General features: G+C 42.6%; 1 protein-coding gene across 2 annotated transcripts; it reads left to right on the top strand.

The window, feature by feature from the left end:
• Positions 1 to 4,765: 4,765 nt before the first annotated feature.
• LOC106577609 (pre-mRNA-splicing factor ATP-dependent RNA helicase DHX15) lies at positions 4,766 to 45,005 on the top strand. 2 transcript variants are annotated; one of them, XM_014155816.2, is made up of 14 exons: positions 4,766 to 4,973; positions 7,011 to 7,308; positions 8,016 to 8,209; positions 10,399 to 10,558; positions 12,614 to 12,832; positions 21,948 to 22,115; positions 30,354 to 30,440; positions 30,915 to 31,064; positions 31,722 to 31,830; positions 35,268 to 35,459; positions 37,092 to 37,214; positions 39,036 to 39,226; positions 43,346 to 43,515; positions 43,922 to 45,005. In XM_014155816.2, the coding sequence occupies exons 1-14, from the start codon at positions 4,966 to 4,968 to the stop codon at positions 44,037 to 44,039; spliced, it is 2,187 nt and encodes a 728-aa protein (XP_014011291.1). In that variant the 5' UTR covers positions 4,766 to 4,965; the 3' UTR covers positions 44,040 to 45,005. The 2 variants fall into 2 exon arrangements, with proteins under 2 accessions (XP_014011291.1, XP_045557306.1); XM_045701350.1 differs by lacking the exons at positions 4,766 to 4,973; positions 7,011 to 7,308 and adding an exon at positions 7,315 to 7,843.
• Positions 45,006 to 72,089: the final 27,084 nt, after the last annotated feature.

Consider the following 72,089-nt stretch of genomic DNA (forward strand, 5'->3'; position numbering starts at 1 on the left):
TGTGCAGTTTTGTCACACAACACATTGACACAGATGTCTCAAGTTGAGGGAGGGTGCATTTGGCTTGCTGACTGCAGGAATGTCCACCAGAGCTTTTGCCAGAGAATTGAAAGTTCATTTCTCTACCATAAGCCGCTGCCACCGTCGTTTTAGAGAATTTAGCAGTACGTCCAACCGGCCTTACAACCACAGACCACGTGTCTGGTCTCGTGTGGGTGAGCAGTTTGCTGATGTCAATGTTGTGAACAGAGTGCCCCGTGGTGGTGGGGTTATGGTATGGGCAGGTATAAGCTACGGACAATGAACACAATTGCATTTTATCAATGGCAATTTAAATACCATCAGGCTGACCTCGGTCATCAGGTGAACAGTGTTTCCGACCCATTGTACTCCACCTTTGCCTCCTGAGCCCATTGGGGAGTTGCCGCGATGAGACAAGATAGAGATCCTCTGAGGCTGTGGAGGGATCCAAATTGTGGATTTAAAAGAACGCATGAATCATCAGCATAAAATGACATCTTTTGTTTTTAAGACCTGGATTTCTAGCCCCTTGATATTATTTTTGGATCTGATTTTAATGGCTAACATTTCGATGGCCAAAATAAATAGATATACCGAACCTTGTTTTACTCCTCGTGACAGTTTAATACTTTCTGAGAAGTAGACATTATTTACTATTTTACACCTAGAGTTACTATACATAACTTTAACCCATTGTATAAGAGATTCCCCAAAATGTAAATATTCCAGGCATTTATATATAAATTCCAGTTGTACTTTATCAAAAGCCTTTTCAAAGTCTGCTATGAATACCATGTCTGGTTTCCTAGATTTTTCATAGTGTTCTATTGTTTGGAGTACTTGTCTTATATTATCTCCAATGTATCATCCATGTAAAAAGCATGTCTGATTTAGGATGAATAATATCCGACATACCTTTTTAATTCTATGCAACACTTCTCATTGACCCCAACACACTCTCCTTAGATTGTACTTCTTTATTAAAAATGTATCTTTAATGAAGTACAATATTTATTTATCTTTAGTCTCTCCTAATGGTATATACAGTGTATTTGGAAAGTATTCAGACCCCTTAGCTGTTTCCACATTTTGTTACGTTACAGCCTTATTTCAAAATGGATTAAGTAATTGTTTTCTGTCATCAATCTACACGCAATACCCCATAACGAAAATAGTTTTTTCAAAATGTTTGCACATTTATTATGAGACTTGAAATTGAGCTCATCCTGTTTCCATGTATCAACCTTGATGTTTCTACAACTTCATTGGATTCCACCTGTGGTAAATTCAATTGATTGGACATGATTTGGAAAGACACACACCTGTCTATATAAGGTCCCATCGTTTACAGTGCATGTCAGAGCAAAAACCAAGCCATGAGGTTGAAGGAATTGGCTGTAGAGCTTCGAGACAGGATTGTGTCAAGGCACAGATCTGGGGAAGTGTACAAAAAAATTGTGGCCAGACGGAAGCCACTCCTCAGTAAAAGGCACATGACAGCCCCCTTGGAGTTTGCCAAAAGGCAGCTAAAGGACTCTCAGAACATGAGAAACAAGATAATTTGGTCTGAAGAAACCAAGATTGAACTCTATGGTCTGAATGCCAAGTGTCACGTTTGGAGGAAACCTGGCACCATCCCTCCAGTGAAGCATGTTGGTGGCAGCATGCTGCGGGGATGTTCTTCAGCGGCAGGGACTGGGAGACTAGTCAGGATCGAGGGAAAAATGAAGGGAGCAAAGTACAGATAGATTCTTGATGAAAACCTGCTCCAGAGTACCCAGGACCTCAGACTGGGGCGAAGGTTCACATCCCAACAGGACAACGACCCTAATTACACAGCCAAGACAACACAGGAGTGGCTTTGGGGCAAGTCTCTAAATGTCCTTGCGTAGCCCAGACTAGAACCCGATCAAACATCTCTGGAGAGACATGAAAATAGCTGTGTAGCGACACTCCCCATCCAACCTGACAGAGCTTGAGAGAATCTGCAGAGAATGGCAGAAACGCTCCAAATACAGGTGTGCCAAGCTTGTAGCGTCATACTCAAGAAGACCCAGGCTGTAATCACTGCCAAAGGTGCTTCAACAAAGTACTGAGTAAAGGGTGTGAATACTTACTCTACCGTTCAAAAGTTTGGGGTCATCTAGAAATGTCCTTGTTTTTGAAAGAAAAGCACTTTTTTTCCATTAAAAAAACATCAAATTGATCAGAAATACAGTGTAGACATTGTTAATGTTGTAAATGGCTTTTTTTAATGGAATATTTACATAGGCGTACAGAGGCCCATTGTCAGCAACCATCACTCCTGTGTTCCAATGGCACGTTGTGTTAGCTAATCCAAGTTTATCATTTTAAAAGGCTAATTGATCATTAGAAAAAGCAATAAAACTGGCCTTTTTGACTAGCTGAGTATCTGGAGCATCAGCATTTGTGGGTTCGATTACAGGCTCAAAATAGCCAGAAACAAAGAACTTTCTTCTGAAACTCGTCAGTCTATTCTTGTTTTAATAAATGAAGGCTATTCCATGTGAGAAATTGCCAAGAAACTGACAATCTTGTAGATCACTGTGTACTTATCCCTTCACAGAACAGCGCAAACTGCTCTAACCAGAATAGAAAGAGGAGTGGGAGGCCCCGGTGCACAACTGAGCAAGAGGACAAGTACATTAGTGTCTAGTTTGAGAAACAGACGCCTTACAAGTCCTCAACTGGCAGCTTCATTAAATAGTACCCGCATAACACCAGTCTCAACGTCAACAGAGAAGAGGCGACTCCGGGATGTTGGCCTTCTAAGCAGAGTTGCAAAGAAAAAGCCATATCTCAGACTGGCCAATAAAAAAGAAAAGAGAAAGATGGGCAAAAGAACACAGACACTGGACAGAGGACAGAGGAAGATTGGAAAAAAGTGTTATGGACAGACGAATCTAAGTTTGAGGTGTTCGGATCACAAAAAAGAACATTCGTGAGACGCATAAAAAATGAAAAGATGCTGGAGGAGTGCTTGACGCCATCTGTCAAGCATGGTGGAGGCAATGTGATGGTCTGGGGGTGCTTTGGTGGTGGTAAAGTGGGAGATTTGTACAGGGTAAAAGGGATCTTGAAGAAGGAAGGCTATCACTCCATTTTGCAACACCATGCCATAACCTGTGGATGGCTCTTAATTGGAGCCAATTTCCTCCTACAACAGGACAATGACCCAAAGCACAGCTTCAAACTATGCAAGAACTATTTAGGGAAGAAACAGTCAGAATACAAACTGTCTATAATGGAGTGGCCAGCATAGTCACCGGATCTCAACCCTATTGAGCTGTTGTGGGAGCAGCTTGGCCATAAGAAGTGCCCATCAAGCCAATCCAACTTGTGGGAGGTGCTTCATGAAGCATGGGGTGAAATCTCTGCCAAAGGTCTGCAAGGCTGTAATTGCTGCAAATGGAGGATTATTTGACGAAAGCAACGCTTGAAGGACACTATTATTTCAATTAAAAATCATTATTTATAACCTTGTCAACATCTTGACAATATTTCCTATTCATTTTGCAACTCATTTCATGTATGTTTTCATGGAAAACAAGGACATTTCTAAGTGACCCCCAACTTTTGAACGGTAGTGTGTATAACTTTTTCTAAATGAGAAAATATTAGATCAACTTACTTCAGAATCGTTTTGTTAGTGACTTGCATTTTTTATGAGAGCTATAGCATTTTAAGCTGAGCAAGAGTAGTGGCAGCCAGGGAAAGTGGTTTCTGTGAGAATTACAGGGGCAGTTACCCAGGGGGGCTAGTTACCCTATTCAATGTGCACATGGCATTTACCTCCTCTACTTGACTTTTTATTGATTCTATTCTGCGAGGTCAAAGTAAAAAATGTGGGTGAATGACTAAACGGCTGTGGTGCAGAACTATGAACAAGTTGTAGATCTTGAAAATGTGAAATAACTATTTTAAACAATACCTGTTTACTGTCACTTGGCAATAATAATTATTCATATCTTATACAGTTACTTGATTTTTCAAGTGCATCTTTGCAATTCATTCATCTTGATATTATTGAGAGGTTGTGTCCATTCAGGTTGCATGCTATTGTCCCTTTTCACAGTGAAATAACAGGGCTATTCTTTCCTGTGTCGGTGTTGGTCCTCTGTCTGTCAGCAGCTCTGCTTGGCAGACCTATTTCACACACAATTGGACTGTTATTTAATTGCCTGTGAAAGAAAGGGAGAAAAAGACCTGATATTTTAAATTAGCCTTGGATAAAGAGCATTAGTAAGGCTTTGTTATAACGTTGACTTCTCCTTCCCTATCACCATCAATCCCTGGTTACAAGCAATGAGCCATTTGCCATTACAAAGCTTGTTAGGAATGTCCAGGCTGTGTAATTACCTGTGTCAGAGGCAATGATTGTCTCCAGTGTCAGCTGATTCATCACTACATAATCTTATAGGTTGAAACATTTAAGAAATCTCTTGGAAGAGAGGTGTATACACTGAAATTGTTTGTCATATGTTCTTGAAAGATTGACATGGCTTGAAATAATCACTTAGCCACATTATACACATTCTGGATGTATCTTGCAATAACAAACACCTCTTCAAGTACATATTTGTCGTATAAATGTTATTTATAAACAAAATTGAGCTTTCAAAAATGTTTGGCTTTGGGATGAATTCTACAACTGAGTTTCATCATTGGATTCGGTCAATGTTGGTATTGCACATGGACCCTCTTTTTTTTTTTTATTATTAGCGGGAGGCTGAGTTTGGTGCAAGCCACAACATCCCCCAGACAGCTAACAACTGACTCCACGGCAGCAGCTGTCCTTTACAGTTTCCCGTGGCGCAAATATTTAAGTCGCAATATTTAGCTAATATAAAAACGTTATTTAATGTATCTGGCTCGACGAAACTCACGCTAAATTGCTGTTTTTCTGTCATTTACGCAGAGATAATGATGAGGTAAGTGCTTCCGGTCGCCATACTTGTGGTGCTTAATAATAGCAGCAGCACAGATAGAACAAGGACCGATTTCTAAATATATTTGGCAGAAGTGTGCAGAAATTGTATGGCATCGACCTACTTTTGTTCTTTGTGGATAACTATGTGTAAATAAAAGGATGTCTAGACGACATCGGTTGGGTTTGGGAGATTGTTATTCATCGAGTAAAAAGAGTCTTCTGATGGGTGTGTAAAGGGAATAATAGGGAGAGGATCCTTTGTTTTTCGTGTTTCATGGGCACTGCAGTGCAGGTGGTTTTTGGCTACAGCTAACGTCGTTCGCATGCTATCTAGCTAGATAAAATGTAAATGGCGAATGGACAAAACGTCCAGGGTTGTGCATGCGGCGGAAAAGTATTCTAGTCTAGTTACGTTAGTTAGCTATCTAGTCTTTTAAATAAACACGAAGTATAAGCTAACATAACTAGAAAGCTCCTAAACCAGGCTAACGTTACAGAACAGTGCAAAAGATGCATCATTCATGCACGTGGGTAGCCAACTTAGGTATGTAGATGGCTCGTTAGCATCCAGTCAGTAGTATTGCTAATGCTAGCTAGACCGCTATCATGGCAAGTTAATAATGTTAACTAGTTATGTTAGGTAACTATATTATTTGTGTTTTTAAACAAGAAATGTAAGTGGCTAGCTGACATGCTTTAGGTTTGTTTTGATTAGAACTACCCGAAAAGCCGTCTGTCCATTGGGTATGCCAGTAGCATACCACCATGCATCCCACTGCTGGCTTACTTCTGAAGCTAAACAGGGTTGGTCCTGGTCAGTCCCTGGATGGGAGACCAGATGCTGCCGGAAGTGGTGTTGGGGTCGTTAAACGGGTGCCTTGACTCTTTTTGGTTACTAAAGATCCCATGGCACTCATCGTAAGAGTAGATGTGTTAACCCCGGTGTCCTGGCTAAATGCCCAATTTGGTCTTCATACCATCATGGCCACCTATTCATCCCCCCTTTCCCTGCTGTAGATGAGAATGTGTTCTCAGTCAATTTACCTGGTAAAATATGGGTTAAAGAAACACAACGCACTGTTAACTAGCTAAGTCACAGACTTTATACATTTCTATAATCGTTTATATAATCCCTAGCTATATAAAATGTGTCATTTGTATGTCATCCGATGATTCAGGTGTCAGTGGACATCAACGTGGTGCTGAAACACATGGCCAACTTTGTCAGAACAATATTCATTAATTAAGTCCTTTGCTATAATTGGGTACTGAAATGTCAACATTCTAGGCCCATAAGAACATGACACGAGTTCTGAAGGGTCAACTGGTGTATGTATGTACCCAAGCCAACATGATGTCCTAGGAAATAGTGCAGTTGCTCATGACACAGGCTACATTGCTAAGACCAGTTTTAGCTTTTTACCAATTCTTCAAATGGAGTCTTCAACATTGGTCTCATCAAAGAAGGAAAATCAATACTTTGGTTCATGTGTGCAGACATGCATTGTAGCATAATAAAAAGGAAATAAAGATCTTGCCCTGCTACATTGCCACAACCAGTTTTAGCCTTTTGCCAATTCATCAAATGGAGTCTAGAACATTGGTCTGGTCAAAGAAGGAAATTCAATACTGGGGTGCAGACATGTGTTGTAGCATAATAAAAAGGAAATAAAGATATCACCCATTTGTAAAAGGAAAGTGTTCCCCTTTTGACTTTTGATATTTTAGCCTATTCATTTCTTTATTAATGTGACCTTTGCATGCAACACTTGATTACATCCTTCTGCAGCGTGAAAGGGAAATGCGCAGTAACCTTTTCATGTTATTTGAGCAAAAGGACATGACATAACCGAACCGCGGCACATTCTAGGATCTGAGCTGTCCTATTTCTGTGTTGGTTGTTGGGTTCATTCCATTTTGGAATGGTGATGGAAAAAGAAGGGAATGGGGCCTGGCTCTTATATATATATATATATATATGTATATATGAAGCTTTGTCTAGTCTGTCACACTACTCACATTCATGCCTCAACCACAGGCGAGACAGGGACCGCGACGAGCGGTCGAAGGACAGGGACAGAGACCGGAATGTCAAGCCCTCTGGCATGGCCCTGAACCTGGCTGTTGGCAGCGCAGGCCTCTCCCACAAGCAGACAGCCATGCAGCAGCAGATCAACCCGTTCACCAACCTGCCCCACACGCCGCGTTACTACGAGATCCTGAAGAAGAGGCTGCAGCTGCCAGTGTGGGAGTACAAGGAGCGCTTCAATGACATCCTGGGACGCCACCAGAGCTTCGTGCTCGTCGGAGAGACGGGCTCCGGCAAGACCACGCAGGTAAGCAGGCCAAAGGGTAGAGGCTTTACATTCATGTGGTGAGCTGGAATGTATCTATTCATTGTTCTCCAAGCAATATATCATTGTATTCACGAACAAACGGTAACACAGCCAACTGATAACTCAATACTGTTTCCTATGAGATGCCTTGATGCCCTCACACACTCTCCCGTTATTTTCAAAATAATCCTGCTACTGTGACTCATCTCCTTTTCCCCCCATCTTGATTTGTTGAAATGTTAAATGCAGAGTGTGTGTTTCCCTTCCCCGTAGCAAAGAGGTTGGTCGCCACTAACGGGCACTCATCCGAGCACAAGGCTAATCCGGCAGAAGAAACAGTTTCTAACTTTAGGCTGCTCTTAGCAAGTCCCCTCGTCTTTTGAACAGTGAGCGGGGGGATCCCCACCGGGAGTGCCTATCAGCAGAAAGCTGGCAGACTGTCTAATACAAGCTATCATCTCAACTTCTCTGGAGCTCGCAGTTGATTATCAGAGAGTGGAAGTGATCGGGGATGGTGGCATGGCGTTTACAGACAGTAACTGGCAGTTTTATTCTTTGCTCTCCAAAACATCCATGCTGTCTTCAGTGCCATTTTATAAAGCGCTTTTGAATGGTATTGGTTTGATTTGTGGAAGGTCAAGGGATTGTAAAAGTGAGTGTGGTTGAGTAACTTCTTCCTCTCTCCATCTCCCCCTCTCCCTTCTCAGATCCCCCAGTGGTGTGTGGACATGGTGAAGGGGTTGGGTGGACCTAAGAAGGCAGTGGCCTGTACCCAGCCCAGGAGGGTGGCAGCCATGAGCGTGGCCCAGAGGGTGGCCGACGAGATGGACGTCATGCTGGGCCAGGAGGTCGGTTACTCCATTCGATTCGAGGACTGCAGCTCGGCCAAGACCTTCCTCAAGTAAGTGCCAGTCTCCACTGAAGTTGAACTGCCAAAACAACTGTTTTATTTCACTGGGGTTCAGTGGGGTGCTTCGTAGGATATGTTTTCCATTGAAAAATGTATTGCTATCTGAACATTTAGCATGTTCAGATTAGAGGTCGACCGATTAGAATTTTTCAACGTCGATACCGATTATTGGAGGACCAAAAAAAAGCCGATACCGATTATTCGGACGTTTTTTTAAAAAACTTTTATTTTTTTTAATTTATTTTTTGTAATAATGACAATTACAACAATACTGAATGAACACTTATTTTAACTTAATGTAATACATAAATACTATCAATTTAGCCTCAAATAAATGAAACATGTTCAATTTGGTTTAAATAATGCAAAAACAAAGTGTTGTAGAAGAAAGTAAAAGTGCAACATGTGCTATGTAAAAAAGCTAACATTTAAGTTCCTTGCTCAGAACATGAGAACATATGAAAGCTGGTGATTCCTTTTAACATGAGTCTTCAATATTCCCAGGTAAGAAGTTTTAGGTTGTAGTTATTATAGGAATTATAGGACTATTTCTCTCTATACGATTTGTATTTCATATACCTTTGACTATTGGATGTTCTTATAGGCACTTTAGTATTGCCAGTGTAACAGTATAGCTTCCGTCCCTCTCTTCACTTGAACAAGGAACACATCGACAACAGCCACCCTCGAAGCAGCGTTACCCATGTAGAGCAAGGGGAACAACCACTCCCAAGTCTCAGAGCGAGTGACGTTTGAAACGCTATTAGTGCGCACCCCGCTAACTAGCTAGCCATTTCACATCGGTTACACCAGCCTAATCTCGGGGGTTGAAGTCATAAACAGAGCAATGCTTGAAGAATTGCGAAGAGCTGCTGGCAAACGCACGAAGGTGCTGTTTGAATGAATGCTTACGAGCCTGCTGCTGTCTACCATCGCTCAGTCAGACTGCTCTATTAAATATCAAATCATAGACTTAATTATAACATAACACACAGAAATACGAGCCTTTGGTCATTAATATGGTCGAATCCGGAAACGATCATTTCGAAAACGAAACGTTTATTTCAGTGAAATACGGAACCGTTCCGTATTTTATCTAACGGGTGGCATCCCTAAGTCAAAATATTTCTGTTACATTGCACAACCTTCAATGTTATGTCATAATTATGTACAATTCTGTCAAATTAATTACGGCCTTTGTTAGGAATAAATGGACTTCACACAGTTCACAATGAGCCAGGCGGCCCAAACTGCTGTGTATATACCCTGACTGCTTGCACGGAACACGAGAAGTGACACAACGTCACTTCCCTAGTTATAAGAAATTCGTGTTAGCAGGTAATATTAACTAAATATGCAGGTTTAAAAATATCTACTTGTAATATATACTTGTGTATTGATTTCAAAGAAAGGCATTGATGTTTATGGTTAGGTACATTGGTGCAACGACAGTGCTTTTTTCGCAAATGCGCTTGTTAAATCATCACCCGTTTGTCGAAGTAGGCTGATTCGATGAGAAATTAACAGGCACCGCATCGATGATATGCAACGCAGGACACGTTAGATAACTATACATGGTTGATGATATTACTAGTTTAGCTAGTGATTATGTTAAGATTGATCATTTTTTTATAAGTTAAGTTTAATGCTAGCTAGCAACTTACCTTGGCTTCTTGCTGCCCTTGCGTAACAGGTAGTCAGCCTGTTACGCAGAGTGCAATGTAAGGCAGGTGGTTAGAGCGTTGGACTAGTAACCGGAAGGTTGCAAAAATGAATCCCCGAGGTGACAAGGTAAAAATCTGTTGTTCTGCCCCTGAACAAGGCAGTTAACCCCCGTTCCTAGGCCGTCATTGAAAATAAGAATGTGTTTTTAATCTGACTTGCCTAGTTAAATAAAGGTGTAAAAAAAAAATATATATATATATATATATATATATATATACCGATTGTTATAAAAACTTGAAATTGGCCCTAATTAATCGGCCATTCCGATTAATCGGTTGACCTCTAGTTCAGATAGTACCTCCCAGTTTTTCGCTGTTAGCAAAAAGAAGTTAGATTTCAAATATTCTTTACGAGAGAGAGCTGGCTAATTTGTCAGTACACAGTTAGTAGTTAAATTGTTCGATGAAAATGTCCACTTTAAAGACTTACGCGTTGTGTTTCCTACCTCGGTGCAGGTACATGACAGACGGTATGTTGCTGCGGGAGGCCATGAACGACCCTCTGCTGGAGCGCTACGGCGTCGTCATCCTGGACGAGGCCCACGAGAGAACGCTCGCCACAGACATCCTCATGGGCGTCCTCAAAGAGGTGGTCCGACAGAGGTCAGACCTCAAGGTACACGTCAATGTACTGAACCTTGCAGGTAGAAATGTCCTGAACAGAGCTGACCTTATTTGTACTTGACTCTACTTGTCAGAGGAGCATGTCAGTGCTATGGTGTGTTTCTATCTAAATGTTTCTTAACTTTGTGCACAACTTGAAAGCGATCTGATTCATACCAGGTGAATGCAACCCTGGCCTTGCCAACAGTTTCCTCTCGGCAGTCTACATTCCACAGCATCTCATAGAGTCATGCCACAGAGTTTCTAAATCCAAAGGTGGACTTTTTTTTTAATGGTTTGAGAAGTCAATGAGAGAAGTGAAAAGTTCTTCCTTATTTGTTCATTTTCTCGATTTCTAAAGGCACAACCTATATTCGAGCCAATGTCTCAAGTAGCTGAACCTGTCGTTACTACAACCTTGTGAAAGTGACAAACTGACACGTTTTCATTTGAATCAAAAACACCTTTATATCGGAAGAGTGCCTTTGATTTAATGGCCGCAGTTCGACACAACCTGCAGACTTATGACGTGTTTCTGCGCATGAGCTTAGCTAACTAACGTCACCATGACATCGCTTACAAGCGATCAGGGATTTCTATTGGAGAAGCAGGTTCTGCTGTGTTCTTTACTGCTTCTCAAAGCCCTGTACCGTCTTCTCCTCAGCTCACTCTCCTAGAATCAAATCCTACCTCCGACCTACGCCTCTATCCTACACGAGAGCCTGCCTCTCTGTGTGCACACACCTGGTTTTGTACACACACACACTCAATTATTCCCCCCCCAAAAGCCTCAGTGTGGCAGTCTCTCCACGGGCTGACTGCTGTGTGTCTATTGAGGAAAAGACAAACGTCAGCCATTCAGCTCAGAAATGCACGGCGAGTCTCCTCTGCGGCAGCACTGAGATTGCTGCCCGGGTCAGCCCATTTAACAGAATCAGACCGGGATGGGTGGGGTGGGGGTTCAGTTTTTATAGGCCGAATATGCTGGACACAATTCTCATAAAACAGATGGGTAATGACTAGTTGTTGTCAGGGACGGCATCAAAGGTTACACACGTGTTCAGGGACTTTTAAATAAGGTCTAGGTTAGTGGCAATGATCGAACCGGCCCTGCTCATGTCCCTCTTCCCAATCTCCCTCCTCTCCCAAATTTGAAGTGTAATTTGCCTTGATTAAGAGGAATTATAATGTCTTGTTATGCGTAAAGCGAAATAGTGCATAGACCGTGGACCGAAATATTTGAGAGTGAAAATGGGAGAGCAGAGAGGCGCGCCGCCCACCATCAGAATTTTTATGTGCTTAATGGGCCCTAGGGGAGAACATGGTGTGCCTGCGAGACTTATCCGGGCAGTGAGAGTTGTGATCCTCATGGGTCAGGGGCTCTGTCCTCCTGTGATATGTCCACCATCTTGTTCCCCCTCACTTGGCCAGGGTCCAATCTACAGTCTCTTTCTGGCTCACGCCCGCTTCCTATTCTCCTGCACAGAGGTTATCTATTATGTTTCCTATTTTGTATTTTTTTTTTACGGTTTTCGCTTTGTCATTATGGGGTATTGTGTGTAGATTGATGATCATTATTGTTTATTTAATACATTTTAGAATAAGGCTGTAATGTAACAAAATGTGGAAAAAGTCCAGCGGTCTGAATACTTTCCCAATGTACTGTATGTTCTACCTCCTAGGCCTTATCCATTTCATCGGTCACGTGTCGACTATCACTCTTAACTACCCTGTGGTGAGACTACACCAGACCCTACCATTCATCAACTTCTAAATACTCCTACCTTAACCTTTATCTACCTACACTATACTACCGTCGCTGTCCCCTGGTTATATGTAAGCTCCTCTCTTCACAGTATTGCTCCTGCTAAAAGCTGCTGTTTCGGGTAGCCCTTAGACACTGATCTAAGATAACGCTAATCAGAACCTGAACCATTAGGCCAAACTATAATCTAGAACTCTGATTAGTGTCTAGGGGCAACTTCATCCTATAGCATCATATAACCCCATCGGCAGCCATTTTCTCTTCCCAGTCCACCTCTCACCACCCTGTCCTTTGTCTCATCAGGTCATCGTCATGAGCGCCACGCTGGATGCCGGCAAGTTCCAGGTGTACTTTGACAGCTGTCCGCTGCTGACCATCCCGGGTCGCACGCACCCGGTAGAGATCTTCTACACGCCGGAACCCGAGAGGGACTACCTGGAGGCGGCCATCCGCACCGTTATCCAGATACACATGTGTGAAGAGGAGGAGGGAGACTGTCTGCTCTTCCTCACTGGACAAGAGGTAGGCCCTTTTCTGCCACCATTCCAGCTTTTCGCACGCACACGACCGAGATGATCAATGCTTAGATGAATAGAGATATTGAATGCATGTGGCCTTTCCTGTTTTGGAACACACCCTGGTAAGAGGGAAAAAAGACAATGTCCCAGATTTTGCCTGCCCCATGAATCCTTGAAATTTCACTCCTAAAAATGTTGTCCACTAATGTGTAATGGAGGGCGAGGTTTATGCCCATAATGATGAATTTGGTCACAGCTGGGCGGGCACACGCCTGCCTGCCTTCCCCCAGAAACATCTGTCTGCCTCCCAGTTCACGAGTGGGAGAGGCAGCCTGTCTCAGGGCTCAGCAGTGCCACACTATTATTCTCACCATTCTCTCCCTACGTAATGTAACAGTTCGTGTAGCTTATGGTTGTGACATGAGAACTAATTAAGTGAGGTTTGTGTGATTGCAACCCTAGACTGAGTTTAAAGGGATACTTGGGAGATTTTGTCAAGGAAACCCTTTATCTACTTCCTCAGAGTCAGATTAACTTGTGGATACCAATTGTATGTCTGGGCTCCCGAGTGGTGCAGCGGTAAAAGGCATTGCATCTCTGTGCAAGAGGCGTCACTACAGTCCCTGGTTTGAATCCAGGGTGAATCATATCTGGCCATGATTGGGAGTCCCATAGGGAGGTGCACAATTGGCCCAGCGTTGTCCGGGTTTGGCTGGGGTAGGCACTCGTTGTAAATAAGAATTTGTTCTTAACTGACTTGCCTGGTTAAACAAACATTTTTAAAAAGATGTCTCTGTGTCCAGTTTGAACGAAGTTAGAGGTAGTTTTGCGAGCCAAGGCTAACTAGGAATAGCACAATGACTGGAAGTCTATGGGAACAGTTAGTTAGCAATTGCGTTAACGCTACTTAGCAACTTCCTTCAAACTGCATGCAGAGAAATAGAAATGGTATCTACAAGTTCATCTGACTCTGGGGAAGTAGGCTAGATAAATCTCTAAGTATCCTTCATGACCGAGCGTGAATGTTAATGTGCCTGGAGCTTCTCATTTTGAATGTATGGATTCTCTTACGTTAGCGCCACGTCATCATCCAGCGTAGCCATCTTTAAAAATAAATAATATCTGCTGAGGGCTCACCCAGTCAGATAATATGGCAGCCTATTCATTAACGGCAGCCATTTGTCATTCATCGGCGGGACGGCACTACCGCGCACCTACATCCGTTTTCATTTGCAGATGCCGGATCGATGCCTGGTTCGTTATGTTAGGGATGAAGTCACGGAGGAGCATTGTATTTGAAGTGGTATCCTTCAAGGGGCTGGTAGATTAGATTAGTGGTGTTCCAGCCGCTCAGACAGCCAGGGAGCAGCATTGGCCTCCCCTCTTTGAATGTGCAGAGGAGAAGAGAAGCTTTGTGGGAAATGCGTTAAACATTGTTTAGAGGTGGGCAACGTCTCTTGCTGAGTATCCACCCCCCTTCCCACCTCCTCTAGCTCAATAACGCTGAACGCGTCAGGGTGTCAAGCTGCCGAGGCAAAGCAAGCAGTGCAGTCAGCGAGCACTCCCACGGCGAGTTCATTAACACTTTCCTAATTGGGTTAAAGAAGTCAATGTGAGGTAGCTCTGGAGGAGATGGGCGTTATAATAGTGCCTCCCTGGAGCGCATCTCAACCTCTCGTCTTCCCGCAACTTTGATGTTGACTAATGATCGGGTACGCAGATCTGCAATGTAGTTCTGTCTTTGAGGTAAAGCTGTTTTCATTTATGACAAATGAAAAGCGAAGGGGGCGGGTTTCTTTCCCTCCAAAGTATTTGGGGGAGATTGTCTGTTTTTTAATGGTTCGCGGCAGGGACAAACTCAAACTCCCCAAAAAAGAGAGGCAAAACTTATCACAGCTGCCTCGCCCTGATAAGTCCCACCATTTAAGCTGCCCCCTCAGCGGTTCACTTCAAAACGTAAAGATTCGCCCGGGCCTCTGCTAATTAAGTGGACCGAGGCGAGTGCCTAATTGAGTCTGGTTAGGTGCCTGGTGCTCCACCGCATCGCTCCTGGGGTCGCGTGGGCCGGCTGGTGTGCAGGTTCTCACAGTTGGCTGGCCGCCCCGCTGTGCACGCGCTCCATTTCTCTTCAGGCACTGGCACACCAGCTCAATCCCAGCACCTTGGCAACGGCGTCCACTTTTCATGACAGCTGCTGCATCCAGAGGGTTGATGGTCTATTAATACCTAGGCTAATTTTACCAATCTATTCATTACTCTTTTCCACTCTAACTTGTCAACGTGTTGATTACATGGCCATCGGTGGGATGGATTTGACTTGTGTAGTGAGTGAACACAGCAGGGAAAAATTGGGCTAGGAATGCATTACTGTCTGCAAACAAAGTCCACAAACACACAGAGACATCCTTGCTGAGGTTGCCTATGTTTTTGTGTTTTATTCAATCATGGCAAAGCCTTGCCAGTTTTTACCCTGAGTAAAGTAAATGCCACGTAAAGAGTAAACGCTCCAGGTCAAAGGAAAGCATCTGTTCTACTGGGTATTTCTAGGTTGCAGTCAGTGTCACATTGTGACTTTGGTATGACTATCAAAAATGGTTCCCATAATTTCAGAATACACCAAGCCCCTATACCCCTTTCTCGCCCAACCCCCTTCTCCTTTGCACTCCAATAAAACATTTATTTTAATCTGTTAGTGCTAATTGTCTCGTGACCCCCAACCAAACTATAGAAGGAGCTGCACAGCTCCCTAGGGCCTGAAGGTGGAGCAACTGCACAGGCTGTGGCCGTTTACATGTCGGTGTACTTGTTTAAAGGGAAGATTGCAGAATTAGGTTTCTTTTAAACATTCTGATTGGTTTCATTCTTCCAACTAAAAGTCCCAATACGACATATCAATTTTAAGCGTTTCGGAAAAGTGATGTCAAGAGAAGGACACAACAGGAGTGAAGCCACTGTCCACATGACGGTAAAGACCCACATTGTAGAGTCCTCATTGTTTTTGAAAAAATATTTTGGCACTCTGAATAAAGCCAACTTATCATCTGACCATATCCTGTGATTTCTTTTTTCTGTATCAGATAAAAATGGTTTTTTTAATCACTTTTACAGCACACAGGCTTTTAGCATAGCCCCTTTTACACCCCTATTACCTACCCACTAGCAGCTTTGAAACATCAAAGTATTCAGATCCCTTCACTTTTTCCACATTTTGTTACATTACAGCCGTATTCTAAAATGGATTAAATAAAACATTATCCTCATCAATCAACACACCCCATACTGACAAAGCAAAAACAGGTTTTTAGAAACAGGTTTTTAGAAACAGGTTTTTAGAAATGTTTGCAAATGTATAAAAAACCTTTGCTATGCGACTCGAAATTGAGCTCCGGTGCATCCAGTTTCCATTGATGATTCTTGAGATGTTTCTACAACTTGGAGTCCACCTGTGGTAAATTCAATTGATTGGACATGATTTGGAAAGGCACACACCTGTCTATAAAAGGTCCCACAGTTGACTGTGCATGTCAGAGCAAAAACCAAACCATGAGGTTGAAGGAATTGTCCATAGAGCTCTGAGACAGGATTGTGTCGAGGCACAGATCTGGGGAAGGCTACCAAATTTTTTTTGCAGTATTGAAGGTCCCCATGAACACAGTGGCGTCCATCATTTTTAAATGGAAGAAGTTTGGAACCACCAAGACTCTTCCTAGAGCTGGCCGCCCGGCCAAACTGAGCAATCGAGGGAGAAGGGCCTTGGTCAGAGAGGTGACCAAGAACCCGATGGTCACTCTGACAGAGTTTCTGTGGAGAACCTTCCAGAAGGACAACTATCTTTGAAACACTCCACCAATCAGGCCTTTATTGTAGAGTGGCCAGATGGAAGCCACTTCTCAGTAAAAGGCACATGACAGTCCACTTGGAGTTTGCCAAAAGGCAGCTAAATGACTCTGACCATGAGAAACAAGATTCTCTAGTCTGGTGAAAGATTGAACTCTTTGGCCTGAATGCCAAGCATCACGTCTGGAAGAAACCTGTCACCATCCCTATGGTGAAGCATGGTGGTGGCAGCATGATGCTCTGGGGATGTTTTTCAGCTGCAGTGACTGGGAGACTAATCAGGATGGAGGGAAAGGTGAACGGAGCAAAGTACAGCGAGATCCTTGATGAAAACCTGCTCCAGAGCGCTCAGGACCTCAGACTGGGGGCAAGGTTCACCTTCCAACAGGACAACAACCCCAAGCACACAGCCAAGACAATGAAGGAGTGGCTTTGGGACAAGTCTCTGAATGTCCTTGAGGGGCCCAGCCAGAGCCCGGACTTGAACTCGATCGAACATCTCTGGATTGACCTAAAAATAGCTTTGCAGCGAAGCTCCCCAGCCACCCTGGCAGAGCTTGAGAGAATCTGCACAGAAAAATGGGAGAAACTCCCCGAATACAGGTGTGCCAAGCTTGTAGCGTCATACCCAAGAAGACTCGGCTGTAATCGCTGCCAAAGGTGCTTCAACAAAGTACTGAGTAAAGGGTCTGAATACCTATTTAAATGTGCTATTTTACCAGATTTTTGCTGTTTTGTCATTATGGGGTATTGTGTGTAGATTTGATAAGGGGGAAAAAACTATTCATTCCATTTTAGAAAAAGGCTGTAACTTAACAAAATGTAGAATAGGTCAAGGTGTCTGAATACTTTCCGAATGCACTGTATTAGCAGTTCAACACGAGCATTTATTGTACTGTTACACAAAATCAAAATAAACCTTTATCATCATAGACATTGAACGTCTATAACCAAACTGTTGTTGGGTGATGGTAGCTATAGCTAGCCACATGCTAACCTGAGTACTAACGTTACAAGCAGTAATAACAGTAAATCCAGGTGTAATGGCTAACACAAACATCAGCCACCATGATATCCTGCAAGTTACAGTTGAAGTCGGAAGTTTCCATACACCTTAGAATGTATTTGGCTAACTCAAGTTTTTCACAATTCCTGACATTTAATTCTAGTAAAAATTCCCTGTCTTAGGCCAGTTAGGATCACTACTTTATTTTAAGAATGTGAAATGTCAGAATAATAGTAGAGAGAATGATTTATTTCAGCTTTTAATTCTTTCATCACATTCCCAGTGGGTCAAAAGTTTACATGCACTCAATTATTATTTGGTAGCATTGCCAAATGAATTGCAAACGTTTTTGGTAGCCTTCCACAAGCTTCCCACAATAAGTTGGGTGAATTTTGGCCCATTCCTCCTGACAGAGCTGATGTAACTGAGTCAGGTTTGTAGGCCTCCTTGCTCACACACACTTTTTCAGTTCTGCCCACACATTTTCTATAGGATTGAGGTCAGGGCTTTGTGATGGACACTCCAATACCTTGACTTTGTTGCTCTTAAGCCATTTTGCCACAACTTTGGAAGTATGCTTGGGGTCATTGTCCATTTGGAAGACCCATTTGCGACCAAGCTTTAAATTCCTGATTGATGTTGATGATATACTTCAATATATCCACATCATTTTCTTTCCTCATGATGCCATCTCTTTTGTGAAATGCACCAGTCCCTCCTGCAGCAAAGCACCCCCACAACATGATGCTGCCACCCTTGTGCTTCACGTTTGGGATGGTGTTCTTTGGCTTGCAAACCTCCCCCTTTTTCCTCCAAACATAATGATGGTCATTATCGCCAAACGGTTCTATTTTGTTTCATCAGACCAGAGGACTTTTCTCCAAAAAGTACGATCTTTGTCCCCATGTGCAGTTGCAAACCGTAGTCTGGCTTTTTTATGGAGGTTTTGGAGCAGTGGCTTCTTCCTTGCTGAGCGGCCTTTCAGGTTATGTCGATATAGGACTTGTTTTACTGTGGATATAGATACTTTTGTACCTGTTTCCTCCAGCATCGTCACAAGGTCCTTTGCTGTTGTTTGGCGATTTGATTTTCACTTTTTGCACCAAAGTACATTCATCTCTAGGAGACAGAATGCGTCTCCTTCCTGAGCGTTATGATGGCTGCGTGGTCCATTGGTGTTTATACTTGCGTACTATTGTTTGTACAGATGAACGTGGTACCTTCAGGTGTTTGGAAATTGGTCCCAAGGATGAACCAGACTTGTGGAGGTCTGCAATTTTTTTGAGATCTTGGCTGATTTCTTTTGATTTTCCATGATGTCAAGCAAAGAGGCACTGAGTTTGAAGGTAGGCCTTGAAATACTCCCACAGGTACACCTCTAATTGAGTCAAATGATGTCAATTAGCCTATCAAAAGCTTCTAAAGCCATGACACAATTTTCTGGAATTTTCCAAGTTGTTTAAAGGAACAGTCAACTTAGTGTATGTAAACTTCTGACCCATTGGAATTATGATACAGTTAATTATAAGTGAAATAATCTGTCTGTAAACAATTGTTGTATAAATTACTTGTGTCATGTACGAAGTAGATGTCCTAACCGACTTGCCAAAACTATAGTTTGTTAACAAGACATTTGTGGAGTGGTTGAAAAACGAGTTTTAGCCTTATAGTGATCCCTTAATGCGCCAATCCCGTTAGCGGGATAGATTTCACAACATCCAGTGAAATTGCAGAGCGCCAAATTCAAACTACAGAAATATCAATATTCAACATTCACGAAAATATAAGTGTAATACATCAAAATAAAGCTTAACTTCTTGTTAATCCAGCCGCTGTGTCAGATTTCAAAAAGGCTTTACGGCGAAAGCACACTATGCGATTATCTGAGGACAGCGTCACGCATACAAACACATGAAAATCATTTTTTAACCAGGCAGCTGCGACACAAAAGTCAGAAATAACGATATAATAAATGCCTTAGCTTTGAAGATCTTTTTTTGCAATCCCAAATGTCTCAGTGAGACAATGAATGGTCGTTTTGTTCGATAAATTCCTTCTTTATATCCCCAAAATGTCCATTTATTTGGCGCGTTTGATTCAGAAATACACCGGTTTCAACTCGTCCAACATGACTACAAAGTATCTAATAAGTTGCCTGTAAACTTGGTCCAAACATTTCAAACCACATTCCTAATCCAACCTCAGGTATCCTAAAATGTAAATAATCGCTAAAATTTAAGACGGGATAATCTGGATCCAATACCGAAGAAAAATAACCCAGAGCGCACTCCTGATCACGCGCACCAAAATACTAGAGGGCTTCAGAGTGAAGGAACAGCACTACAAAGAACAGCACTACTTCTTCATTTCTCAAAAGAAAAACATCGACCAATTTCTAAAGGCTGTTGACATCTAGTGGAAGCCATAGGAACTGCAATCTGGGCCCTAATAAATCAGGGTTCCCATAGAAAAGCATTGGAAAACACAATGATCTCAAATGTTTTCCCTGGATGGATTGTGCTCGGGGTTTCGCCTGCCAAATCAATTATGTTATACTCACAGACATTATTCTAACAGTTTTAGAAACTTCAGAGTGTTTTCTATCCAAATCTACTAATTATATGCATATCCTAGCTTCTGGGCTTGAGTAACAGGCAGTTTACTTTGGGCACGCTTTTCATCCGGACGTGAAAATACTGCCCCCTATCCCTAAGAAGTTTTAATGTCTCCAACCTAAGTGTATGTAAACTTCCGACTTCAACTGTATATTGGCGAATAAAGATCAGGCAATTCAGCAAAAATAGGGACATACCTTACAATAAACAATGACATTAATCCGGTGTTTCCCAAACTCGGTCCTTGGGACTCCAAGGGGTGCATGTTTTGGTTTTTGCCCTAGCACTACACAGCTGATTCAAATAATCAAAGCTTGATGATTAGTTAATTATTTGAATCAGCTAAGTAGCGCTAGGGAAAACAACTAAAGGTGCACCCCTTGGGATCCAGAGGACAGAGTTTGGGAAACACTGCATTAATCCGATTTGGTAATTGACCATTCATTTCTGGAAAACATGCAGTGTTGTTGTAGCTTGCTAGTAGGTTATTCCATCCTCGAAAACCATGCTAGATCTGAGTGGGCCAGTTCGTTTTGCATGGCCCAGTGCACTTACATAGCTGGCTTAGTTTTTTTAATAATCTACTCTCAACATAACATGACAACTCTTTGGGCACTTTAGTACCTACTTTCCCCGATTTGCCTCTATCACCAAAGCCACCAGCAGACTGTTCCTCTCTTGACGTCAAAGCCGCAATGTATTGTTGGTATGAGTTTTTAATACATTTAATTCAAATTGCGAAAATAGAAGTGTGTAATTTTTTGGGAAACTTTTGCATGAAGACTGTTTAGCTGTTAGATTTGTGGAATATATATATATATCTCTTGTGCAACCTTTCCTTTAAGTATGAACATGAAAATGGACTTAATCAGGCAGTGGCTATCGCTTCAGTACGTTTTCTGGTCTTTTCGTAGCTAACATTGTCCAATGTCTGGAGATGGGGGGGAAAAACAAGCGTGGTCTTTAGTGTAGGAATTATAGACACTTATCAGGCTATATAGTATTATGTAGGCTGTATATAAGCTTGTCACTTAGGGTTCTCGTGGGCATGGTCGATTGCAAAGTAATAGTCTTAATTATTCATGGGCCGTTTACCGATTTGATATGTTGCGTTTGCTAACGTCACATTATGGCAGTCCGTACCATGTTGGTTTATTATATTCAGGCTGCCTAGATCAGTCAGAGTCCTAGCCTTTTGTCGTCTGTCATGTTTTCTTATTCCCCTGGTTGTTAAGTTTCTCTGTCTGGGAGCCCACTGGCTCTATAATGTTCAGCTCCACTAAACTGATCTGCCATGATTTGCCGCTGGTTATGCATCAGTGCAGCATTCTCATTTCACATTTCCCCTACAATATTGCGGTATGGAATAATGAACCGTGTGTGTCTGTGTTCTCCTGATTGCTGCATTTGACAACACAGCCATGGGGAGCTCAACCAAGCACGCGGCAGTCCAGGTTTAATTTCCTCAGTCAGATGGAGAGATGGGCAGAACAAATGTTCTCCTTCTAACCCCTCCTCTCCTCTTCAGACCTTTTTCTCCCCATTGTCTCTCAAGGTGTTATTCAAACCAAGCCCCAGGTTACTGTGTGCCCAAATGCTTGCTCCTCGTCAGCCACCCTTCACCTGCCTGCCCATTTTACTTTTTCCGCTTCATTTTTCAGGAAATCGACGAGGCCTGCAAGCGCATCAAGAGGGACATCGACGACCTGGGACACGACGCGGGGGACATCAAAATCATCCCGTTGTACTCGACGCTGCCGCCCCAGCAGCAGCAGAGGATCTTTGAACCGCCACCACCCCGCAAGCCCAACGGAGCCATCGGGAGGAAGGTAAACGCCACTCGAATCACTCCTCAGCAGCACAGGGCATCCCAGCAACTCAATATTTCCCTTCCAGAGAGGGAGGGAGTGAAAGTGGGAGAAAGTGAGAGGGCTAAAGAAAGCGAGAAATGGAGAGTGGCAGAGAGACAGGGAAGTAGGTGGGTGGATATGGAGAGGGAGGAGTGGGAGGGGGGGGGGGGTTAGAAAAACTGTTTTCCCGCTTCAGCTTTGGTGCAGGACTGACTCACACAACATATGCTGCTTTTGTCAGCATACGATTCCCTGCTCTAAAATATAACTGGGGTATTACTCACTCCCTCCATGCCTGAGGAAAGCACTGAAGCCACAGTCTTTTAATCTCTTGCACTCCTCTATTGGTTTTGCACAGCCTCTCTCTCGGAGAACAGAGGCCACAATCATCTGGTCTTCTCAGTGCCAGGGAAAGGCAGCATGCATTACTGGAACTTTGCTCATCTACAAAAGAATGTTTGAACATTCCCCTCTTCTTGTTCCCTTGTCCTGAACTGGTCCCACAGAGCAATGTACGGCCCTTCGACTTCATGTTCCATTATTAATACGGACCGCAAACCTGTCCAGCGTTTTGTTTATGGCTCGGTGTTCAAACGAGCGCACTATAATCACAGCAGTGGAACCACCTGGACGGCCACGCTGTTGGCAAGGAATCTAATGGAATATCAAAACCCTGTCACACCGCCAGTAATTTGCGAACATTTGCCCCAACATCTGACTGGGATTTGATGAATGACTCATTGTGTGCTGCCTACCCAATCGAGGCTGATTTGGCTGTCATTGGAGCCCCGAAAGATTATTGATGACTTATTTGGAATAATGAAGTCACCGCCTGATCATTTTTATATATACAGCGCATTCGGAAAGTATTCAGACCCCTTGACTTTTTCCACATTTTGTTACATTGAAGCCTTGTTCTAAAATTGGTTAAATTGTTTTTTTCCCTCCCCTCATCAATCTACACACAATACCCCATATTTATTTTGCAAATGTATTAAAAATAAAGAAATGATCACATTTACATTAGTATTCAGACCCTTTACTCAGTACTTTGTTGAAGCACCTTTGGCAGCGATTACAGCCTCGAGTCTTCTTGGGTATGACCCTTTAACCAATGGACCCTTCATCCAACCTGTATTTGGGGAGTTTCTCCCATTCCTCTCTGCAAATCCTCTCAAGCTCTGTCAGGTTGGATGGGGAGCATTGCTGCACGGCTATTTTCAGGTTTCTCCAGAGATGTTCGATCGGGTTCAAGTCCGGGCTCTGGCTGGACCACGCAAGGACATTCAGAGACTTGTCCTGAAGCCACTCCTTCGTTGTCTTGGCTGTGTGCTTTGGGTCGTTGTCCTGTTGGAAGGTGAACCTTGGCCCCAGTCTGAGCTCCTGAGTGCTCTGGAGCAGGTTTTCATCAAGGATCTCTGTTCTTTGCTCCGTTCACCTTTCCCTCAATCCTGACTAGTCTCCCGGTCCCTGCCACTGAAAAACATCCCCACAGCACCATGATTCACTGTAGGTATGGTGCCAGGTTTCCTCCAGACGTGACGCTTGGCATTCAGGCCAAAGAGTTCAATCTTGGTTTCATCAGACCAGAGAATCTTGTTTCTCATCGTTTGAGGGTCTTTAGGTGCCTTTTGGCAAACTCCAAGTAGGCTGTCATGTGCCTTTTACTGAGGAGTGGCTTCCATCTGGCCACTCTACCATAAAGGCCTGATTGGTGGAGTGCTGCAGAGATGGTTGTCCTTCTGGAAGGTTCTCCTATCTCCACAGAGGAACTCGATAGTGCTGTCAGAGTGACCCTTGGGTTCTTGGTCACTTCCCTGACCAAGGCCCTTCTCCCCCGATTGCTCGGTTTGGCTGGGCGGCCAGCTCTAGGAAGAGTCTTGGTGGTTCCAAACTTCTTCCATTTAAGAATGATGGAACCCACTGTGTTCTTGGGGACCTTCAATTCTACAGACATTTTTTGGTAGTCTTCCCCAGATCTGTGCCTCGACACAATCCTGTCTCGGAGCTCTACGGACAATTCCTTCGACCTCATGGCTTGGTTTTTGCTCTGACATGCACAGTCAACTGTGGGATCTTATATAGACAGGTGTGCCTTTCCAAGTCATGTCCAATCAATTGAATTTACCACAGGTGGACTCCAATCACGTTGTAAAAACATCTCAAGGATGATCAATGGAAACAGGATGCACCTGAGCTCAATTTCGAGTCTCATAGCAAGGGGTCTGAATACTTAACCTCTTGGGGCTAGGTGGGACGCTAGCGTGCCACCTGTGGTGCACTCCATCAACAGCAGGTGCATTTCAAGAGCGGCAAATTTGAATCCAAATAAATGTCAAAATTCAAATTTTTCAAAAATACAACTATGTTACACCATTTGAAAGATAAACATCTCCTTAATCTAACCACGTTTTACGATTTCAAAAAGGTTTTACGGCGAAAGCATAAATTTAGAGTATGTTAGGACAGTACATTTACAAGAGTTGTGTGTAATGTTTTGTCAAGTCAAAGACAGGGTCACCAAAACCATAAAACCAGCTAAAATGATACACTAACCTTTTACAATCTCCATCAGATGACACTCCTAGGACATTATGTTAGACAATGCATGCATTTTTAGTTCTATCAAGTTCATATTTATATACAAAAACAGCGTTTTACTATGGCATTGATGTTGAGGAAATCGTTTCCCTCCAATAACCGGCAGTCAAGTCAGCGTCAGAAATTAAATAATTAAAATTAGAAAACATTGGTAAAATATTATATTGTCATTTAAAGAATTATAGATTTACATCTTTTGAACGCAATCAACTTGCCAGATTTAAAAATAACCTTACTGGGAAATCACACTTTGCAATAATCTGAGCACTGTGCCCAGAAAAATACGCGTTGCGTTCATACAGACTAGACGTCATGTTGGGGAGATCTAAAATCGAAAATACTATGTAAATAATCCATTACCTTTGATTCTCTTCATCAGATGTCACTTCCAGGTATCACAGGTCCATAACGAATGTAGTTTTGTTCAAAAAAGCTCATCATTTATGTCCAAAAATCTCCGTCTCGTTAGCACATGATGTAAGCCAGCCGGACTTCTCGTCATGAACGAGGGGAAAAAATATATTTCCGTTCGTTCAAACATGTCAAACGTTGTATAGCATAAATCATTAGGGCCTTTTTAACCAGAACTGTAAAAGGTGGACGGATCCACACTTTTTAAATGGAAGGGGGCACTGAAGTAAATAAGGTAAAAAAGGCCTCACAACAACAAAAAAAATTTATTTTTTTTATATATACTTTAATTCGAAGAAAATAGATTTTTTTCAATTTCTGATTTGTTTTTAATACGTTTGCAAAAATTTCTAAAAACCTGTTTACACTTTGTCGTTATGGGGTTTTGTGTGTAGCTTTCTGAGGGGAAAAAACATATTTAATCAGTTTTAGAATAAGGCTGTAAAGTAACAAAATGTGGAAAAAGTCGAGGGGTCTGAGTACTTCCCGAAGGCAAGTCTAGGCAGGCTGCTGTCGTCACATTCCTTTCTACCGCTGTGGTTTGATCCACAGCAGTTTCAACATCTTTTCCTGATGTTCAAGACGAGTCGGATGAAATGCTTGCTCCGGCCTCCCTCGCTCACCCTCCCGGTGTGACATTATTTTATCTCTCTCCTCCACGTGTGTGTTTTGTGTAAATGTGTCTCAACAGTTTGGCCTAAGCCAGGGCCTGGGATCTTTCCAAAGTTCAAATATCATCCCTGTGTTTGCTTGCGCTGTTCAAAGGGATGTTGACATGAAAGAAGGACACGGGCAGCACAGGGAGTGGTTTGGATGCCTGGTCCCAGGAGACCCCACCTCCACATCTTTGTAGATTGGGACAGGGTGTTTTGGGTGGTTGGGAGAACTCGTAAATGGCTGTAAATTTGCATTCAACAATTCTTTGAAGACTGAAATTCTTCCCAACATGCACTCTCAGCAGTGCCAGACTCCTCCCTGGTGTTTACAGACCGTCTCAACAGCGTGCTACCTCTCAGGTAGTTTTGTTTTCATGTTGTCCCCCATACCTGGCCTGAAGGGACTGTCACATGGAGGTGAGCTGGTGTATGTGTCTGAACTTACATTGCAAACAGGGAGAGTGAGGCTAGAATGACCGTGTAGGTCGCAATGATCATTGAACACCATATGACTTGCTTTCACTCAATGTCCAGGTTGATGAATATCATCAATTCTGGTCTCTCACTAAGCTCAATTGGTCAACGGTCTTGAATGTAGCAGTGGCAGCCAATGGCATTTGTCTTGAATGGACAAAAGCATGCACAGAGTGAGTTTGGCCTTCTGTTGTCAGTCTGACGCCGTCAGTGGCAGAGCCTTAGGTGAGGTGAGATGTCACCCAAGCAAGTCCAAGGAGAGGCAATGAAAGAATTAAGGCTACCGGCCTCTACTGTCCCACATGCTAATGGCTGTATTAAGCACTCCCTCCATTAACATAACTTGCTTGCCCGTCATGTCTCCCCAGAAAAGCCACTGATCTCCCATTTTAGAACATTTTAATGATTTAGTGTTGGAGCTTCAATTCACTGTGATTACTAGCAAAGACTTTAATCCCCCCTCTCCCTTTCAAAGTATCATCGTTATGCGCTTTTGACAAATGGGCTCTTGTTTAGTGTTAGGTTTGTTTTCTATCATCCTCACGTGTGTGGATATCCCTTCAATAGTCAGCGACGCACGCCCGCTGGGATCCATTCCAGTAAGTCACTGATGTGGCAGGGCCCAAATTGTTTGAGGCGCCCTCCATTTTTACCAATCAAGGGAAGATTTTATTTTTCAACAGGCAGTTCCTCCCAGAGGGTTGGAGTGAAAGATGGCCCCTGTTAGCCACAGTGCTCACCCCCTGCAGGTTAATAACCCAGAAATAATGTGCAGAGATGATGCTCTAATGATATTACTGATGAAAAGTCTGGAACGCTCAATACAGCTGACAGACAGACAGGAAGGAGCCGCACTGTGCTTCTCTGTGTAACAGGCCCCAGCCTCCAGACGCATTCTGAATCAATGCAGTCAATGAGAGGCCCTCCTATATGGTTATGAAATGTGAGGAGACAGGCTAGCTACCGTGGCAGCTGCTAAAGCACTGACCGACTCTTCCCTGACGTACAGGTCATTGGCCTAAACTGGTGGGAGTCATCCCATTTGAACCTTTCACAGCTCCCTTTGAACAGGACACGAAGTGCTCCTTGCCACCCGTTCCTCTTGGGGAAATGTTGGCCGACATTGTTGTTTTCCAGAGATGATGGTCCAACCTGCCGGTCCATGCTAGGCTAGCCAACTTTGTTCAAGATTGCTTATCAGCTGGGTCATTGACTCAAAGAAGACGCAATTTCTCCACACCTACGGGTCAATGAATGTGGCTGGGCGTTCTTAATGTCTTGAACTCTTTGCCAAGCAATTGGCTTTGGTTTAATTACAGTGTTGCTCTAGTTGTCAGCATTCAATTTTGTATTAAAAGGTGGTTGATTCCTCTTAGTTCAGAGAGATCCCCTCAGATGTATTGTGAAGTGATACCTGCCACCGTTAATTCTTGCAATGCACCTCTAGTGTTCAATCCGATCAAGATGTACATCCCTCCCGAGGGGGAGGTGTAAACTAATCGAAGTGACCGTTGGCTTGACCAGGCTGCCTTCTGACAGGTTTAAAATGGGTCGTCTTTGGCTGCTGCCTCTCCTCAGCATGAATAGAAAGCAGAACGCTTCTACTTCTGACGGCAGAATTACACAAGGCCAAGGGCTGGGCCCCAAAAAAATGTCCAAGGCATTAATAACTAAACAGTCAGGCATTCTCTGGCTGGAGAGAAATCCTTGCTTAAAAGGTAGGATTTTGAAAAGCCTTTAAGGCGCACAGCTTTAGACAGCCAAACGAAACGGAGCTACGCAGGATGGGCGGCAAGTGCTCAGAATCTGTTTTCGACCCATATCGATGGATGATAACTCACAGAAGTATTTTTGCACCGGCAAATGTTTGATCAAGAGATGTGAAAGCATTAACGAAATGCATTCACATACAAGCCACATGTACACTAACAAATTAAGTACATGATTGGCAGATTTGTTAGAGGTAAGTGATGCTGTCTTTTTCCTTGGGAGAATGTTTCTCACGCCTGTCATTCGTTGCAAGGAAGTGTCTGTTCAATGCTTTTGCAGATTTAATGCAAATGGATAACTTTCGTTATTAGCATCTTTCCTGTGCTTGCAGTTGAACTGGTATTACTTTTCTATATTAAAGAAGTGGCAGTGCACAGAATATGCAATGAAGCAATTTTATTACCCCCCCTACATTATGCTGAGACATTGGAGTGGGAGTGGAAGTTCCCAGTACAGCAGGTTTCTGCCTGTCTGACTCAGTCTCTAGTGCCATGGTGCACAATGTAGTTCGAAGGGTTCTGGGGCCAATCAGGCTCCGCCGTTACATAACGGGAACACCCCCCCAGCGGCGGTCAAGGCTCGCGTGAGAGCAGCTGCAGATCTGCCTTCCTCCCCTCCTCTCCTGTTTGTGTAAACGCTGACAGAGAGAGACCCATAGGGTGATGTGACTCATTTGATTTCGGTGCTCCGATTCAGCTGTCATTGCTCATAGACAGCCTTGCTATAGGGGATAATTGTAATAGAAAAAGATCTGGGACTGGGAGACGTGCAACTCCACAGCAGCTTCCCCGTTTGCGTTGATACCACAACCCAAACTGCTTTTCATTTCAGTTATTTCTCTTCCTCCTCTCCCCTCCCTTACGCAGTATTTCTCTGCACCCTATTACATTTTTGGGAAAATAAAGGTTGCAGCCGGGCCCTGATGCTTTGATCAACCGACGCACCCTTCTGACAGCTGAGGAGTGGGCTTTTTTTCCCTCCTCGTCTCCCCTCTGCTTCTTCTAAGTATTACTGTGTTACCTCGGATGAATTTCTCTTAAAGAAACCCAGCTGTAATGTTTCTAACATTATACTTGGAAATGGGGAATCATAGGAAAAGAAAACCCCTCCTTGGCTTTGAAGCAGTTGAAAACAAATCTCTGTTCTCATCACCTGCTCTAGTTTAGAGCCTCATTTTGCCGTGACTCATTTTTTGTGACTCTAAACATAATTGCCGCAATCCTCCGAGCTTATTAATTTTAATGCAACTTCGCTTCTATTTCGAGGTGGGTTTCGAGCACATCTCTGATTGCCGGAGTGAGTGATTTTAATTTGGTGGGCGCTCTCTTGCTGCCACACGACGCCTGCACCTTGGGGCGCATGAAACATCCGTGTGTTGCTTTGTTTGTTGAAGGCGACAGGCTCCATTACTCAGAAGCCAGTCAGAATTTGATTTCCTTTCATTTTTTCACCACAACTTTCATTTTAATCTAAAACAAATTCCTCCAGTCTTGTCAAACTATAATCTCAGAGGATGAACGTCAACGTACACAGTGACTCTGAAAGAACTGCATTTTAAATGCAGGCCACCCGCTGGAAAAGGAACTATTACATCAATTATTTGTTGTAATTTTGAAGACCTGTGGGAGGGGCTTTTTGTAAGAGAGAAGATGACATCTCGTGGAGACTGGTAGCGTGCTGCGAGCTGACAGCGGCACCCCCTCCAAAAAGAGCAGTGGTAATACATGTGGAAGGGACACTCAGCGGCGAGGCAGCCCGCTGCAGTTTGCAGACGCCTCATTCGACTTGATTGCAACAACTGTTGCAGTACTCCCCTGTTGGGTCCTATTAGACAGTGTGTCTGCGATGGGCCATGGAAGTGTCTGCAGAACTTAATTCATTCAGATGTTGATGCGTACTCATTGTAGAAATGTAATGACTTGAGTGTTGAGCAGTGTCTCCACCAAAGGGGGATTTGTATGGGGCCACAAATTAACTCTTGGTCATTTTTCCTTTTATTAAAACATTTGCTCCGTCTCCCTCTCATACTAAGATATTTTGACCTCCCCCAATGGCAGTAGGTTTTGACCTATGACCTAATCATTTCCCTCACAGATTCAACACCTTATGACTAGACTCTTGTGTCAAAATTGAGAATTCATGAATATGCGAATGACTGAATTATTAAACTATCAAATGACCAAATACCGGAGTGAGTGATTGAATAGTGCCACTCCATTACAGGGCCTCGACCCATGTTACTCTCCCTTTCCCACAACTCCTCCCTAACGACTGACTCTAAACCCAGCTGTACTAATTTCCGCAGGTCGTGGTTTCGACAAACATCGCCGAGACATCCCTGACCATCGACGGCGTGGTGTTTGTAATTGATCCCGGATTTGCCAAGCAAAAGGTTTGCCGCCGTCCTTCCTCCCCTGCGCCACCCCCCATCCACCCCCCCATAGCCTAATCTTCTCCAATCATCTGCCTCTGTTGCCTGAAAATCCCCAGATAAACAGAGCAGCGCTGCACCTGACAGCGGCAGAGATGGAAAAGCCAGTTATTTATTCCTCTGACATTTCTCTAGCCCAGAGCCAAGTCATACACGTGGCTCAATCAGAGATGATATATTTTCCCGGTTGGATTGTGTGTGCACGTGTGTTTGTGCTTGTATGTGATTTGGGAATATGTGTGTTAGTGTCTCTTGTGTATGTGTAAAACTCAATTTCCCCCTGTAACCTGTATATAAATGCTGGTCTATTTATCAACCATGATGCCCCCTATGGCTCATCCCTTTTGTAAATGATTGTGTATCTGTGTTTGTATGTGAAAAGAGGGATTTGAATCCTCTCAATACCTCACCTGTCCCCCTTGCTGTTCCTTCCAGGTGTATAACCCTCGTATCAGAGTGGAGTCCCTCCTGGTGACGGCCATCAGCAAAGCCTCGGCCCAGCAGAGGGCGGGGCGCGCCGGGAGGACACGCCCAGGGAAGTGCTTCCGCCTCTACACAGAGAAGGCCTACAAGACCGAGATGCAGGTTAGTAGTGGTACTGCTATAAGAATTATATTAGTCCCAGATGAATTGTTGTCTATAACCGATTTGATTATTTGAAGCTGCTTAGGAATGCTAATGTCCCGAGGTCGAGACATACCTACGTCTTACATTATTTCCCGAGAGTGTACAGAGCATTGTCGTTCATTGCTTACTTGTATCCGTGATTCTTATAAGTGCAGTGCACTTGTACCTCTAGACTATACAGAGAAAAGGCATATGAGGCTTAATTATACCTGTATACTGAAAATAAATATCTCCATTTCCCAGCTATCCAGTATTTCCACTTAGAACCTAAGTCGCCTATTCCTTATTCAGCCCTTTTCACTCTGACAGCTGGATTCCCCACCAATCACCCACAGCCCTTTTTAATAACCTGCGCCAGTGACACGGATCCCCCCTGTGACAAATGAACACGTGAAGGACCCAGTCCTCCACTTTAACAGGGTAATTCTTTCACGTCACACCGACTGGCAGAGGGCATTTTAAAACAAGTTAAATAGCCCTTCAAACGGCCCTAGACTTCTATTTTCTGTTCACTTTGACGTACGAGTGCGTGTGACGAGATAATCAGCACCCTTACTAATTTGTTTTGATTTGAAACCGTCTCCTCCGGTTTCCCCTCCCCTTCTTCTGTCACAGGACAACACGTATCCAGAGATTTTGAGGTCCAACCTGGGTTCGGTCGTGCTGCAGCTCAAGAAGCTAGGTATCGACGACTTGGTACATTTTGACTTCATGGACCCACCAGGTAAGAGCTCTTGTATTGCATTTTGACAACAGGGATAGATCTTTTTGTTGTGTTAACATCTTGTTGGGTTAATATCTTGTTTTTGTGTTACTAGGGGCCCTATTCAGTCAATCTCAGTCAAGGCTAAATTAATTTCTTTCTGCACAGTGTGTGTGTGTGTGTGTACACAGTGTGATTGTATATGCTGCTGAGTTTTTCTTTGTTTCACAGTGTAAATCACAAAGCCAAACATGACTTTTTTTACTTAAGAGATTAATGTTCTTGACTTATCCTGGAAACCCAGTTACGGAGATTGATTGAATAGGGCCTCAAGTTGTAAAGTTTGGGCTTTGATAGATAACATCATGGTGAATTTCTGTCTCATTTCAATCAAAGCATCATCTGTTAAGGGCTAATGAATAGACATGGACGGGTATAAACTGTTGCTCTCAGGTCCACAAAACCTTTTTGTTGAACTGAAAATGTTTGATGTATGACACCCAATCTGGGTCAGCTATGAGCTTAGAAAAAAGAAAAAAAGAAAATGTGGAGTGTTTGTAGAGTCAAAAATAATTGTTCTGTCTTGGAAGTTGAGCATAATGGCCACATTGGACCTAGTGGTTCTTTGCTCCTTTGCCGGAATAGGTAGTTAAACTGCACTGTCAAAACAAGTCTGTTTCTATCCGCTGTGGGTGGACATGGTGTAGTGACTAGGGAGGAGTAGTTTGGCTGGTCAGTTGATGTGTGTTTGGGCTGTCGCTTCTCCAGGCGCTCCCTATTCCCCCTGTTCATCTGCACTGGACTGGAGCCTGGCCAAAACGCACAAGAGGTGCCTTGTCTCGTCCCAATGTCACTTACTTCCCTTCCCAGCAGCCCCGGAGCCAACACACCATGCGTGTGTTCTTACTCTCCCCAAGGAGAACCCCCCCCCCCTCCCTCGGTCTCTCTGTCCATAGCCTTAACCCCAGACCCCCCCACCCCCTCCACCTTAATACAGTTTTCATCTCACCTCCGAGATTAAACCCATCTCTCCCCATCCACGGCGCCAAACACCATTTTGAGAATGAAATTGGTTACATCAATAGCCCCGGTATCACCTTGGCTATTGCCTTCTCTTTATATTCCGCCGGTGAAACGTGACTGACCTATTCCCCCAACCTCCGCCACCCACCCCCTTCAGTTCTCTCCCACAACTATACGTCTCCTAGCACTTAAGGGTTAGCCCCCCGCCTGGTCCACTCAAGCCTTGTCCATTTAGTCTAACTGGGAATGAGGGGAAGAAATGATTACCTTATTCATCCACTTAGAAAAAAAGGCTGTCCCTGGAAGTTCTACACGCTGTCAGTGGAGGCACTGGGTCCGTCTAACTAGCTGCTTAGCGCCCCGGGAACACGAGCTGATTGGACTAGAAAGATGAATAGCCGGAGTATGCTGTGCCCTCGCTCCAACGCACTTCAAAGCTTCTCCTCCAAGAAAAGTCTTTGTATCTCGCCGGCGCACAGGTCAATTTGACATGCGGTGCAGAAGAACCACTCCCAGGATGGCTACGCCGGAGTTGTGGGTTCAGCCAAGTGGATCTCAGGAACTGGTTAAAGAGAGCAATGGATTTGGGTCTCCAGGTAGAGGGGCATGATTGGAACATGTTTTGCTCCGTAGCCTAGCGTTTCCCAAACTAGAGGTCACCTGATTTTGAAAATGGGGTCGTGAGAGAAACTCTGAAATACTGGCCCAACGCTCTAACCGCTAGGCTAGAGCGCTAGTCCCAATTTGTAATAGACTGGCATATCCCCAATTAAAAAAGTTAATATTGGGCATTGATTTAAAAAAAAAAAAAAAAAATTGTTACATGTCAGGGTTGCAAAACAAATTTGGAATCACAAATGGGGTTGCAGACCAAAAATGTTTTGGGAACCCCTGCCTTAGCCTGTAGCCATTTGGATTGTCCACACACCGTCATCTGACTGATGAGGCCACACAACCCAATGAATAAAATGTCAGCTCCTCAAAGGGCTTGAGAGATGGAATGCTTCCTTGAGATGATTGAAAACCTCTGCTGCTATGATGGTGGGAGGATGCGTCCCATCAGCCATTTCTTTTAATTTATCATCATTTTGGGCACATTAAAAGGATTTAATCACGACTTGGGTTTGTGCTGCTGTCATTAAGGCAAGTGGGGACATTGTCATTGAGCTGCTGCTCTCCTCTGTGGCTGTATGCAATGAAAAGGTACAGGCAGGGTGATACCTCGGAGTGGGCAAGGATTGGAGCGGTCCATATATTTTAAGGTTAACCAAAGAACCCAGGAATGGAGGCCATTGGCTTTTAGTCTGTGTTGCATTTGAGTTGGGCCTAAATCTTAATGGAGAACCTTGGTTTCCACCCTGTAACCAGGGAGCACACGAGCGGCCAGTCTATTTCTCTGTCAACCTGCCTCGCTCCACGCTCAATAAGTGCAGTGGCGTGAAGCGGCTCACCAAATCACATGGAAAGTCCAAGAGGAATCAGTAGCGATTTACAGGAAGGACCAGCCTTAGGTGGGATTCATTTGCCTCTTGACATTTGCAGAGTAGTACATTTCAAAGCCAATGTGAGTATAATGTACCTTTTAGCCTTTAGTCCCATTGATTTGGCCCTTGGTTAATATATTGGATTCTCATGTATTGAGGCGGTCAATAGTTTATTTCTGATGAGGTGCGTCATGTATAGATTGCATTTCCACACTTGTTCATCATGTTACAGATACTGCAAAATCACATTTTCCTCCAAAAGGAATGCGTTCGCCACAAGCCATTGATATAGTAAGTAATGTGGCTAGCTCTCACTTTTCTATAAAAGGTTTGATGCCCCGAATCTATTTGTTCGTCATAAGAAAATACCTGCATGCATTTTGAAAAAGGCTTTTTTTAATTCCTTATTTGAGAGAAATTAAAGTGAACAACATGGCCCTCAGCTGAAGCCGAAGCTAATTTTCAGTTGACATGCAACTGGTCATTAGGCTTCAGTTCTCCCGAGCCGAAGGTCAATAATTGCATCTTGGGAAAATCTTTTAACCAAACGGTGGGAGCCCTGTTTTGATGCATTAAGTGAAGGGTTCCCCTGTAATTGCATTAGAGTTGTTTTGAATCAGCGGAGCGGAAGATGAAAAATGAGCCTCCCCACCACCATTAAAGTTTCCGTCCGGGGTAACCGGCCATCACATATAGAGGTGCTTGTTTTAATCTCCCCTTGTGTTCTGTTCTTTCTATCTTCTTCCTCTGCGGTTTCTTTTTTCTCTTTCCTCCTATGCCATCCCTTGTGCTTCTCTGCGATTTCTTATTTAAACATTTCTTTATTTAAATCTTATTTATCCAGGTTACTCTCATTTGATATAAAATCACATTTTTGTGTGAAAAGACCTGGTCCAAGATGGCAGCGGTTGACAATAGTACAAATATGTTCTTGCCCTCGTCTCCCTCTAGCACCGGAAACCCTGATGCGGGCCCTAGAGCTGCTCAACTACGTGGCGGCGCTCAACGATGACGGCGACTTGACGGAGCTAGGCTCCATGATGGCCGAGTTCCCCCTAGACCCGCAGCTAGCCAAGATGGTGATCGCTTCCTGCGAGTTCAACTGCTCCAATGAGATCCTGTCCATCACAGCCATGCTGTCAGGTAATACTCAGGGAGAAAAGTGTGGTATGCCCATCATAAGCCACCGTCATTATTGTGCACACTAATTTTCCTGTGAAAGTTGTATGTTCATGGCAAATTTGCCTTTCATCCTCGACAAAAGAAGGATTCAGTGCCCTGCATCTGTAACTTATTTTTCTCTTAGTTGTCTAGACAATGATCCCTTCACCCTTGACCCCTTTTTTGTTTAGTCTATTTCACCAGTCAGGTTTTGGAGATATTTAGATTATATGTTTAAGCCATGAACTTGCCTAGTTAAGTAAATAAAAAAAGTTTCTCCTGAAACTCAAGACTTTTATGTGATTGGGTCTGCAGACACAACATGAAGACCCTACTCTAGCCTTTGATATGCAGTTGTTGAAATTAGATTTGTTTGTGTGGTGTCTAGAGCTGGTCCGAGCATTTCACACCTGGTTCGTTAGAAAAACATATTTGTCCGGGAAAGAACATTAAAACCATGCCTCTCTGTCATTGTAGCAACGGCATCACTCTAGTACTGATGCAGCACATGGAGCTCCAAAAAGAGCTGTGTATAGGAGGTGTAATCTGAACTCCATCTCTGCAACTGTGTATTTCAATAACGATGTTGATGAATGTGATTTGACTTGCGGCTGATAGCAAATTTAATCTCTAATGGGCCTTAACTTTGCACACAACCCCACTGAACACAGTGAGGTAGAAAGAGTAGAGCAGAAGGAGTTGGTGGTGTCAGTCAGTTTAATATTTGTCAGGCAGGAAAAATGCATGTCTACAGTAAATTAATGAGTTTATAGTCTGAGCAGCACCAATGTGCTGCGGCAGTAATTGCACTTTAGGCTTGCCAAAGCAGAGTGCTGCTCATTGAGATGAATCCGATGCTTTTGAACAGAGGGAAAGGGAATTTAACTAGCTGTTTGGACACGCTGCACATCTATAACTGGTGTGTCAAGGAACCCGGTTTTCTGCTGAGTTCATTACCGAGTCAGCAGTGGATACTAGGCCTCGCATCGCCCAGGCAACCAAGTGTAGGGGTTCGAATCGATAAACACTCAGCTTTCACCCGTTAAGCCCACGATGGAGCATGTTTTAACGTTAGGCTGCTCACAACAAGTTTTGGGAAGGCGGGAGGTGTTTGATGCAGCCTTTTGATGTACAAGTGCTTTTCCGCTTGGATGCAAGACCACGGTTTTCCCTCTAAAGTGCTCAGGCAAAGATTGAGTGGTTAAGAGGACACTTTCTTTGGTGTCCCTCTGCACCACCGCTTAAAGAGCTTATGAGTCAGATGCAGGCTAGCCTCATAAATGCCCTTTAGCCAAACAGTTTGAGTAAAGATAGTTTTTGGGGGGTTGGAGCCTCTTTCTATACCCCTCTCATACCCTGGCTGAGGTTAGGTCTTACAGTATGCAGCTTGTAAAACAGCTAAACTCAATCCTGCGCAAAGCAGAAAGTCAACCCTCCTTTGCCTTCTCCCACCCCCTTCACCCCCTTCTTCCGACACGCACCTGTGGCAATGCTCTTTGCCCTGTGAAGTGCTCTCTCTGGCCTCTCTGACCCGAGGCCTTGTTCTTCTCTGTGGGAATTGCTTAACTCATCCCTATGGGCGGCTGTGTTGGGGCCCATACCAACCTTGTTTAGTCCCACAGTGCTTCGTACGACCCACGGAGGCTAGGAAGGCGGCCGACGAGTCCAAGATGCGTTTCGCCCAGATTGATGGAGACCACCTGACCCTCCTCAATGTCTACCACACCTTCAAACAGAGTACGTGTCTCACAGAATGTCCATTGAGCATGCTTTATTAGAATTCAGGACTAGGCTTAATCCAACCTTAATGTCACATAACATACAGTGCCTTTTTGTGAACGATCTACACAATGTCAAAGTGGAAGAAAAATTCTAACTTTTGTAAAACATTTTTGAAAATTAAACACTCTTGATTCCATAAGTATTCAACCCCCTGAGTCTGTACATGTTAGAATCACCTTTGGCAGCAATTACAGCTGTGACTCTTTCTGGGTAAGTCTAAGAGCTTTGCACACCTGGATTGTACAACATTTGCACATTATTCTTTAAAAAAATTCTTCAAGCTCTTGTCAAGTTGGTTGTTAATCATTGCTTGCCAGAGATTTTCAAGACGATTTTAAGTCAAAACTGTAACCAGGAACATTCAATATTGTCTTGGTAAGCAAGTCCAGTGTATATTTGGCCTTGTGTTTTAAGGTATTGTCCTGCTGAAAAGTGAATTTGTCTCTCAATGTCTATTGGAAAGCAGACTGAAACAGGTTTTCCAGTAGGATTTTGCCTCTGCTTAACTCTATTCCATTTATTTTTATCATAAACTCCCTAGTCCTTGCAGATGACAAGCATACCCATAACATGATGCAGCCTCCACCATGCTTGAAAATATGAAGTGCTAGTCATGTGTTGGATATGCCCCAATCATAACACTTTGTATTCAGGACAAAAAGTTAATTTCTTTGTCATATTTTTTTGCAGTTTTACTTTAGTGTCTTGCATGTACAGGCTTCCTTCTTTTCACTCATTTAGGTTAGTATTGTGGAGTAACTACAGTTTTTGCCTATCTCAGCCATTAAACTCTGTAACTATTTTAAAGTCACCACTGGCCTCATGGTTAAATCCCTGAGTGGTTTCCTTCCTCTCCGGCAACTGAGTTAGGAAGGACGCCTGTTTATTTGTAGTGACTGGGTGTATTGATAGTGTAATTAATAACTTCACCATGCTCAAAGGAATATTCAATATCTTTTTTTTTTTTTTACCCATCTACTAATAGAGGCCCTTCTTTGCGAGGCATTGGAAAACCTCCCTGGTCTTTGTGGTTGAATCTGTGTTTGAAATTCACTGCTCGACTGAGGGATAAGTGTATGTGTGCGGCTATGGAACCCTGACCTGTTCACCGGACGTGCTTGTTGCACCCTTGACAACTACTATGATTATTATTATTTGACCATGCTGGTCATTTATGAACATTTTAACATTTTAACATCTTGACCATGTTCTGTTATAATATCCACCCTGCACAGCCAGAAGAGGACTGGCCACCCCTCATAGCCTGGTTCCTCTCTAGGTTTCTTCCTAGGTTTTTGGCCTTTCTAGGGAGTTTTTCCTAGGGAGTTTTTCCTAGCCACCGTGCTTCTTTCACATGCTTTGTTTGGGGTTTTAGGCTGGGTTTTCTGTACAGCACTTTGAGAATATCAGCTGATGTACGAAGGGCTATATAAAAATAAATTTGATTTGATTTGGGGTACAGAGATGAGGTAGTCATTCAAAAATCATGTTCAACACTATTTATTGAACACAGTCCATGCAACTTATTATGTGACTTGTTAAGCTAATTTTTACTCCTGAACTTATTTAGGCTTGCCATAACAAAGAGGTTTAATACTTATTGACTCATTAATTTGTAGACCTTTCTAAAAACATAATTCCACATTATGGGCCAGTGAAACAAAATCTAAATTTAATCAATTTCAAATTCGGGCTTTAACACAACAAAATATGGAAAACTGAAGGGGTGTGAATACTTTCTGAAGGCACTGTAAATCTATATTTCACCTCTCACAGACCATGAGTCGACACAGTGGTGCTACGACAACTTTGTGAACTACAGGTCGCTGATGTCGGCCGACAACGTGCGCCAGCAGCTGTCCCGGATCATGGACCGCTTCAGCCTGCCCCGCCGCAGCACAGAGTTCACCAGCAGAGACTACTACATCAACATTCGCAGAGCACTGGTCACAGGATTCTTCATGCAGGTCAGTGCTCACTGGCCAAACAGAGAAAGGAAGGGCCCAGAGGGTTCTGTCTCGGAATGTGTTGTCATGCTCTATGGCGCCATATTGTCCCCCAACAACACAGCACTTGGTTTTGACCTTTGGGTAGTTGGCTAGTCCCTTGTACATGTTCCAAAAATGTCACAGGCCAGAGTAGAGTATGTGGGTTAGTCAGTTAACCCTAGTTAGGGTTTTGAAATGGAAAAATAGCACTGTACCACTGACTTATGGTTAGATAACCCGTCTTCAATATACGCTTGTTAGCTTGTCAAACTAATGCCATCCCTTAAAGTAGCAATCAACAGTTGAAACAATAACAAAGTGTACTCCACGCCTCTTTCAGTAAAAAGCTGACGGATGGGGCTGGAGAAATGTAACCGCTCTGAAATTCGTACATAGAGCTATGGATGCAAGGGCTGATCTAAAAATGATAGCCTCAAAACATGGTTAAAACTATAGTTTTACATTTACTTTAACCTCTCTCGGGTCACCTAGTCAACAGCCAGTGGAATCGAGTGGTGCGATATTCAAAAACCTTAAAAATGCTATTACTTCAATTTCTCAAACATATGACTATTTTACACCATTTTAAAGACAAGACTCGTTAATCTAACCACATTGTCCAATTTCAAAAAGGCTTTACAACAAAAGCAAAACATTAGATTATGTCAGGAGAGTACCCAGCCAGAAATAATCACACACCCATTTTTCAAGCTAGCATATAATGTCACAAAAACCCAAACCACAGCTAAATGCAGCACTAACCTTCGATGATCTTCATCAGATGACACTCCTAGGACATTATGTTATACAATACATGCATGTTTTGTTCAATCAAGTTCATATTTATATCAAAAACCAGCTTTTTACATTAGCATGTGACGTTCAGAACTAGCAAACATACCGAAAACTTCCGGTGAATTTACTAAATTACTCACGATAAACGTTCACAAAAAACAAATTATTTTAAGAATTATAGATACAGAACTCCTTTATGCAATCGCAGTGTCAGATTTTAAAATAGCTTTTCGGCAAAAGCACATTTTGAAATATTCTGAGTAGATAGCTCCGCCATCACGGGCTAGCTAATTTGACACCCACCAAGTTTGGCGTTCACTAAACTCAGAATTACTATAAGAGAAATTGGATTACCTTTGCTGTTCTTCGTCAGAATGCACTCCCAGGACTTCTACTTCATCCACAAATGTTGTTTTGGTTCAAAATAATCCATAGTTATGTTCAAATATCCTCTGTTTTGTTCTTGCGTTCAAGACACTATCTGAACGGTGACGCGCGGACGCATGTCGTGACAAAAAAATTCTAAATATTCCATTACCGTACTTCGAAGCATGTCAAACGCTGTTTAAAATCAATTTTTATGCGATTTTTCTCGTAAAATAGCGATAATATTCCGACCGGGAGACGTCGTTTTCGTTCAAAGACTGAAAATGTAGAATGGACTCTTCACGTGCACGCGCGCCCCCGTTACATTGTTCTCAGATCGACCACTATCCAAATGCGCTACTGTTTTTCAGCCAGGGACTGCAGAGGCATCATTCAACGTTCTGGCGCCTTCTGAGAGCCTATGGGAGTCTTAGAAAATGTCACGTTACAGCAGAGATCCTCTGTTTTTGATAAAGAGGGTATAGAAGGCCAAGAAATGGTCAGAGGGAACTTCCTGAACAGAATCTTCAGGTTTTGGCCTGCCATATGAGTTCTGTTATACTCACAGACACCATTCAAACAGTTTTAGAAACTTTAGGGTGTTTTCTATCCAAATCAAACAATTATATGCATATTCTAGTTTCTGGGCAGGAGTAATAACCAGATTAAATCGGGTACGTTTTTTATCCGGATGTGAAAATACTGCCCCTTACCCTAGAGAGGTTAACAAACATTGGCGTAAAACAAGCTTATATTTTGGGTTCTGATGGGGTATGACAGTTGAACTAAACTCACGAGACAGAAGTTAAATTCTTTGAAGCAATTGCAGATTGCCCTTTTAAGACTGAAGTAAGATGCAGCGCTGCTTTTGTGCTTCACCTTGGTGTTCTTTTCTCGAACTCACCATGTCTGTTTAGTTAACAGGTGTTTACACTGTTGCTTAAAAACACAACACGTCAAGATACTTATTGTAATGGATCGCCTCCCCTAAGTGTTCGCACACAGGCACTACCAGTTAAACACATAATAAGAATTCAAGGCAATTTGCTGCCTGCTAAGGGAAAATAAATGACATTTTGTTGAAAATACATTTCTGGGGGAACCTGAAAACAAGCGACCTGACAAGTTGAATTACGCCGTTAATATGAAAATATTTGTCAACATTAACCTTTTCGCAAAGACACATTTGTAGCTCATATTGCAGTTTAGAGGCGTTTGAGCGCACGTCTTTGTTTGGAGAGGTCTTTATTGAGACTGATTGATTGGCCTCGTTAATCACAGCAGCCATCGTCTGCATATTGAAGTACCCCGAACGGAAACCAAAAAAGGAACCGCCCTCCTTAACTTGGCAAATTCTGCTGAAGTTAAAACACCTAAGCCCAGAGCTGCCTCTTCTTCCCTTTTCTGTGTAATTGATTGTGTTCATTGTACTTTAAGATGTACACTACATTCCATGGGGTCAGTTTAGTTCAAACCTGAATAGGCCGATTCGGCTGCAGGGATTATAGATGGTCAAAAAAACTATGTTAAATCGTCTCAGGCTAAAAAAAAAAAAACCTGCAGATCACGAGTGCCTGATCAGTAAACCTTTGATACTGTGCTTCTATGCGTGTATAGTAGGGATGTAACGTTTGATATGCATCGGCCCCTGGTTCAAATGTTTAAGATTTGAGTGCATCAGTCTGTGGGACCTCAAACCGATCCAAATGTTGCATGCATCGGTCAGAAAATAGATTAAAACGTTATGAATCGCCGGTTCACTAAAATGTTTTGCTCATATTACTTTCTGAAAATACCTACTTTTTTTGTGACAACTGATACGTCCTCTTCTTCAGTGTCAAGCTAAGCATATAACTGTGTTGAACGTCATTGATCTACAAGTCATTTTTCATGCTGAAACACCCCAGGCAATATCAGTAGCCTCGTCAAACTGCTCACTGTGCTGCTTCGTGCGCTGACCAACAAGATGTAGGCGCACTATTCCTGATCTTGCACATCTGCGCGGCACCTTCAGCATTCAAATGCTTGTCAACTGGCTTGCACAATATTAGGCTTTATTAGTTGAGTGAAAACCAATGTAATTTGATAGGTTATTTATTGTGCAGTTGAAAAATGTGTTTTACTGGAATAAAAGTAACTACCGGAGACAACTTTCATCTGGCAATAGCCTATACCTGCTGCTCGGGGCTTACATTAGATTCTATTACGATTGTTCAGGTTCCCCATCAGCAATAGTTTTGGTAGTTTTGCTTTACATAATCTGTGTATATGGTCAGTTTTAGATATACAGGGTCAAGTTGATAATTACATAACGATCAAAACCATTAATTTTGAGACGGGGTGAAATCCAAAGTTGTGCTATGTATTCATTGCCATAGCTAATTATTTAAGTTAAATATTGATACATTACTAGCTAAAACACGTTTAATTCAGATCAAAAGAGAAAATCATACATTGCCCCCCAATCTGACAGTGGCTTAGGTGACTACATACACCATAGACATATACTGTACATAATTTACACACACACACACACACACACACACACACACACACGTCAGCTCAGAAGATTTTAATTGAAAATGGAAAATTAATGTGTTTATGCAACAGATGTTAGAGCATCGAATCGTATCCCACCGAACCGCATCGATTCATTCCTCTAATCAAACCGAATCACACCAAATAATTTCAAACTAAAACATATTGTTTCTGTATCGGGGCCCATGTATCTAGATACGTATCGAATCGTCTTGAAAGAGAAAGATGCATATCCCTCGTGTCTGGACTTTAAATTAGTTAATACTGTATGCATTAGTGAGATTTTGTTAATAAATGTCAATGGAAGCCCTCTTGAAATGTAGTTAGTCTTGTGTGAACATGTTCCCTGTGCATCTAATATCTAGCCTACTTATTCCTGTCTCTGTATGTGATTGACAGGTAGCCCATTTGGAGCGTACAGGCCACTACCTGACTGTGAAGGACAACCAGGTGGTCCAGCTGCACCCCTCCACTGTGCTGGACCACAAGCCGGAGTGGGTGATGTACAATGAGTTTGTGCTGACCACCAAGAACTACATCCGCACCTGCACCGACATCAAACCAGAGTGGTAAGCTCACTGCCTGCCTAGCCCCAGGTCCATCTTGTCTAGTGCGTGTGCTCCTGACTATAGTCGGTCCTCTCCTAGATTCTTCTAGGCGTCTGTGTATGTGCTTGCCTGCAGTCAACCCGCCTGCTCCTAGATCCATATTCCAGAGAGAGACTACAGCTTCTAGTGTTCATGTTTCCTTCTAGACTGGTGAGAATGTGGGTAGCGTGTGTAAAAAAAAAAAAGAAAAGCAGTCAGCCCACTCCTTATGTGTTTGTGAGACTGTGCCCGTTGTTGTTTTACATGTCTCCACCAATCTCTCTCTCTGTCTGTCTGTACCTGGGAGAGACAGCCTTCCTTCCCTTTCTCTCATACACACACACAATCCAGACACATTTCATGACTGTTTATTTGTGTCCTTTCCCAGGCTGGTGAAAATCGCCCCGCAGTACTATGAGATGGGTAACTTCCCCAACTGTGAAGCCAAGAGACAGTTGGAGCGCATCGTTGCTAAACTCTCAACCAAGGAATACTCTCAGTACTAACACTACAAGTGTGTATGAGAACAATACCATCACCACCAGCACTAAGGAAATCTGAACTCTTTATCTGAGCACTCTTCATTTTCTTCAAAAGCCTTTTCTTCTCATTGGTTCATAATGTATTATTTTCATACTTTCTGTTTGGCTCTTCCTTATTTTGACCACCTGTAGTCATTTGTGATTAACAGGTGGTTGGCACTGCGGCTGATCTGGGTGGGAGTTAGCGGTCAACACAATTACTTCCATTGACCATGGTAAAGCATGACCATTTATGTAGATGTTGACATTCCTTTTTAGAAAGCGTAAACTCTTACTGAAATGTACTTAGGTAGACACATTCCATGCTAATTCATTGAACAAACTTTGACTTCAATTTAAGGAAACATACCAGCGTGGACGGTTTAGCACCCACCGTCTTGCTTGTATAGCTACCAGACGTTTGTGTTATGTTAGGGGATCAATAGGTTGAAATGTTAAAAACGTGATTGTCTTGTGTTTTATATATTGTTTTTGAGGTTGGAATAATACTGTGAAAAAGATAATGCCCTTTTAGTGTAAGAGCTGTTTGAAAAGAGCCTGACATTTCAGCCTGTTTTGATGGGATGAACTTTTGTAAATTAGTTGATAGACCAATAAGAGTTCCAAACCTCTGCCAATAACAGCTAGTTTTCCGTTTTCCCGTCGCCACTCAGACCACTCCCAGACAGTCCAAGCTAAGTTCTTGCTTGAGAAATTGCTTTCTTTTTGACCATTTTAATTGAAAACTATCACAGTAAGGTACTTAGTTAACAAGAAAGGTTTGATATTGATATAAAAACAGATGCATTGTGCCTTTAATGCATTTTAATGTTAATGGACACAAGGGCACTCCCCCTGTGTGAACAAATGTGAGATTATAGTGGTGTGCGGACTGGGAAATCACCTGGTCATCCATTTTAAATGACATGAATAAACTGTAATAATTTGTAATGGTCTTTTGAATTTTTTGGCTTTTCAAGCTTGGCCTTGGAAGTCAATTAGCTATTTCTTGTGGAAATAGATATGTACTCTATGTATACTGAACAAAAATATAAAAGCAACATGCAACAATTTCAAAGAGTTCATATAAGGAAAGCAAGTCAATTTAAATAAATTCAATAGGTCCTAATCTATGGATTTCACATGAATGGGAATACAGATATGCATCTGTCGGTCACAGATACACTATATATACAAAAGTATAAGGACACACCTTCAAATTAGTGGATTCGGTTATTTCAGCCACACCCATAGCTGACAGGTGTATAAAATTGAGCACACAGTTATGCAATCTCCATAGACAAACATTGGCAGTAGAATGGCCTTACTGAAGAGCTCAGTGACTTTCAATGTGGCACCGTCATAGTATGCCACCTTTCCAACAAGTCAGTTTGTCACATTTTTTGCCATGCTAAAGCTGCCCTCGTCAACTGCAAGTGCTGTTATTGTGAAGTGGAAACGTCTAGGAGTGTCTGTGACGTCTGTGAGCTTGTGTGGTAGGCCACACAAGCTCACAGAACGGGACTGTCGAGTGATGACGCGTGTAGCGCATAAAAATATCTGTCCTCGGTTGCAACACTCACTACCAGGTTCCAAACGGCCTCTGGAAGTAGCGTCAGCATAAGAACTGTTCGTCGGGAGCTTCATGGGGTTTCCATGGCTGAGCAGCTGCACACAAGCCTAAGATCACCATGCGCAATGCTAAGTGCGGCTGGAGTGACGTAAAGCTTGCCGGCATTGGACTCTGGAAACGCTTTCTCTGGGGTGATGAATCACGCTTTACCATATGGCAGTCCAATGGACGAATCAGGGTTTGGCGGATGCCAGGGAAATCTTAACGCTACAGCATACAATGATATTCTAGACGATTATGTTATTCCAACTGTTTGGGGAAGGCCTTCATTGGCCTGCACAGAGCCCTGACCTCAACCCCATTGAACTCCTTTGGGATGAATTGGAACGCAGACTGCGAGTGGAGGCTGTTATAGCAGCAAAGGGGGGAACAACTCCATATTGCCCATGATTTTGGAGTGAGATGTTCGAGGAGCAGATGTCCACATACTTTTGGTCAGAAAACCAGTCAGTATCTGGTGTGACCACCATTTGCCTCATTTAGCACGACATATCTCCTTCGCCTAGTGTTGATCAGGCAGTTGATTGTGGAATGTTGTTCCACTCCTCTTCAGCAACTTCACACAGCCATTGGATATTAGCTGGAACTGGAAATGCTGTCGTACACGTCGATCCAGAGCATCCCAAACATGCACAATGGGTGACATTTCTGGTGAGAATGCATGCCATGGAAGAACTGTGACATTTTCAGCTTCCAGGAATTGTGTACAGATCCTTGCGACATGGGGCCATGCATTTTCATGCTGAAACATGAGGTGATGGAGGCGGATGAATGTCACGACAATGGGCCTCAGGATCTCGTCTCAGTATCTCTGCATTCAAATTGCCATCGATAAAATGCAATTGTGTTTGTTGTCCGTAGCATCTGCCTGCTCATACCATAACCCCCCCGCCACCATGGAGCACTCTGTTCACAGCGTTGACGTCAGCAAACCAGTCGCACACACGACACCATACATGTGGTCTGCGGTTGAGAGGTCGGTTGGACGAACTGTTAAATTCTCTAAAACTACATTGGAGGTGGCTTATGGTATGAAATTAACCTTCAATCCTCTGGCAACAGCTCTGGTGGACATTCCTGCAGGCCTCAACTTGAGATGTCTGTGGGATTTGACAAAACTGCATATTTTAGAATGGTCTTTTATTGTCCCCAGCTCACAGTGCACCTGTGCAATGATCATGCTGTTTAATCAGCTTCTTGATATGCTACACCTGTCAGGTGGATGGATCATCTTGGCAAAGGAGAAATGCTCACTAACAGGGATGTAAACAAATTAGTGCACAGAAATTTGAGAGAAATAAGCTTTTTGTGCGTATGGAACATTTCTGGGATCTTTTATTTCAGCTCATGAAACATGGGACCAATGCTTTACATGTTGTGTTTTTTATATTTTTGTTCAGTGTATATCAGCCAATAACTTGAAGTCTGCACATTTCAGGGAAATTCCAGATATCACTTTTAGTCTGAAAGTAATCATAAACGAGTTAACTAAACGTTTGAGGGTTAAAAAGATGTGAAAATCTCTTTGCCTGCATCTGTTGGAGTGGTAGGGTCTTTAGTTGCATAAAATTGCTCAAGCTTTTGTCAAGCCACTGATGAGGCTGCATAATAATTTGAAACAGGACCCAATAACATTCTAAATGTTCTTCAGTACACTTCCTAAATTGTCATCAGGATTGGACAGCTAGTTCTTATCAAACTTTGAACAGAAAGGAATTTAATAATTATTTGCTTCTCTAGCCAAGAAAGTTTGATGAGCCCTGGAGAAGTTTCTTAGAGAGCTCCCCTGTCATCCTATGGGTCAGCAGCCCAAATGAAACACATCGCTGTGTGAGGCGGTGCGTGAAGCCACAAGAAATTGGATGCAGGACTCCTTAGAGATGAGAGCCTTGAAGACAGGGCTGTTCCCCAGGCTCAGGTCAGCCCAGGTCCCAAAGAAGGCTAGCCCAACTGGTGGAGCATCTTGGGTCCTTCCACCCCTCAAGGCTCCCTCGTGGCTGCTTTGGGTTGAGGGGGTTTCGCAGTGTGTGTCCAAGGCAGCTTCAGCTGGCTCTATTTGAGGCTCGGCAACTTCCATAAAATCTCTATATTATTCAGAGTTAAAGCCTCCGACAGTTATATGAACTCTGGCGTTTTGTCCCCCTATGGTGGATCATGCCTTAAGAAAAATGTCAATGGCTGTGGATGCAGTTCTTTTGAGATTTAGTGCTTATTCCCTAATATATGGTGCTCTATGCACTCTGACCGTTGCGGGTGAATTCTGTTGGTTTTTCCCTGTTGTGACATCTCTTTTTTCCCCCCTCTTTCTCTACCTCATTGTATATTCTCAGTAAGGCTGTGAAGGTGGTCCTGTTTATCTCACCTGAATGGCAGCCTGTGTCTGGCACACCTCTGCCATTCCAGGTACTTTATGTCCATTTCCTTTAAAAATGGCTGCCCTTGTGTTGCTGGGCAAAAACTAAAGCATTTGCAGCAGCACGGTTTATGTTTCTGCAGCTGACTACGTGGGCGAGAACGCCGTTTGCCACGGCACCCAAGGGGTCTTTTTGTTTTAGCTCCGTGATGATCCATTAGTCTTACATGAGGACCAAATAATTTTTTCTCCACCTATGGCGTAATATATCTCACCCGTGTGCCTGAGAAGTGTTGAGTCTTATGCTAAGAGACACGACTGAGGAAGACGAACTTCAAAAGCGACCCTTAACTTAGCATTTGCCCCCTGATTGAAGTTTCAAAGGCAAGTCAGCCAAGTGGGGAGGGGAAGTTTAAGTGTTTTCAGAGCGGTCTTTAGTAGCGAGGAGAGAGGAGGGGAATGTGGCACCCTATACTACTGAGGGAGTATTAAGGCTATGGTTTGCGCAGTATGCAAAGTCAGGAGATTAGTATGTTTATTTTATATTTCCAGACTGTTGGGAGGCAAGTTTTTCAGCCCAAGTTTTTAAATCGACTACTTTTTGCACAGGAACATGAATGTAACCACGAGATGGTGCCAGGGAGATTAGCACCCCTAACTGAAGCCAACGGAAAAACCATAGGTTTGAGCTGATTGGGAAATTGTCATGCTCAATATTTCTAATCGATCCATTCTGTCATACATAATTACAAAAGAAAAATCACTCTTTTTTTTAGTTATTCGTGAGTGGCTAATGACACACAGTGAAAGCATAACATATATTTAACAAAATGTCATTTTTAGACCCATCCACAATATATCCTTTTGTCTTACGACGGCCGTCTGCACTGACAACGTTTGCTGCGTTAGTGTCTCCATCTGTCGGAAGACAATGGTGTGGAGTACAGTTCATTTCGGTGGCATGGTGAAATGTGTGTTATGTAAACATAACGTCCTCTGTGTCTGAATTGTACTTACATAGTTTACAACATGGACCGTCCACATACTAGCTGATATTTCCCCATTAAATGGCATTAATTTATGCCTAAGCAGTCATGATCGAAGTTTAGTAATCTCATGCTTCAGTATAAAGGAGTTAGTATAAAGGAGTATAATTTCAGCAAATGCATTCTATTTTAGAGGAACCTTTAGTCCTGGGTGATAAAAGGCCATGGATACATTATTATGTCGAGGAAGGAGATTGCCTGAACCAGAGTAACCTCAGATCATCACTGTTCACCCAACCCTCACCTGCTGACACGGTCATTCTCAGCCTTTGCTGATGTGCCCCCTTTGAATGTGACAGAGGACAACACAAGGGACCATTCAACAGCGGTCTGCGAACATAACTTACCAAAACCACAAATTCTGAGACAAAAGGACGAGGAAATGGCTAGCCAACCGGCACACAAATCACCACTTTGTATGAGAACGACTGCATCTCTGGACCACCCATGGGGCATTGGATGGAGGCCTCATCAGTTTGGGAGGGGGTTATTGCAAGACACCTCAGCGTTTCACAAACCCTTTCCACCATCTAACCCATCTAGCCCCCTACCATCCTGCACCAGACTTTCCTCCCGATACGAGCCCAGACAGGTGTCTTATCTCCATCACGCAGCACAAGAGCAGCCAATCTCACAGGAAGATGGCGACTGGAATGTGACAAATCCATCTGTCCTGGTTTGAATTTGTATGCTAATTTGAAGTAATAGCCTCTCTGGTGACAGTGCAACGGAACAATTCAATCATGCCATCTCTGACAGTCGCTTGCCAGCCCTTTATGTGATATGGTATATATGCATGAACCACCGGGTTAGGCTTGATAGATTGGCTATATAGGGGGAGGTGGGTGGTAGTCTGCATGTTTAAAATTGAGCTGCCAATTGGAAATTAATCTCGCCCCCCCAACTAGAGGGATCTATGCAGAAATGTGCTGGCAGGAAATGAAAAACAATATTTGCATCATTTGTGACTTCATCTATTTCCTCAAGCTCAGTAGATAGATATCCTGACATATCACCTAACCAGTTCACTGGTGTGGTCCCCTTATGAAAAAAACATGGAAATTATTAAAATATACCAGTATTGAAATGGCACACATGATTGTCACAGTGGATTATTACTACCTGTCAATGCGATTTCTCTGAAAAACAAATATGCCCCTAGAATTAGACGTAATAAGAAAGGGAGATCAGAGAAAGCAAAGAATCAGTACATTGCAATGGACCCTGAAGGGTAGCGTGTGCCATAATACATTTGTTTTTAAAAAGCTTGCTCAGACTATTGTGATTTCTCTCGCTGTGCAGCTCCCCTGTGCTGTGTAAATGCATGGTGCTCTGCAATCTTTAAATTAATCTACAGTAGAGGACAGATTATGGTAGATTATGACAGAGATAAAGCATAAACCACACTCTCCCCCCCCCCCCAGTGTTCATGTTGCGTGCGTCACCCCTCCACCCCCCACTCTCTATTCTTTCATCTAGGCCTCCTTACTCTTACTACTTAATTGGTTAACCTATTTTCTTTCTACCCATAGAAACAAGGTTTAGGCTATTTACAGACATTCTATAAGGCAGTACCACACTTGGGAATTCTAACTAATGACCTTAATAGGAAAGGTCATTTGCAATCACTAGTCCGGAGAAATATAGGAGGAATGTGTAGGAGAAATTATAGAAACATGACACTAATGATCCTTGGTGGTAAATCCCAATTAAGACAATTTGATCATATTTAATTGACAAATTAAATACAATTACAGAATGCATTTTGATGTGAAATTTGCATGATACATGAATTCCCTATTGGCCACATTAACTGTGACACATTAAACATGTGTTTTTCTTATCTTCCTCCAAACCAAGTGACCATGCTGAAATCTGCTTGCTGTATGAAAAGCCTTTTACAGTGAACACAGTTTCTCCTTCCATGTTAATACCATCAGTGTCCATTTCATTTTTACATTACTCTAGCCAGTGAAGTGTATGACAAGTTGTGTGTGAATGAAAATGCACAACATTGAGCCACTCAACCAAAATTCAAAAAGGTCACAGCTGATGCGTGACAAACACACGTCAAATCAAACGAGGAGGAGAGCAAAGAGAGATGCAGAGAGAGAATGAAAGGCTCTGGCTGCTTTGTGGTCCTCAGCAACAAGTCATGATAACAGGCGAAAGACAGCCCTCCATACAAGCTCTGTTGGTGAACCTAGTTGAAGTGAGTCAAGAATAAAGGCAAGAGAATCAGGCTTGTTTGATGAGCAGCGTTTGGTATCCTTTAATCCAGTGATTCTCTACTGTTGGGTTGTGAGGTTTCGAATGGGTCGCAGGTGTCTGGGGAAAAAATATATTTATATATTTTTGGGGGTTGAGAAATACTCTAGTCTGAATTTAAACAACTAAACCCAGGTAGAAAGTGATTTAAATAATTTAATCTCTGAACAATTTTTCTTCAATCACAGTATTTTTAATATAGAGCTATTAGCAGCGCTATTTAGCGGATTTGGTAGATTTTATGGTCTCAAAATAGTGATCTTATTAATGTTCTTAAATGGAGAATATGGGCAAAATGTAATTTCCTTTTTTCCTTTGTCATATAATTGCTACTTCTATCAATATAGCATTAAAAATACTTTTCCAGATTGCATTTTGGCAATTTCTCCGCAATGCGAATATTGGGTCGCGATATTTTATCTCAACGACCCAAAACCAAACTTTGCGTGAGCGCTGGGGCCTGCGGGAAGATACACAATTTGCATCTGGGGGAAAAACGTAATGTTTGGCCTAGTGCGAGTGCAGGAACCAGGGTGGACTGTCTTTGGTAGCTGACACACCCCCTCTGACATTTTTCTGGGTCAATGTGACATCTTGCTGTTATGTCTCTTCTCTTGCACATGTACGCTCCCCTACGTATTTAATTGGACAGTGAAGCTAAAACTTTTCATTTAGCTCTACTCCAGCATTTTGGATCTGAGATCAAATGTTTTATATTAGGCGATAGTACAGAATGTCACCTTTTATTTGAGGGTATTTTCATACAGTCCATTCGGAAAGTATTCAGACCCCTTGACTTTATGTATTTTTTTCCTTTCACTGTCCACATTGTTACAGCCATATTCAAAAATGTATTTAATTGTTTTTTTCCCCCTCAATCTACACACAATACCCCATAATGACAAAGCAAAAACAGTTTTTTAGAATTTTTTGCAAATGTATTAAAAATAAGGGAAATATCACATTTACATAAGTATTCAGACACTTTACTCAGTACTTTTGCTACAAGACCATGGTGATTGCCTACGGAGCTGTGAAGGGAACGGCACCTCCATACCTTCAGGCTCTGATCAGGCCCTACACCCAAACAAGGGCACTGCGTTCATCCACCACTGGCCTGCTGGCCCCCCTACCTCTGAGGAAGCACAGTTCCCGCTCAGCCCAGTCAAAACTGTTCGCTGCTCTGGCACCCCAATGGTGGAACAAGCTCCCTCACGACGCCAGGACAGTGGAGTCAATCACCACCTTCCGGAGACACCTGAAACCCCACCTCTTTAAGGAATACCTAGGATAGGATAAAGTAATCCTTCTAACCTCCCCCCCCTTAAAATATTTAGATGCACTATTGTAAAGTGGTTGTTCCACTGGATATCATAAGGTGAATGCACCATTTTGTAAGTCGCTCTGGATAAGAGCGTCTGCTAAATGACTTAAATGTAAATGTAAATGTACTTTGTTGAAGCACCTTTGGCAGCGATTACAGCCTTGAGTCTTCTTGGGTATGACGCTATAAGCTTGGCACACCTGTATTTGGGGAGTTTCTCCCATTCTTCTCTGCAGATCCTCTCAAGCTGTATCAGGTTGGATGGGGAGCGTCGCTGCACAGCCATTTTCAGGTCTCTCCAGAGATGTTTGATCGTGTTCAAGTCCAGGCTCTGGCTGGGCCACTCAAGGACATTCAGAGACTTGTCTCGAAGCCACTCCTGCGTTGTCTTGGCTGTGTGCTTAGGGTTGTTGTCCTGTTGGAAGCTGAAACTTTGCCCCAGTATGAGGCCCTGAGCGTCTGGAGCAGGTTTTCATCAAGGATCTCTCTGTACTTTGTTCTGTTCATCTTTCCCTCGATCCTGACTAGTCTCCCAGTCCCTGCTGCTGAAAAACATCCCCACAACATGATGCTGTCACCACCATGCTTCACCGTAAGGATGGTGCCAGGTTTCCTCCAGACGTGATGCTTGGCATTCAGGCCAAAGAGTTCAATCTTGGTTTCATCAGACCAGAGAATCTTTAGGTGCCTTTTGGCAAACTCCAAGGGGGCTGTCATGTGCGTCTTACTGAGGAGTGGCTCCCCTCTGGCCACTCTACCATAAAGGCTTGATTGGTGGAGTGCTGCAGAGATGGTTGTCCTTCTGGAAGTTTCTCCCATCTCCACAGAGGAACTCTAGAGCTCTGTCAGAGGCCCTTCTCCCCGAATTGCTCAATTTGGTCGGGCGGCCAGCTCTAGGAAGAGTCTTGGTGGTTCCAAACTTCTTCCATTTAAGAATGATGGAGGCTACTGTGTTCTTGGGAATCTTCAATGCTGCAGAAATGTTTTGGTACCCTTCCCCAGATCTGTGCCTCGACACAATCCTGTCTCGTAGCTCTACAGACAATTCCTTAGACCTCATGGCTTGCTTTTTGCTCTGACATGCACTGTCAACTGTGGGACCTTACAGTTGAAGTCGGAAGTTTACATACACCTTAGCCAAATACATTTAAACTCAGTTTTTCACAATTCCTGACATTTAATCCTAGTACAAATTCCCTGTATTAGGTCAGTTAGGATCACCACTTTATTTTAAGAATGTGAAATGTCAGAATAATAGTAGAGTGACTTATTTCAGCTTTTATTTCTTTCATCACATTCCCAGTGGCTCAGAAGTTTACATACACTCAATTAGTATTTGGTAGCATTGCCTTTAAATAGTTTAACTTGGGTCAAACATTTCGGGTAGCCTTCCACAAGCTTCCCACAATAAGTTGGGTGAATTTTGGCCCATTCCTCCTGAACTGGTGTAACTGAGTCAGGTTTGTAGGCCTCCTTGCTCGCACACACCTTTTCAGTTCTGCCCACAAATTTTCTATAGAATTGAGGTCAAGGCTTTATGATGGTCACTCCAATACCTTGACTTTGTTGTCCTCAAGCCGTTTTGCCACGACTTTGGAAGTATGCTTGGGGTCATTGACCATTTGGAAGACCCATTTGCGACCAAGCTTTAACTTCCTGACTGATGTCTTGAGATGTTGCTTCAATATATACACATCATTTTCCGTCCTCATGATGCCATCTATTTTGTGAAGTGCACCAGTCCCTCCTGCAGCAAAGCATCCCCACAACATGATGCTGCCACCCCCGTGTAACGCTTGTCGTCGGATAAAGCGGACCGAGACGCAGCGGGGAAATGTGCACTCATCTTTTTTATTTAGTTGGCAAAGAAGGTGACCAAAAATAAACACTTCCACAAACAGAAACAACGACAAATAACAGTCTTGTAAGGCTTGAAGCTATACACAGAAACAATCTCCCACAAAACACAAACAAAACACATAGCTATATATAGGACTCTCAGAGGCAACTAAAAACACCTGCCTCCAATTGAGAGTCCAACACCCAATTACCTAGACATAGAAATACTAAACTAAAGAGAACATAGAAATACAAAAAACATAGAACATAACCCCAAAATAATAAATCAAACACCCTTCTAAACAAACCAACCACCCCGAACCACATAAAACAAATACCCCCTGCCACGTCCTGACCAAACTACAATACAAATAACTCCTATTACTGGTCAGGACGTGACACCCCATGCTTCACGGTTGGGATGGTGTTCTTCGGCTTGCAAGCCTCCCCCTTTTTCCTCCAAACATAACGATGGTCATTATGGCCAAACAGTTCTATTTTTGTTTCATCAGACCAGAGGACATTTCTCCAAAAAGTACTATCTTTGTCCCCATGTGCAGTTGCAAACTGTAGTCTGGCTTTTTTATGGCGGTTTTGGAGCAGTGGCTTCTTCCTTGCTGAGCGGACTTTCAGGTTATGTCGATATAGGACTTGTTTTACTGTGGATATAGATACTTTTGTACCTGTTTCTTCCAGAATCTTCACAAGGTCCTTTGCTTTTGTTCTGGGATTGAGTTGCACTTTTCGCACCAAAGTACATTCATCTCTAGGAGACAGAATGCGTCTCCTTCCTGAGGGGTATGACAGCTGCGTGGTCCCATGGTGTTTATACTTGCGTAATATTGTTTGTACAGATGAACGTGATACCTTCAGGCATTTGGAAATTGCTCCCAAGGATGAACCAGACTTGTGGAGGTCTACAATTTTTTTCCTGAGGTCTTGGCTGACTTCTTTTGATATTCCCATGTTGTCACGCAAAGAGGCACTGAGTTTGAAGATAGGCCTTGAAATACATCCACAGGTACACCTCCAATTGACTCAAATTATGTCAATTAGCCTATCAGCAGCTTCTAAAGCCATGACATCATTTTCTGGAATATTCCAAGCTGTTTAAAGTCAGTCAACTTAGTGTATGTAAACTTCTGACCCACTGGAATTGTGATACAGTGAATTATAAGTGAAATAATCTGTCTGTAAACAATTATTGGAAAAATGACTTGTCATGCACAAAGTAGATGTCCTAACCGACTTGCCAAAACTATAGTTTGTTAACAATAAATTTGTGGAGTGGATGAAAAACGAGTTTTAATGACTCCAACCTAAGCGTATTTAAACTTCCGACTTCAACTGTATATAGACAGGTGTTTGCCTTTCCAAATCATGTCCAATCAATTGAATTTACCACAGGTGGACTCCAATTAATTATGGGGTACTGTGTGTAGATTGATGAAAACATTTTTAAAATCCAAATCTCTTTTACCATTTAGATATTAAAGCACTTTATGCATCTAGTCCCCCCATTTGTAGGTGTCTTAAGTATTTGGACAAATTCACTTAGGGTATTACATTTAGTCAAAGGTTTAGTGTTTGGTCCCACATTCCTGCACGAGATGACTACATCATGCTTGTAACTCTACAAACTTGTTTGATGCATTTGGAGTTTGTTTTGGTTGTGTTGTGCCGAATAGAAATGAATGGTAAATATTGTCTTTTTGGAATCACATTGCAAATAACAATAGAATGTTTCTGAACACTTCTACATTGTGGATGCCACCATGTTTACGGATAATTATGAATTAATTGTGAATAATGATGAGTGAGAAAATTACAGAAGCATAAATATCATACTCCCCAAAATGCTAACCTCCCCTGTTATTGGTAATGGTGAGAGGTTAGCATGTTTTGGGGGTATGATATAAAATGCTAACCTCCCCTGTTATTGGTAATGGTGAGAGGTTAGCATGTTTTGGGGGTATGATATAAAATGCTAACCTCCCCTGTTATTGGTAATGGTGAGAGGTTAGCATGTTTTGGGGGCATGATCTTTGCATATGGAACTCTCACTCATTATTCACGATTCATTCATGAATAACCTTAATTAATGTAGACATGTTTTAGAGACATTCTATTCCTATTTAAAATAAAAGTGACTCCAAAAATGACACCATACATTATTTACCATTCATTTCTATTGTGTACAACAAACCAAAACAATCAAAGCAAACTGCAAATGCATCCAACAAGTTTGTAGTCACAAGCTTGAGGTAGTAATTGCTAGCTTGGAATATGGGAACAAATACATTTTGACTAAATGAAATACACTATAAGTTAATTTGTCCAAATAATTATACTGAGTATACAAAACATTAGGAACACCTAATATTGAGTTGCGCACCCCATAAATGTTTATTGAAATGTATGTATGTCTGAATTGGTGTATGTATGTCTGAATTTTTGTCTAGACTTTTTTCATCTTTTTACTTTATGTTGAAGGTTGGGTATTACGTCCCAGCCGTTGTCATGTCCAATTGAGTGGATCCATGTCTGTGAAATGCTAAGTTGTGTATTGTCTAAAAAACTAAATCTTACAATAGTTTTTTAATACATGGGTTGCTTGCTGGACTCCCCTTTGGAGAGAGGCTGATACTGCCTGAGTGTACAAAACACTAAGAACACCTTCCTACTATTGAGTTGCACCCCTGCCCCCTACCTCTTTTTCCCTCAGAACAGCCTCAATTTGTCTGGGAATGGACTCTACAAGGTGTTGAAAGCATTCTATAGGGATGCTGGCCCATGTAGACTCCAATGCTTCCCACAGTTGTGTCAAGTTGGCTGGATGTCCTTGGTGGACCATTCTTGATACACACGGGAAACTGTTAAGTGTGGGAAAAACCCAGCAGTGTTGCAGTTCTTGACACAAACCGGTACGCCTGGCACCTACTACCATACCCCGTTCAAATGCACTTAAATATTTTGTCTTGCCCATTCACCCTCTGAAAGGCACGCATACACAATCCATGTCTCAAGACTTTAAAAAAATCCTTCTTTAACCGGTCTCCTCCCCTTCATCGACACTGATTGAAGTGGATTTAACAAGTGACATCAATAATGAATAATAGATTTTTACCTGGATTCACCTGGTCTGTGTCATAGAAAGAGCAGGTGATCTTAATGTTTTGTGTAGAACACCATTACATGCTGGGACTAGACACACAAAGTGCATTCATTTCTAAACGGTAAAAGAGATGTATGGAAATACATATAAAAGGTGACATTATGTACTGTTGCCTCAAACATTTGATCTCAAATCCAAAATGCTGGACTATAGTGCCAAGTTAAATGTAATAGCTTCACTGTCCAAGTAAATAAGTAGGGGAGAGTACATGTGAATCCCCAACATACAATGCAGCATTAGCTTGACCAATCAATGGCTTCCCAATGATGAAATGCAGAGCAAATTCCCATGCAAACATTTGAAAGTATGGTCAATGAATCACATACTGTAGATGTTACACTTTTCCCCATTATGCACACAACAACCATTGGTAGGCTATGTGTACCATATAAATGGGATGGCACTCACATTCTATCTATGGGTACTGGACTTGATTTCACTACATTCAAAAAAATATAAATTTCAATTATTTCAGTCTGTATGAAATCAAGAGTACCTGATGTAGCCTCGTTTCTAAGGCAACATGATGGTGAAAAGCCCCCATGAGGTAACTAGGCTGGCTACCTGTTGAAGTTTATGCCAAGTCACCAGCAGAACGTCTGACTGCGAGGCAACAATTGCAAATAAGTTTGTAAAAAGTTTGCAAAAGGTTTGGTTCAATTATTGTGCTGACAGGCCATTGACTGTCGTCAGGGAATGAAAAAAATAAATAAAAACGAACTTGCTAGAATCTTGGTCCAGTGAAGGCGTCCTGCATCCCCGATTTTTGGGAGAAGGTGCCCACGTGACGGAGCCAGCAAGCAATACAGCGGTCGTTCGTTTTAATACACGGCGCCAGAGCAGCAAGCGGGGCAGAAATACTCGTCGAGGGAAGAAATAAAACCTTTCCGAACAAAAATTCTACTCACTCGTCGCGACACAACAGACCATGGACGGTAATGCGCTGACCGAAGATGAGCTGTTTTCCTCCTGCCTCCTGAACCTCACCTGGGAGAATTCTTATGAGCAGGTAGGAACGTGACTCCACTCTTCCTCGCCGACTCTATGAAAGTATCCATCCTGTCCTCTGCCGCGAGCAGGTGCATGCTTTAGGATTTATTCAAACCCATTGAGAAGCGCAGCAGTGAATAGCTCGTAGTCTAGGCTGCTATGTATCATTTTAATAACCGAGGTAGACATAAATGAAGTTTAGGAAATCGTGCAAAGCAATTTAACCATGTCTGGAAAATGCAACGTGATGATGGCGACAAATCAGTTAAAGGGGCAATCAGCAGTTGCTACATACATTTTTTGAATTATAAATTAATTAAATATGTACCCATTTGATTCTTGAAGAATATAATTTAGAAATGCCTCATGAGTTTAGTTCAACGGTCGTACCCCATAAAAACCCAACATATAAGCTTGTTTTATTCCATTGTTTGAAAACAAAGTAAATATAAAACATTTTATAGCCTCAAAACATGGTTAAAACTAGAATGTTGATATCATGAATGGTCAGCCCTTGCATCCATATCCCTGTCAATGAACTTGAGTGGTTACATTTCTCCAGCCCCATCCTTGAAACATGGGCGGGAAAAGCTTTGATATTATTTCAACTCCTGATTCCCACTTTAAGAAGAGTTGTCTTTATTTAAATTTAGCCTAATTCTTATGGCGGTGTCACACTATGCTACTTTACTGCACTATGGCTACATCACTGTCCCCATGCTGGGGCATCCCACCAAATAAACCTTTGGAAACTTGATAGGCTTATCATGACATGTGAGGTGACATCACCCATTCAATATAACCTGACCTGTAGGCTACTTAAGCAATAAAGCCTGGGGGGGTGTGGTATATGGCCAGTATACCACGGCTAAGGGCTGTTCTTACGCATGACATAACGCGGAGTGCCTGGACACAGCCCTTGGCCATGGTATATTGGCCATATACCACACCGCCCCGGGGTGATTTATTGCTATTGTAAATTGGTTACCAACGTAATTAGAGCGGTAAAAAATAAATGTTTTGTCATACCCGTGCTATATGGTCTGATATACCACGGCTGTCAGACAATCAGTATTCAGGGCTCGAACCATCCAGTTTATAATATCATACATAATATAAAATTGCAATAAATACAAACTCACTGCAATTTCTTACTAATTTGACTTTCCATTACATCAGAATGCCTCTGTCCCACTCAAAATAGTTTTAAATTTCCATCTTCAGGCATTATGAACCTTTTGGTTCAGTCTGGATATAACTTTTCTACTTGTGATATGCTGATGGAATTGAATTGCATCGGCTAAGTGCCTGCCCTATACTCTCCAGGAAACAGCAACCCCCATAACTCAGATAGGCTACCATTCTAAAGTTACACAGCTTTGGGCAAGGGATCAAACAACTACTGCACGCCCTCGAAATCAATAATGAATTAACCCAATAGAGAGAATAAATCTTATGCCAGAAGTCCTATCAATAAATCAGAACCAACAGGAACACAACATTGCTTTGAAGGAACTCAAATTTTATATTTGATATCCACTGGCTGCATGCTCCATAGTTAAACTACATTTTGCATTAAAAGCATAAGTGAGTCAGGGCCTCCCGAGTGGCGCAGTGGTCAAAGGCACTGCATCACAGTGCCACTAGAGATTCTGTGTTCGAGTCCAGGCTCTGTCACAGCCGGCCGCGACCGGGAGACCCATGGGGCGGCGCACAATTGGCCCAGCGTCGTCCGGCTTAGGGGAGAGTTTGGCCGGCAGGGATGTCCTTGTCCCATCGTACACTAGCGCCTCCTGTGACGGGCCGGGCGCAGTGCACGCTGACACGGTCGCCAGGTGTACGTAGTTTCCTCCGACACATTGGTGCGGCTGGCTTCCGGGTTAAGTGGGCATTGTGTTTCGGAGGACACACGGCTCTTGACCTTCGCCTCTCCCGAGTCCGTACGTGTGTTGCAGCTATGAGACAAGACTGTAACTACCAATTCGATGCAATGCCTGTATACGTGAGGCAATTTGAAGTGATATACAAGTTATTGGTTTTCAAACAAAGCTACCTGATGATGAGCAGTATTGCCAGGTTTTCATCCTGCAGCACTAGGCCTACAACTGCTTCTACAGAACAGCCATATAGTGTCTGGAGATAATTACCTGTCTTCATCGAATTCCAAGGATTGTAATTTGCGAACGTGTGAACTATAATCATCTCCCTAACAAGAACGGGAGTGAATCTATTTGCTGTGAGTGTTATGAGGGTTCACAACTATTTTGCAAATCGTTTCGCTTGATTGATGCCAAAATAACGGGTAGGTTTCTTGAATTCCTTGATTTTAAATTTACTTGGATGGCGTCTCCTGGGTTAAGGATACATTTCTTGGAAAGGTTGCTTTTATGTAATTGTATTCAGGTCAGTTGCAATACTGTTGCAGGAGGACACATTGAAACAATAAAACACTTGCTGTTTAGCATGGAGAACTGTTTTGAATTACAAGCAATTGCGAATTAAAGCGGATTAGGTGCTTAAACCAGGCTTTTAATTGGCAATGCAAAAAAAATCCTATTGCAGCAGTATTTAGGCGGGGAAAACAAAAGGCATCCCAAACATTATTAATGTCATTGTGAATGCTATATAATTGTGCCACCATTAAGACTTTGCCGATTGCATTGCGAAACCCAAGCAGAAACTCTCAATCCACATGTGCAAATGAGTGGGGCAACAGAAACTAAGCGATGTAATTAAAAACTCTGAGCCACATAATTTCACACATTTACCATACAGATCATACAAAGTACCAGTGTGCTTACTACTACATATGGGCTGCATATACAGCGCATTCGGAAGGTATTCAGACCCCTTCCCTTTTCCCACATTTTGTTACGTTACAGCCGTGTTCTAAAATGGATTAAAACATTTTTTTCTCAACAATCTACACACAATACCCCATAATGACAAAGTGAAAACAGGTTTTTAGACATTTTGAAAAACAGATACCTTATTTGCGTAAGTATTCAGACCATTTGCAATGAGACTCGATATTGGGCTCAGGTGTATCCTGTTTCCATTGATCATCCTTGAGATGTTTCTTCAACTTGATTGGAGTCCACCTGATTTGGAAAGGCACACACCTGTCTATATAAGGCCCCACAGTTGGCAGTGCATGTCAGATCAAAAACCAAGCCATGAGGTCGAAGGAATTCTCTGTAGAGCTCAGAGACGGGATTGTGTCGAGGCACAGATCTGGGGAAGGGTACCAAAAACGTGTGTTTCTTGACCGATTCCATTTGGTTAATGATGTTTGTCCCCCAAGCCTATTTCACTTCCTCAGGAACCAGAATTAATCTAAGATCATTTAAGAAATCTGGAATTAATTTTGACGTTTTTGCCGAGGATGTTTTAGTTGTGCAATTTTACATCTAACTAAAGTGTTTGGTGCTGTATTTCTCAAGTTCAAAAATGTGCAAGGTGTTGTCTCATTTAAACAAAGTCAGACCTTCTGGGCAGGTCTGTCTCACTGTCTATGTTATTGTATAGAGCGCAATCACTGCAGCTGTTCACCCAATGTTAAGTGGGTGATATGTACATGGCCAAATCAAAACCAAACCTTCCATACTCCATTTTAGACACGACTGACTTTATGACCAAAATGATCCTATTTGCACTTTGTAGTCAATTTTGACACTAGAGTTATCGTTTCGAATCGATGCCACATAGGCTGTTTTCAAAGGGATTTAGAAAGTTGGCTATCCTACATTTTACAATGTACATTTCTTTTTAATCTGTCTGTCTGCATATTTCAAGACATGGCATATGGGGGTGCGGTAAAATACCCAATGGGTTGGACCATACTTTTCTCATTAATCATTTTGAAAAAAAGTTTTACTTGAAATCAAATGATCCTCCATCGTTAAGACAGTGGATGAATCAAATGCTTTATTAAAATATTTAAAAAAAAATGTGGGCTACAGAGAGAAACAAAATTGCACAGAAGCCATATGACAAATTATTACAAGCACAAAAACTATCCAAAGGATAAAAAATTAGGAAGAAAATGTTATTATGAGAACAAAAAAGACTGGTATGGATACTGTGGGAATATGTATCTTCAGAAAGTATTAACACCTCGTCACGTTTTACAAATGTTGTTGTGTTACATCCTGAATATAAAATGGATTAAATTGAAAATTAGATATTTTTTTGGTCACTGGCCTGCACATAGTACCCCATAATGTATGTCAAAGTGGAATTATGTTTTCTGTCATTTTTACATATTAATTAAAAATGAAAAGCTGAAATGTTTTGTCAAGTATTCAACCCCTTTGTTATGGCAAGCCTAAATAAGTTCAGGAGTAAACATTTGCTTAACGAGTCACATTATAAGTTGCATGGTCTTACTGTGTGTGCAATAATGGTGTTTAACATGATTTTTGAATGTCTACCTCATGTCTGTAACACACATGTACAATTATCTGTAAGGTTCCTCAGTCAAGCAGTGAATTTCAAGCAGAAATTCAAAGACCAGGGAGGTTTTCCAATGCCTCGCAAAGAAGAGCATCTATTGGTAGATGGATTAAAAAAAGCAGACATTGAATATCCCTTTGAGCATTGTGAAGTTATTAATTACACTTTTGATGGTGTATCAATACACCCAGTCTCTACAAAGATACAGGCGTCTTTTCTAACTATCTTGCCAGAGAGAAAGAAAACCCCTCAGGAATTTTACCATTATCACTGTTGACTTTAAAATGGTGACGTTAAAACAGTTACAGAGTTTAATGGTTGTGATAAGAGAACTGAGGATGGATCAACATTGTACTTACTCCACAGTACTAACCTAATTGACATAGTGAAAAAAATATATCCTGTACAGCAATAAGGCACTAAAGTAAAACTGCAAAATTAACTTTATCTTGAATACAAAGTGTTATGTTTGGGGCAAATCCAATACAACACGTCACTGAGTACCACTCTTCATATTTTCAAGCATGGTGGTGGCTGCATCATGTTATGGGTATGCTTGTCATCGGTAAGGACTACAGAGTATTTTTTAAATGATGAAACGTTATAGCGATAAGCAAAATCTTAGAGGAAAACCTGTTCAGGCTGCTTTCCAACAGACTGGGAGACAAATTCACCTTTCAGCAGGACCACAGGAGGTTGGTGGCACTTTAATTTGGCTCGTGGTAATGGCTGGACCGGAAGGAGTACAATGGTATCAAATGCATAAAACACATGGTTTTCATGTGTTTGATGCCATTCCCTTCGCGCCGTTCCAGACATTATTAAGAGGCATCCTCCCCTCAGCAGCCTCCTGTGAGCAGGACAACAACCTAAAAACACAAGGCCATACACTGGAGTTACTTACCAAGACGACATTGAATGTTCCTGAGTGGCCTAGTTACAGTTTTGATTTAAATCAGCTTAAATCTATGGCAAGAGTTGAAAAATGGCTGTCTAGCAATGATCAACCACCAGCTTGACAGAGTAAAATTGTTGCCAAAGGTGATTATAACATGTATTGACTTGGGGTTGAGTACTTATGTAATCAAGATGATATACTAGTGTTTTATTATTTCTAAGATTTGTAAAAAAAAAAAAATGTTTTTAAATGTAAAAAAAATCCACTTTGACATTACAGATTATTTTGTGTAAATCAATTTTAATCCCACTTTGTAACACGCATTTTTTTGGAAAAAGTCAAGGGGGTGTGAATACTTTCTGAAGGCACACTGAGCAAGTATGATGTCATAAATGTTTGTTGAAATGTATGTACGTCTGAGTTGGTGTTTTTTGTCTTGTCTTTTTACTTTATGTTGAAGATTGTGCATTAAGTCCCAGCCGTTTTTGTGTCCAGTTTAGTGGATCCATGTCTGTGAAATGTTAAGTTGTCTGTTTTGTATTTTTAATTGTTTGTGTGTGTCTGTATATGCATGCTGATACTGCCCGGGTCTACAAAACATTAAGAACAGCCTCAATTTATCAGGGCATGGACTCTACAAGGTGTTGAAAGCATTCCACAGGGATGCTGTCCCATGTTGACTCAATGCTTCCCACAGTTGTGTCAAGTTGGCTGGATGTCCTTTGGGTGGTGGACCATTCTTGATACACACTGGAAACTGTTGATCGTGAAAAACGAAGCAGCGTTGCAGTTCTTGACACAAACCGGTGCGCCTGGCACCTACTACCACACTGTTCAAAGGCACTTAAATATTTTGTCTTGCCCATTCACCCTCTGAATGGCATATACACAATCCATGTCTCAATTGTTTCAAGGCTTGAAAATCCTTCTTTAACCTGTCTTCTCCCCTTCATCTACACCAGGGGTGTCAAACTCATTCCATGGAGGGCCTAGTGTATGCTGGTTTTTGTTTTTTCCTTTCAATTCAGACTTAGACAACCAGTTGTAGAGAGTTCCTTACTAATTAGTGACCTGAATTCATCAATCGAGTACAAGGGAGGAGCGAAAACCCTCAGCCACTTGGCCATCCGTGGAATGAGACCTGTGATCTATACTGATTTGAAGTGGATTTAACAAGTGACATCAGTAAGGGATCATAGCTTTCACTTGGATTCACCTGGTCAGTTTATGTCATGGAAAGAGCAGGTGTTCTTAATGTTTTGTACAGTCAGTGTATATTTCTACACTGAGGTTGAAATAATACTGTGAAAAGGATGATAATGCCCTTTTTTAGTGTAAGTGCTGTTTGAAAAGACCCCCTGAAATTTCAGCCTGTTTTGATGGGATGGAGTTTTGGCCTGCTGGTGACATGGAACAGACTATGGGAGGTACACAGTACTACATAGAGCCATCACTACGTGGAACTCTATTCCACATCAAGTAACTCATGCAAGCAGTAAAATTTGATTTAAAAAAACAAAAAACAGATAAAAATACACCTTATGGAACAGCGGGGACTGTGAAGCAACACAAACATAGGCATAGTAACATGCATTCCCCCTTCCCTCTCCACACCACTCATCTATGCATAGTCACTTTAATAACTCTACCTACATTTATTTATTTTACTAGGCAAGTCCGTTAAGAACAAATTCTTATTTTTAATGACAGCCTAGGAACAGTTGGTTAACTGCCTCGTTCAGGGGCAGAAAGACAGATATGTACCTTGTCAGCTCAGGGATTTGATCTTGCAGCCTTTCGGTTACTAGTCCAACGCTCTAACCGCTAGGCTACCTGCCGTCCTACATGTACATATTACCTCAACTAACCGGTGCCCCCATACATTAACTCTGCACCAGCACCCCCCTGTTTATATTGTTATTTTTTTACTGCTGCTCTTTAATTTCTTGTTACTTTTATCTCTTATTCTTATCCATATTTTTTTTGAAACTGCATTGTTGGTTAGAGGCTCGTAAGTAAGCATTTCACTGTTGTAATCGGCGCATGTGACTAATCAAATTTTATTTGTTTTGGCGATAACATACGCACTATACACACGTACACATGGATTTTGTGTTGTAGATATGTGGTGAAATCTGTTGTGAATGTATTGTAATGTTTTTAAAATTGTATAACTGCCTTAATTTTGCTGGACCCCACGAAGAGTAACTGCTGCCTTGGTAGCAGCTAATGGGGATCCATAATAAATACTAACACAAATAACCAGGGGGTAAATGAGTTAATAGACCAATAAGAAAGAGAGTTCCAAACCTCTCTGTCAATAACCACTCGTTTTCAGTCTTCCCCTCCCCACTCAGACCACTCCCAGACCGTCCTAGCAAAAATCTTGCTTGAGAAATTGCTATTTGCTAAGAAGCAATTTTTTACTTCTTATTTTTTACCATTTTAATTGAAAACAATCACAGTAAGGGATTTAATTGTTACCCAGAAATGATTTGATATTGAGATGAAAACATTGCCTCTCCCTTCCCAGCTCCTGGTGTAGTGGAGTGGGGGGTGGGGGGGGGCAAATAAATAAATAAATAAAGGAAATGTTGACATTCTGTCCTTGTGGCTAGATTATTCACTCATGCTTGAGTACTGGGTAAAGGCTCTACATTATTCAGTCTGAGACACGGAGGCCAGGGGAAAACTGTGGAATCGCTGGCTCCTGCCGGGGGTTAGAGAGTGTGTGTGTGAATAGGGTAGGCTATTTGTGTGTGTCTGTTGTGGTGGGGTGACTGCCTCCAATTCTAAAAGACCAGACAGCGAGACCACTGAGCTGCATGAGGAAAAAGGGTTGACATGTCCACTTAATTTACCAAATCAACTCTATGGTCCCTGTGTCTATCTATGTGAAGAGAAAGCAGCACACATGTCTCCCTTTGTCTGGGGGTTCTTCAGACAGCTGTCCAAGGTGCTGAAAGTTTCATCAGACATTTTGCGCTGCGTGCCTTTAAAAATTCCAGACTCGGTCGCTGTTTGGCCCCCTCACTCTTCAAAAGCGATGTATTCAGTTTGTCTTGACAAAGCACACAAGCACTCTCTGCCTGGGCTGTAAAGCGTGATGCCTACCATTCAGAGGCTTCAAAAAGCTGCAGGTACCACATCCCCGGTCTCAGAGTAGTTTCTGAGGACTCATGCATTTTTTAGCCTGTTTCCCCTTCAGCATATTGTATCACAGGTGGGTTCAGGTTGGGTTGCTACACTGCAGTTGAGTTAAATGAAAATGCCACCTTATTCACTCCATGCAAAGGTCCACCATACATTTGTACTGTGCAGTGTGTATCAAATGATTATCTAGGGGCGGGGGTGTATTGGAAAGGACCTATAGGTTTGACAGTTAGGATTTGATTCCCATAGTGCTAACACTGCTGGAAGATTGTAGATAGACAGACCAGACCCTCTTATCATATAGTTGAAATATCATAACTAAGCTGCTGTGAATTTCTTCCTACTTTCAGTACATGGCATGAAAAAAAAGATATCCCACCAAAATATTTTTCTTTCACTTTTGAATGTCTGTCCAAACTGTTCATGCTTTCCCTCATTATTGCGATGCATTGCCTAGCAATTTATCTAGAACTGTCCCTGCTAATATTCCCACTTGAATTAAATTGTCTTATTACTACATTGTAAGTTAGCAGACCATTTCTGTCAATAAGTATAGTGCTTTCCCAGTATCTTTCCTTTGATATAAGCCCACAGGAATAAGGCACGTTAGTGGTTTAATGAGCTAACCGCTTCTTTACTTTGCAACATATTGCCATGATATGGATGGATAATTATCTCATCAGACTTAATGAAAGTGACGCTACTTACTCAACACTGACCTGCTAAATGACTGTCTGCCTTTAATACCTCGCTATGTATAGGCAACATCGTTTGCCTGAACACGTAACAAGTATCGCTGAAGATCTTTTACAAGATATTACTGACAATCCTGGCAGTACAACAGAACCCAGAGAAGAACGTGTAGCTGATATCTTACCTGCTTTAATTGGTCTGCAAAGATCAAATGAAAAGACTAGCCTGTTTAATTTTTTTTGGGGGGGGGTTTGCTGTCAGATTTTATCTCCCAAACATGGTTTCAAAGAGAATTTGGGTTAGTTTCCCAGTAAGGGGTTTCTGTTTGTTTACATTTCTATGTACATCACAAATGGGTTATTATAGTTGTTTGTTGATATAGCCAAGTTATCCCACAGTTCTGCTGATGCTTATCATGTAAATTCAATATTTGTTTTCAAACTCTGAGGTGGAATCTAAAGCGACTTATGTTGTACTCATTATCAATGGCGCTCGGACCATTGGTAAATATGTGGCGAGAAATGCCGCCAAACACTCGTGATGCAGTGATATTCTATGCAATGTCGAGATGAAAGGAAATTCAGCTGAAGGTAGGTAAGGCTTGCTTGCTCTCACTGGGAGGTAAGCAAGCAAACATTGAGCTGTGCATCTGAAGTGTTGGCAATTTCACCTGAAAAGGAGGGCCTCTGTGTCAGCACTGAGCCTCTGAGCTTTTGATTGTGCTTGCAGAGCTGTAAACAAGTGTTTACCCATCTCTCTCTCTCTCTCTCTCTCTCTCTCTCTCTCTCTCTCTCTCTCTCTCTCTCTCTCTCTCTGATTATCTCAACTGCCGATTAATTGCTTTTCTTAACCTCTGCACACGTGTTCCTACACCGCCCAGGAGCCCACCGCACATGCTCACACGGACCCCCGGCCGCTCTATGCCACGGCAGAAAAACAAAACACACCAACCTCCTATCTCTCACCGCCTCGCAATTACTGACCTTCATCCTTTCATTTCGCCCGGGTTATTACTTATCGTCATTATCAGTTTAGTTGGTTTGTTTATTCGGTTACTTTGCTCACTGCGGCAGCTGGGTTGAATTTCATAGGAGGTGGGCTGGGTGTTCAAGCACCTAGGCTGGGTGTGGTTGAAAAGGTTTATTAATTTCTAGGCCGGATGAAATGAGCTTGGTGGGCGCGGGTTCGCACATAAATGTATTCACTGTCATAAAACGCGCCGGCTGCAGGGTCACTGGGAGAGGCGGTGGATTATTACATTGCCACTTCTTGAACTGTCCTTATTCTGTGATTAAATAGATTTTGGCCTTGAGTTCTGCTGCCCAAGCACTTTCTCTCTTTTTCATCCTTCTTCCTCCGTGAGCTTTTTTTTTCTTCCACTTTGCCTTTCAAACATGCATGTGCATCGTGCGCACCCCTGATAGGACTGCTCCCCTGCTGTGGATGGGAGGGAGGCTGCGCCGTGGCGACGGCTCGCCTCCCCAGACCTTGGACTTTTTAGGACATCCTGGAAGCACGTCCGACCGCTGCCCATCTCAATGATTTATGCGCTGCATCTGAAATGTGGACCACCTGCTTTCAGATTGGACCGCTCTGTCGTAAAGTCCTCTAGTGGAGGACGGAGAGTTAGTTTGAAAGTAGAAAAAAAAAATGGAATTTGTGTTTTTGTATGACACTCAGTGCTGCTGAGCCCATCCGTTTGGCTGTTCACTTTGTGTGGGAGTTGGTCATGCTATAATCAGATGTAAAAGGCTTGTTAGCTGAGAGTTTCTGCCTGAGCTGTTGGAACTTTCTTTATCTGGCAGGAGATTCCAGTCCATAGCTTGGAACCTATTTTTGGCCCTGGTTTCACACCAACGGCATATAAGACCCATAGAGTAGAAAATGGGTAGTATGTATCATATGATGATCCAAGAGCAGAACAGTAGTGATGGTGGAGAAAAAAATCGATACAGTTACATATCACAATATTATTTTGGATGATATTATATCGATACTCCAAGTATAGTGTTGTAAAAAAAACACAAAAAAACATCAAGGGGTTTGAATACTTTCTGAAGGCTGTGTGTGTGTGTGTGTGTGTGTGTGTGTGTGTGTGTGTGTGTGTGTGTGTGTGTGTGTGTGTGTGTGTGTGTGTGTGTGTGTAAACCCCTTTTTTCAGGACCCTATCTTTCAAAGATAATTCGTAAAAGTCACAGATCTTCATTGTAAAGGGTTTAAACACTGTTTCCCATGATTAATTGTTTATGGTTCATTGAACAAGCAACATGCACCTGTGGAACGGTCGTTAAGACACTAACAATTTACAGACGGTAGGCAATTAAGGTCACAGTTACGAAACTTTACAACACTAAAGAGGCCTTTCTACTGACTGAAAAACACCAAAAGAAAGATGCCCAGGGTCCAAATCAAATAAAAAATGTATTTGTCACATACACATGGTTAGCAGATGTTAATGCGAGTGTAACGAAGTGCTTGTGCTTCTAGTTCCAACCATGCAGTAATATCTAACAAGTAATCTAACCTAACAATTTCACAACAACTACCTTATACATACAAGTGTAAAGAAATGAATAAGATTATGTACATAAAAATATATGAATGAGCGATGGCCGAACGGCATAGGCAAGATGCAGTAGAAGGAGTTTGGAGGGTACTATGGTGTTAAATGCTGAGCTGTAGCCAATGAACAGCATTCTTACATAGGTATTCCTTTTGTCCAGATGGGTTAGGGCAGTGTGCAGTGTGATTGCGTCGTCTGTGGACCTATTGGGGCAGTAAGCAAATTGGAGTGGGTCTAGGTTGTCAGGTAGGGTGGAGGTGATAGATAGACTAGTCTCTCAAAGCACTTCATGATGACGGAAGTGAGTGCTACGGGGCGATAGTCATTTAGCTCAGTTACCTTCGCTTTCTTGGGAACAGGAACAATGGTGGCCCTCTTGAAGCATGTGGGAACAGCAGACTGGGATAGGGTTTGATTGAATATGTCCGTAAACACACCAGCAAGCTGGTCTGCGCATGCTCTGAGGACGCGGCTGGGGATGCCGTCTAGGCCGGCAGCCTTGCGAGGGTTAACACATTTAAATGTTTTACTTACGTTGGCCGCAGTGAAGGAGAGCCTGCAGGTTTTGATAGCGGGCTGTGTCAGTGGCACTGTATTGTCCTCAAAGCAAGCAAAGAAGTTGTTTAGTTTGTCTGGGAACAAGACATCGTGGTCCGCGACGGGGCTGGTTTTCCTTTTGTAGTCCGTGATTGACTGTAGACCCTGCCACATACCTCTCGTGTCTGAGCCGTTGAATTGCGACTCTACTTTGTCTCTATACTGATGCTTAGCTTGTTTGATTGCCTTGCGGAGGGAATAGCTACACTGTTTGTATTCGGTCATGTTACCTGTCACCTTGCCCTGATTAAAAGCAGTGGTTCGCTCTTTCAGTTTTGCGCGAAAGGTACCCATCAATCCACGGTTTCTGGTTGGGGAATGTTTTAATAGATGCTGTGGGTACAACATCACCGATGCACTTGCTAATAAACTCGCTCACCGAATCAGCGTATACATCAATGTTATTGTCCGACGCTATGCGGAACATATCCCAGTCCACGTCCAAGCAATCTTGAAGCATGGAATCTGATTGGTCGGACCAGCGTTGAACAGACCTGAGCACGGGCGCTTATAGGCTGGGAGCAGCAAAATGGAGTCGTGGTCAGATTTTCCGAAAGGAGGGCGGGGGAGGGCTTTATATGCGTTGCGGAAGTTAGAATAACAATGATCCAGGGTTTTGCCAGCCCGGGTCGCGCATTCGATATGCTGATAAAATTTAGGGAGCCTTGTTTTCAGATTAGCCTTGTTAAAATCCCCAGCTACAATAAATGCAGCCTCAGCTGATCGTCCTCCCAGTGGCAGACCACGTGTAACAACACCTGCACAGGATCAGTACATCCGAACATCACACCTGCGGGACAGGTACAGGATGGCAACAACAGCTGCCCGATTTACACCAGGAACGCACAATCCCTCCATCAGTGCTCAGACTGTCCGCAATAGGCTGAGAGAGGCTAGACTGAGGGCTTGTAGGCCTGTTGTAAGGCAGGTCCTCACCTGACATCACCGGCAACAACGTTGCCTATGGGCACAAACCCACCGTCGCTGGACTAGACAGGACTGGCAAAAAGTGCTCTTCACTGACGAGTCGCGGTTTTGTCTCACCAGG

This window comes from Salmo salar, chromosome ssa18 (assembly GCF_905237065.1).
Source record: "Salmo salar chromosome ssa18, Ssal_v3.1, whole genome shotgun sequence".
In the NCBI taxonomy this organism is placed as follows: Eukaryota; Metazoa; Chordata; class Actinopteri; order Salmoniformes; family Salmonidae; genus Salmo; species Salmo salar.

What these genes read in the sequence shown, in the direction of transcription:
- LOC106577609 (XM_014155816.2), top strand. An exon ending in GCTCCGGCAAGACCACGCAG is followed by an intron (nt 7,309 to 8,015) that starts GTAAGCAGGCCA and finishes CTCCCTTCTCAG; the next exon opens with ATCCCCCAGTGGTGTGTGGA. An exon ending in TGACTTCATGGACCCACCAG is followed by an intron (nt 31,831 to 35,267) that starts GTAAGAGCTCTT and finishes GTCTCCCTCTAG; the next exon opens with CACCGGAAACCCTGATGCGG.